This window comes from Fringilla coelebs, assembly GCF_963513975.1.
Source record: "Fringilla coelebs genome assembly, chromosome: 9".
NCBI lineage: Eukaryota > Metazoa > Chordata > Aves > Passeriformes > Fringillidae > Fringilla > Fringilla coelebs.
In genome coordinates, this window is record NC_140067.1 from 31572735 (window position 1) to 31642064 (window position 69330).

Genomic DNA, 69330 nt, shown 5'->3' on the forward strand with positions numbered 1-69330 from the left:
GTCTCCCAGGGAAAAGTCCTGAAGGATGTTTCAGGGGCCTGAGGCCTTAAATGGCCGGGTGACTCCTGGAATTCCGCCTCTCAAAGGATGCCTCCCAGACGCAAGGTGGCTGCAGTGCCAACACTTTCTGGTTTGAGAGTGCCAAGTGGGTCCTGAAAACTGACACCCAGAACAGTTGCTTCTGAGTTTTGGTTCCCAGGGAAAAAGCCTGTACAATGGTTCAGGGTTTTGAGGCCTTAAATATCAGGGTGCCTAGGTGAATTCCGCCTCTCGCAGGATGCCTCCCAGACGCAAAGTGGCGCCAGTTCCAACTTGGTCTGGTTTGAGAGTGCCTAGTGGGTCCTGAAAACTGACACCCAGAACAGTGGCTTCTGAGTTTTGTTTCCCAGGGAAAAAGCCTGTACAGTGGTTCAGGGTCCTGAGGCCTTAAAAGGCCAAGTGCCTTCTGAAATTCGGCCTCTCGAAGGATGCCTCCCAGGTGCAAGGTTTCACCACTGCCAACTTGGTCTTGTTTGGGAGTGCCAAGTGGGTCCTGAAAACTGACACCCAGAACAGTGGCTTCTGAGTTTTGGTTCCCAGGGAAAAAGCCTGTACAATGGTTCAGGGTCCTGAGGCCTTAAATTTCAGGGTGCCTAGGTGAATTCCGCCTCTCGCAGGATGCCTCCCAGACGCAAGCTGGCACCAATGCATACTTGGTCTTGTTTGACAGTGCAGAGTGGGTCCTGCAAACTGACACCCAGAACAATGGCTTCTGAGTTTTGTTTCCCAGGGAAAAAGCCTGTACAGTCTTTCAGGGTCCTGCGGCCTTAAATTGCCGGGTGCCTCCTAGAATTCCACCTCACACAGGATGCCTCCCAGATGCAAGGTGGCACCAGTGCAAACTTGGTCTGGTTTGAGAGTGCTTAGTTGGTCCTCCAAACTCACACCCAGAACAGTGGCTTGTGAGTTTTGTTTACCAGGGAAAAATCCTGTACAATGGTTCAGGGTCCTGAGGCCTTAAATTCCCGGGTGGCTCTTGGAATTCGGCCCCTAGCAGGATGGCTCCCAGACGCAAAGTGGCACCCGTGCCAACTTGGTCTGGTTTGAGAGTGCAAGCGGGTCCTGCAATCTGACAGTCAGAACAGTGGCTTGTGAGTTTTTTTTCTCTGGCCAATAGCCTGTACAGTGGTTCAGGGTCCTGAGGCCTTAAATTTCAGGGTCCCTCCTGGAGAGCCGCCACTCGCAAGATGTTTCCCAGACGCTGAGCGGCACCGGTGCCAATTTAGTCTGGTTTGAGAGTGCCAAGTGGGTCCTGCAAACTGACACCAAGAAGAGTGGCTGCTGAGATTTGTTTCCTAGGGAAAAAGCCTGTACTGTGGTTCAGAGTCCTGAGGCGTTAAATTTCAGGGTGCCACCTGTAATTCCGCCTCTCGCAGGATGCCTCCCAGACTCAAGGTGGCTGCAGTGCCAACTTGGTCTGGTTTGAGAGTGCCAAGTGGGTCCTGCAAACTGACACCCAGAACAGTGGCTTCTGAGTTTTGGCTCCCAGGGAAATACCCTGTAGAGTGGTTCAGGGTCCTGAGGCCTTAAATTGCCGTGTGCCTCCCCGAGATCCGCCTCTTGCAGGATTTTTCCCAGACGCTATGCGGCACCATTGCCCACTTAGTCTGGTTTGAGAGTGTCAAGTGGGTCCTGAAAACTGACACCAAGAACATTGTCTTCTGAGTTTTGTTTCCCAGGGAATAAGCCTGTACAATGGTTAAGGGTCCTGAAACTTTAAATGGCCTAGTTCCTCATGGAATTCGGCCTCTCGCAGGATGCCTCCCAGACACATAGTGGCACCAGTGCCAACTTCGTCTGGTTTGAGAATGCCAAGTGGGTCCTGAAAACTGACACCCAGAACAGTGGCTTCTGAGTTTTGTTTCCCAGGGAAAAAGCCTGTACAATGGTTCAGGGTCCTGCGGCCTTAGATCTCCAGGTGCCTCCTGGAGATCCGCCTCTTGAAGGATTTTTCCCAGACGCTATGCGGCACCATTGCCCACTTAGTCTGTTTTGATAGAGTCAAGTGGGTCCTGAAAACTGAGACTAAGAACAGTGGCTTCTGAGTTTTGTTTCCCAGGGAAAAAGCCTGTAAAGTGGTTCGTGGTCCTGAGGCCTTAAATGGCCAGGTGCCTCCTGGAATTCGGCCTCTCGCAGGATGCCTCCCAGACGCAAAGTGGCACAAGTGCCAACTTAATCTGATTTGAGAGTGCCAAGTTGGTCCTCCAAACTGACACCCAGAACAGTGGCTTCTGAGTTTTGTTTCCCAGGGAAATACCCTTTAGAGTGGTTCAGGGCCCTGCCGCGTTAAATTTCAGGATGCCTCCTGGAATTCAGCCTCTCGCAGGATGCCTCCCAGACGCAAGCTGGCACAAGTGTCAACATCGTCTAGTTTGAGAGTGCCAAGTGGTTCCTGAAAACTGACATCCAGAACAGTGGCTTCTGAGTTTTGTTTCCCAGGGAAAAACACTGTACAATGGTTCAGGGTCCTGAGGTCTTAAATGGCCAGGTGCCTCCTGGAATTCCGCCTCTCTCAGGATGCCACTTAGATGCAATGTGGCAGCAGTGCCAACTTGGTCTCGTTTGAGAGTGCCAAGTGGGTCCTGAAAACTGACACGCAGAACAGTGGCTTCTGAGTTTTGTTTCCCAGGGAAATGGCCTGTACACTGGTTCTGGGGCCTGAAACTTTAAATAGCCGGGTGCCTTCTTGAATTCTGCCTCTCGCAGGATGCCTCCCAGACGCAATGTGACACCAGTGCCAACTTGGTCTAGTTTGAGAGTGCCAAGTGGGTGCTGAAAACTGACACCAAGAACAGTGGCTTGTGAGTTTTGTCTCCCAGGGAAAAGTCCTGAAGGATGTTTCAGGGGCCTGAGGCCTTAAATGGCCGGGTGACTCCTGGAATTCCGCCTCTCAAAGGATGCCTCCCAGACGCAAGGTGGCTGCAGTGCCAACACTTTCTGGTTTGAGAGTGCCAAGTGGGTCCTGAAAACTGACACCCAGAACAGTTGCTTCTGAGTTTTGGTTCCCAGGGAAAAAGCCTGTACAATGGTTCAGGGTTTTGAGGCCTTAAATATCAGGGTGCCTAGGTGAATTCCGCCTCTCGCAGGATGCCTCCCAGACGCAAAGTGGCGCCAGTTCCAACTTGGTCTGGTTTGAGAGTGCCTAGTGGGTCCTGAAAACTGACACCCAGAACAGTGGCTTCTGAGTTTTGTTTCCCAGGGAAAAAGCCTGTACAGTGGTTCAGGGTCCTGAGGCCTTAAAAGGCCAAGTGCCTTCTGAAATTCGGCCTCTCGAAGGATGCCTCCCAGGTGCAAGGTTTCACCACTGCCAACTTGGTCTTGTTTGGGAGTGCCAAGTGGGTCCTGAAAACTGACACCCAGAACAGTGGCTTCTGAGTTTTGGTTCCCAGGGAAAAAGCCTGTACAATGGTTCAGGGTCCTGAGGCCTTAAATTTCAGGGTGCCTAGGTGAATTCCGCCTCTCGCAGGATGCCTCCCAGACGCAAGCTGGCACCAATGCATACTTGGTCTTGTTTGACAGTGCAGAGTGGGTCCTGCAAACTGACACCCAGAACAATGGCTTCTGAGTTTTGTTTCCCAGGGAAAAAGCCTGTACAGTCTTTCAGGGTCCTGCGGCCTTAAATTGCCGGGTGCCTCCTAGAATTCCACCTCACACAGGATGCCTCCCAGATGCAAGGTGGCACCAGTGCAAACTTGGTCTGGTTTGAGAGTGCTTAGTTGGTCCTCCAAACTCACACCCAGAACAGTGGCTTGTGAGTTTTGTTTACCAGGGAAAAATCCTGTACAATGGTTCAGGGTCCTGAGGCCTTAAATTCCCGGGTGGCTCTTGGAATTCGGCCCCTAGCAGGATGGCTCCCAGACGCAAAGTGGCACCCGTGCCAACTTGGTCTGGTTTGAGAGTGCAAGCGGGTCCTGCAATCTGACAGTCAGAACAGTGGCTTGTGAGTTTTTTTTCTCTGGCCAATAGCCTGTACAGTGGTTCAGGGTCCTGAGGCCTTAAATTTCAGGGTCCCTCCTGGAGAGCCGCCACTCGCAAGATGTTTCCCAGACGCTGAGCGGCACCGGTGCCAATTTAGTCTGGTTTGAGAGTGCCAAGTGGGTCCTGCAAACTGACACCAAGAAGAGTGGCTGCTGAGATTTGTTTCCTAGGGAAAAAGCCTGTACTGTGGTTCAGAGTCCTGAGGCGTTAAATTTCAGGGTGCCACCTGTAATTCCGCCTCTCGCAGGATGCCTCCCAGACTCAAGGTGGCTGCAGTGCCAACTTGGTCTGGTTTGAGAGTGCCAAGTGGGTCCTGCAAACTGACACCCAGAACAGTGGCTTCTGAGTTTTGGCTCCCAGGGAAATACCCTGTAGAGTGGTTCAGGGTCCTGAGGCCTTAAATTGCCGTGTGCCTCCCCGAGATCCGCCTCTTGCAGGATTTTTCCCAGACGCTATGCGGCACCATTGCCCACTTAGTCTGGTTTGAGAGTGTCAAGTGGGTCCTGAAAACTGACACCAAGAACATTGTCTTCTGAGTTTTGTTTCCCAGGGAATAAGCCTGTACAATGGTTAAGGGTCCTGAAACTTTAAATGGCCTAGTTCCTCATGGAATTCGGCCTCTCGCAGGATGCCTCCCAGACACATAGTGGCACCAGTGCCAACTTCGTCTGGTTTGAGAATGCCAAGTGGGTCCTGAAAACTGACACCCAGAACAGTGGCTTCTGAGTTTTGTTTCCCAGGGAAAAAGCCTGTACAATGGTTCAGGGTCCTGCGGCCTTAGATCTCCAGGTGCCTCCTGGAGATCCGCCTCTTGAAGGATTTTTCCCAGACGCTATGCGGCACCATTGCCCACTTAGTCTGTTTTGATAGAGTCAAGTGGGTCCTGAAAACTGAGACTAAGAACAGTGGCTTCTGAGTTTTGTTTCCCAGGGAAAAAGCCTGTAAAGTGGTTCGTGGTCCTGAGGCCTTAAATGGCCAGGTGCCTCCTGGAATTCGGCCTCTCGCAGGATGCCTCCCAGACGCAAAGTGGCACAAGTGCCAACTTAATCTGATTTGAGAGTGCCAAGTTGGTCCTCCAAACTGACACCCAGAACAGTGGCTTCTGAGTTTTGTTTCCCAGGGAAATACCCTTTAGAGTGGTTCAGGGCCCTGCCGCGTTAAATTTCAGGATGCCTCCTGGAATTCAGCCTCTCGCAGGATGCCTCCCAGACGCAAGCTGGCACAAGTGTCAACATCGTCTAGTTTGAGAGTGCCAAGTGGTTCCTGAAAACTGACATCCAGAACAGTGGCTTCTGAGTTTTGTTTCCCAGGGAAAAACACTGTACAATGGTTCAGGGTCCTGAGGTCTTAAATGGCCAGGTGCCTCCTGGAATTCCGCCTCTCTCAGGATGCCACTTAGATGCAATGTGGCAGCAGTGCCAACTTGGTCTCGTTTGAGAGTGCCAAGTGGGTCCTGAAAACTGACACGCAGAACAGTGGCTTCTGAGTTTTGTTTCCCAGGGAAATGGCCTGTACACTGGTTCTGGGGCCTGAAACTTTAAATAGCCGGGTGCCTTCTTGAATTCTGCCTCTCGCAGGATGCCTCCCAGACGCAATGTGACACCAGTGCCAACTTGGTCTAGTTTGAGAGTGCCAAGTGGGTGCTGAAAACTGACACCAAGAACAGTGGCTTGTGAGTTTTGTCTCCCAGGGAAAAGTCCTGAAGGATGTTTCAGGGGCCTGAGGCCTTAAATGGCCGGGTGACTCCTGGAATTCCGCCTCTCAAAGGATGCCTCCCAGACGCAAGGTGGCTGCAGTGCCAACACTTTCTGGTTTGAGAGTGCCAAGTGGGTCCTGAAAACTGACACCCAGAACAGTTGCTTCTGAGTTTTGGTTCCCAGGGAAAAAGCCTGTACAATGGTTCAGGGTTTTGAGGCCTTAAATATCAGGGTGCCTAGGTGAATTCCGCCTCTCGCAGGATGCCTCCCAGACGCAAAGTGGCGCCAGTTCCAACTTGGTCTGGTTTGAGAGTGCCTAGTGGGTCCTGAAAACTGACACCCAGAACAGTGGCTTCTGAGTTTTGTTTCCCAGGGAAAAAGCCTGTACAGTGGTTCAGGGTCCTGAGGCCTTAAAAGGCCAAGTGCCTTCTGAAATTCGGCCTCTCGAAGGATGCCTCCCAGACGCAAGGTGGCAGCAGTGCCAACTTGGTCTGGTTTTAGAGTGCCAAGTGGGTCCTGAAAACTGACACCAAGAACAGTGGCTTCTGAGTTTTGTTTCCCAGGGAAAAAGCCTGTACAATGGTTCAGGGTCCTGAGGCCTTAAATTCCCGGGTGGCTCTTGGAATTCGGCTCCTAGCAGGATGGCTCCCAGACGCAAAGTGGCACCCGTGCCAACTTGGTCTGGTTTGAGAGTGCAAGCGGGTCCTGCAATCTGACAGTCAGAACAGTGGCTTGTGAGTTTTTTTCTCTGGGCAATAGCCTGTACAGTGGTTCAGGGTCCTGAGGCCTTAAATTTCAGGGTCCTTCCTGGATATCGGCCTCTCGCAAGATGTTTCCCAGACGCTGAGCGGCACCGGTGCCAATTTAGTCTGGTTTGAGAGTGCCAAGTGGGTCCTGCAAACTGACACCAAGAAGAGTGGCTGCTGAGATTTGTTTCCTAGGGAAAAAGCCTGTACTGTGGTTCAGAGTCCTGAGGCGTTAAATTTCAGGGTGCCACCTGTAATTCCGCCTCTCGCAGGATGCCTCCCAGACTCAAGGCGGCTGCAGTGCCAACTTGGTCTGGTTTGAGAGTGCCAAGTGGGTCCTGCAAACTGACACCCAGAACAGTGGCTTCTGAGTTTTGGCTCCCAGGGAAATACCCTGTAGAGTGGTTCAGGGTCCTGAGGCCTTAAATTGCCGTGTGCCTCCTGGAGATCCGCCTCTTGCAGGATTTTTCCCAGACGCTATGCGGCACCATTGCCCACTTAGTCTGGTTTGAGAGTGTCAAGTGGGTCCTGAAAACTGACACCAAGAACATTGTCTTCTGAGTTTTGTTTCCCAGGGAATAAGCCTGTACAATGGTTAAGGGTCCTGAAACTTTAAATGGCCTAGTTCCTCCTGGAATTCGGCCTCTCGCAGGATGCCTCCCAGACACATAGTGGCACCAGTGCCAACTTCGTCTGGTTTGAGAATGCCAAGTGGGTCCTGAAAACTGACACCCAGAACAGTGGCTTCTGAGTTTTGTTTCCCAGGGAAAAAGCCTGTACAATGGTTCAGGGTCCTGCGGCCTTAGATCTCCAGGTGCCTCCTGGAGATCCGCCTCTTGAAGGATTTTTCCCAGATGCTATGCGGCACCATTGCCCACTTAGTCTGTTTTGATGGAGTCAAGTGGGTCCTGAAAACTGAGACTAAGAACAGTGGCTTCTGAGTTTTGTTTCCCAGGGAAAAAGCCTGTAAAGTGGTTCGTGGTCCTGAGGCCTTAAATGGCCAGGTGCCTCCTGGAATTCGGCCTCTCGCAGGATGCCTCCCAGATGCAAAGTGGCACAAGTGCCAACTTAATCTGATTTGAGAGTGCCAAGTGGGTCCTCCAAACTGACACCCAGAACAGTGGCTTCTGAGTTTTGTTTCCCAGGGAAATACCCTGTAGAGTGGTTCAGGGCCCTGCCGCGTTAAATTTCAGGATGCCTCCTGGAATTCAGCCTCTCGCAGGATGCCTCCCAGACGCAAGCTGGCACAAGTGTCAACATCGTCTAGTTTGAGAGTGCCAAGTGGTTCCTGAAAACTGACATCCAGAACAGTGGCTTCTGAGTTTTGTTTCCCAGGGAAAAACACTGTACAATGGTTCAGGGTCCTGAGGTCTTAAATGGCCAGGTGCCTCGTCGAATTCCGCCTCTCTCAGGATGCCTCTTAGATGCAATGTGGCAGCAGTGCCAACTTGGTCTCGTTTGAGAGTGCCAAGTGGGTCCTGAAAACTGACACGCAGAACAGTGGCTTCTGAGTTTTGTTTCCCAGGGAAATGGCCTGTACACTGGTTCTGGGGCCTGAAACTTTAAATAGCCGGGTGCCTTCTTGAATTCTGCCTCTCGCAGGATGCCTCCCAGACGCAATGTGACACCAGTGCCAACTTGGTCTAGTTTGAGAGTGCCAAGTGGGTGCTGAAAACTGACACCCAGAACAGTGGCTTGTGAGTTTTGTCTCCCAGGGAAAAGTCCTGAAGGATGTTTCAGGGGCCTGAGGCCTTAAATGGCCGGGTGACTCCTGGAATTCCGCCTCTCAAAGGATGCCTCCCAGACGCAAGGTGGCTGCAGTGCCAACACTTTCTGGTTTGAGAGTGCCAAGTGGGTCCTGAAAACTGACACCCAGAACAGTTGCTTCTGAGTTTTGGTTCCCAGGGAAAAAGCCTGTACAATGGTTCAGGGTTTTGAGGCCTTAAATATCAGGGTGCCTAGGTGAATTCCGCCTCTCGCAGGATGCCTCCCAGACGCAAAGTGGCGCCAGTTCCAACTTGGTCTGGTTTGAGAGTGCCAAGTGGGTCCTGAAAACTGACACCCAGAACAGTGGCTTCTGAGTTTTGTTTCCCAGGGAAAAAGCCTGTACAGTGGTTCAGGGTCCTGAGGCCTTAAATGGCCAAGTGCCTTCTGAAATTCGGCCTCTCGAAGGATGCCTCCCAGACGCAAGGTGGCAGCAGTGCCAACTTGGTCTGGTTTGAGAGTGCCAAGTGGGTCCTGAAAACTGACACCAAGAACAGTGGCTTCTGAGTTTTGTTTCCCAGGGAAAAAGCCTGTACAATGGTTCAGGGTCCTGCGGCCTTAAATTTCCAGGTGCCTCCTTGAATTCCGCCTCACACAGGATGCCTCCCAGATGCAAGGTGGCACCAGCGCAAACTTGGTCTGGTTTTAGAGTGCTTAGTGGGTCCTGAAAACGGACACCCAGAACAGTGGCTTGTGAGTTTTGTTTACCAGGGAAAAAGCCTGTACAATGGTTCTGGGTCCTGAGGCCTTAAATTGCCGGGTGGCTCTTGGAATTCGGCCCCTAGCAGGATGGCTCCCAGACGCAAAGTGGCACCCGTGCTAACTTGGTCTGGTTTGAGAGTGCAAGCGGGTCCTGCAATCTGACAGTCAGAACAGTGGCTTGTGAGTTTTTTTTCTCTGGGCAATAGCCTGTAGAGTGATTCAGGGTCCTGAGGCCTTAAATTTCAGGGTCCCTCCTGGAGAGCCGCCACTCGCAAGATGTTTCCCAGACGCTGAGCGGCACCGGTGCCAACTTAGTCTGGTTTTTGAGTGCCAAGTGGGTCCTGCAAACTGACACCAAGAAGAGTGGCTGCTGAGATTTGTTTCCCAGGGAAAAAGCCTGTACAGTGGTTCAGGGTCCTGAGGCCTTAAATGGCCAGGTGCCTCCCGGAACTCGGCCTCTCGCAGGATGCCTTTCAGATGAAATCTGGCAGCAGTGCCAACTTGGGCTGGTTTGAGAGTGCCAAGTGGTTCCTGAAAATTGACACCCAGAACAGTGGTTTGTGAGTTTTGTTTCCCAGATAAAAGGCCTGTACACTGGTTCTGGGTCCTGAGGCCTTAAATTTCAGGGTGCCTCCTGGAATTCGGCCTCTCGCAGGATGCCATCCAGACGCAATGTGGCACAAATGCCAACTTGGTCTTGTTTGAGAGTGCCAAGTGGGTCCTGAAAATTGACACCCAGAACAGTGGCTTTTGAGTTTTTTTTCCCAGGGAAAAGACCTGTACACTGGTTAAGGGGCCTGAGGCCTTAAATGGCCGGGTGATTTCTGGAATTCCGCCTCTCGAAGGATGCCTCCCAGACGCAAGGTGGCACAAGTGCCAACTTGTTCTGGTTTGAGAGTGCCAAGTGGGTGCTGAAAACTGACACCCAGAACAGTGGCTTCTGAGTTTTGGTTCCCAGGGAAAAAGCCTGTACAGTGATTCAGGGTCCTGAGGCCTTAAATTTCACGGTGCCTACTGGAATTCCGCCTCTCGCAGGATGCCTCCCAGACGCAATGTTGCAGAAGTGCCAACTTAGTCTGGTTTGAGAGTGTCAAGTGGGTCCTGAAAACTGACACCCAGAACAGTAGTTTGTGAATTTTGTTTCACAGGGAAATACCCTGTAGAGTGGTTCAGGGTCCGGCCGCGTTAAATTTCAGGGTGCCTCCTGGAATTCGGCCTCTCGCAGGATGCCTCCCAGACGCAAGCCGGCACATGTGCCAATTTAGTCTGGTTTGAGAGTGCCAAGTGGGTCCTGAAAACTGACATCCAGAACAGTGGCTTATGAGTTTTGTTTCTCAGGGAAAAAACCTGTACAATGGTTCAGGGTCCTGAGGCCTTAAATGGCCAGGTGCCTCCTGGAATTCGGCCTCTCGCAGGATGCCTCCCAGTTGCAGTGGGTCACCAGTGCCAACTTAATCTGGTTTGAGAGTGCCAAGTGGGTCCTGAAAACTGACACCAGGAATAGTGGTTTGTGAATTTTGTTTCCCAGGGAAATAGCCTGTAGAGTGGTTCAGGGTCCTGAGGCCTTAAATTGCCGGGTGCCTCCTGGAGATCCGCCTCTTGCAGGATTTTTCCCAGACGCTATGCAGCACCATTGTCCACTTAGCATGATTTGAGAGTGTCAAGTGTATCCTAAAAACTGACACCAAGAACATTGTCTTCTGAGTTTTTTTCCACAGGGAAAAAGCCTGTAAAATGGTTCAGGGTCCTGAGGCCTTAAATGACCAGGTCCTCCCAGAATTCGGCCTCTCGCATGATGACTCCCAGACACAAAGTGCCACCAGAGCCAACTTCGTCTGGTTTGAGAGTGCCTAGTGGGTCCAGAAAACTGACACCCGGAACAGTGGCTTCTGAGTTTTGTTTCCCAGGGAAATAGCCTGTGGAGTGGTTCAGGGTTCTGAGGCATTAAATTTCAGGGTGCCTTCTAAAATTCGGCCTCTCGAAGGATGCCTCCCAGACGCAAGTGTCTGCAGTGCCAACTTGGTCTGGTTTGAGAGTGCAAAGTCGGTCCTGCAAACTGACACGCAGAACTGTGGCTTCTGAGTTTTGTTTCCCAGGGAAAAAGCCTGTACAATGGTTCAGGATCTTGAGGCCTTAAATGGTGAGGTGCCACCTGGAATTCCGCGTCTCGCAGGATGCCTCCCAGACGCAATGTGGCACCAGTGCCAGCTTCGTCTGGTTTGAGAGTGTCAAGTGGGTCCTGAAAACTGACACCCAGAAGAGTGGCTTGTGAATTTTGTTTCCCAGGGAAATACCCTGTAGAGTGGTTCAGGGTCCTGCGGCCTTTAAATTCCGGGTGCCTCCTGGAGTTCCGCCTCTTGCAGGATTTTTCCCAGACGCTAAGTGGCACCATTGCCCACTTAGTCTGGTTTGAGAGTGTCAAGTGGGTGCTTGAAACTGACACCCAGAACAGTGGCTTCTGAGTTTTGTTTTCCAGGGAAAAGGCCTGTACACTGGTTCAGAGTCCTGAGGCCTTAAATAGCCAGGTGCCTCCTGGAATTCCGCCTCTCTCAGGATGCCTCCCAGACGCAAGGTGGCACCAGTGCCAACTTGTTCTGGTTTGAGAGTGCCAAGTGGGTGCTGAAAACTGACACCCAGAACAGTGGCTTCTGAGTTTTGGTTCCCAGGGAAAAAGCCTGTACAGTGATTCAGGGTCCTGAGGCCTTAAATTTCACGGTGCCTACTGGAATTCCGCCTCTCGCAGGATGCCTCCCAGACGCAATGTTGCAGAAGTGCCAACTTAGTCTGGTTTGAGAGTGTCAAGTGGGTCCTGAAAACTGACACCCAGAACAGTAGTTTGTGAATTTTGTTTCACAGGGAAATACCCTGTAGAGTGGTTCAGGGTCCGGCCGCGTTAAATTTCAGGGTGCCTCCTGGAATTCGGCCTCTCGCAGGATGCCTCCCAGACGCAAGCCGGCACATGTGCCAATTTAGTCTGGTTTGAGAGTGCCAAGTGGGTCCTGAAAACTGACATCCAGAACAGTGGCTTATGAGTTTTGTTTCTCAGGGAAAAAACCTGTACAATGGTTCAGGGTCCTGAGGCCTTAAATGGCCAGGTGCCTCCTGGAATTCGGCCTCTCGAAGGATGCCTCCCAGTTGCAGTGGGTCACCAGTGCCAACTTAATCTGGTTTGAGAGTGCCAAGTGGGTCCTGAAAACTGACACCAGGAATAGTGGTTTGTGAATTTTGTTTCCCAGGGAAATAGCCTGTAGAGTGGTTCAGGGTCCTGAGGCCTTAAATTGCCGGGTGCCTCCTGGAGATCAGCCTCTTGCAGGATTTTTCCCAGACGCTATGCAGCACCATTGTCCACTTAGCATGATTTGAGAGTGTCAAGTGTATCCTAAAAACTGACACCAAGAACATTGTCTTCTGAGTTTTTTTCCACAGGGAAAAAGCCTGTAAAATGGTTCAGGGTCCTGAGGCCTTAAATGACCAGGTCCTCCCAGAATTCGGCCTCTCGCATGATGACTCCCAGACACAAAGTGCCACCAGAGCCAACTTCGTCTGGTTTGAGAGTGCCTAGTGGGTCCAGAAAACTGACACCCGGAACAGTGGCTTCTGAGTTTTGTTTCCCAGGGAAATAGCCTGTGGAGTGGTTCAGGGTTCTGAGGCATTAAATTTCAGGGTGCCTTCTAAAATTCGGCCTCTCGAAGGATGCCTCCCAGACGCAAGTGGCTGCAGTGCCAACTTGGTCTGGTTTGAGAGTGCAAAGTCGGTCCTGCAAACTGACACGCAGAACTGTGGCTTCTGAGTTTTGTTTCCCAGGGAAAAAGCCTGTACAATGGTTCAGGATCTTGAGGCCTTAAATGGTGAGGTGCCACCTGGAATTCCGCGTCTCGCAGGATGCCTCCCAGACGCAATGTGGCACCAGTGCCAGCTTCGTCTGGTTTGAGAGTGTCAAGTGGGTCCTGAAAACTGACACCCAGAAGAGTGGCTTGTGAATTTTGTTTCCCAGGGAAATACCCTGTAGAGTGGTTCAGGGTCCTGCGGCCTTTAAATTCCGGGTGCCTCCTGGAGTTCCGCCTCTTGCAGGATTTTTCCCAGACGCTAAGTGGCACCATTGCCCACTTAGTCTGGTTTGAGAGTGTCAAGTGGGTGCTTGAAACTGACACCCAGAACAGTGGCTTCTGAGTTTTGTTTTCCAGGGAAAAGGCCTGTACACTGGTTCAGAGTCCTGAGGCCTTAAATAGCCAGGTGCCTCCTGGAATTCGGCCTCACACAGGATGCCTCCCAGGTGCAAGGTTTCACCACTGCCAACTTGGTCTTGTTTGGGAGTGCCAAGTGGGTCCTGAAAACTGACACCCAGAACAGTGGCTTCTGAGTTTTGGTTCCCAGGGAAAAAGCCTGTACAATGGTTCAGGGTCCTGAGGCCTTAAATTTCAGGGTGCCTAGGTGAATTCCGCCTCTCGCAGGATGCCTCCCAGACGCAAGCTGGCACCAATGCATACTTGGTCTTGTTTGACAGTGCAGAGTGGGTCCTGCAAACTGACACCCAGAACAATGGCTTCTGAGTTTTGTTTCCCAGGGAAAAAGCCTGTACAGTCTTTCAGGGTCCTGCGGCCTTAAATTGCCGGGTGCCTCCTAGAATTCCACCTCACACAGGATGCCTCCCAGATGCAAGGTGGCACCAGTGCAAACTTGGTCTGGTTTGAGAGTGCTTAGTTGGTCCTCCAAACTCACACCCAGAACAGTGGCTTGTGAGTTTTGTTTACCAGGGAAAAATCCTGTACAGTGGTTCAGGGTCCTGAGGCCTTAAATTCCCGGGTGGCTCTTGGAATTCGGCCCCTAGCAGGATGGCTCCCAGACGCAAAGTGGCACCCGTGCCAACTTGGTCTGGTTTGAGAGTGCAAGCGGGTCCTGCAATCTGACAGTCAGAACAGTGGCTTGTGAGTTTTTTTTCTCTGGCCAATAGCCTGTACAGTGGTTCAGGGTCCTGAGGCCTTAAATTTCAGGGTCCCTCCTGGAGAGCCGCCACTCGCAAGATGTTTCCCAGACGCTGAGCGGCACCGGTGCCAATTTAGTCTGGTTTGAGAGTGCCAAGTGGGTCCTGCAAACTGACACCAAGAAGAGTGGCTGCTGAGATTTGTTTCCTAGGGAAAAAGCCTGTACTGTGGTTCAGAGTCCTGAGGCGTTAAATTTCAGGGTGCCACCTGTAATTCCGCCTCTCGCAGGATGCCTCCCAGACTCAAGGTGGCTGCAGTGCCAACTTGGTCTGGTTTGAGAGTGCCAAGTGGGTCCTGCAAACTGACACCCAGAACAGTGGCTTCTGAGTTTTGGCTCCCAGGGAAATACCCTGTAGAGTGGTTCAGGGTCCTGAGGCCTTAAATTGCCGTGTGCCTCCCCGAGATCCGCCTCTTGCAGGATTTTTCCCAGACGCTATGCGGCACCATTGCCCACTTAGTCTGGTTTGAGAGTGTCAAGTGGGTCCTGAAAACTGACACCAAGAACATTGTCTTCTGAGTTTTGTTTCCCAGGGAATAAGCCTGTACAATGGTTAAGGGTCCTGAAACTTTAAATGGCCTAGTTCCTCATGGAATTCGGCCTCTCGCAGGATGCCTCCCAGACACATAGTGGCACCAGTGCCAACTTCGTCTGGTTTGAGAATGCCAAGTGGGTCCTGAAAACTGACACCCAGAACAGTGGCTTCTGAGTTTTGTTTCCCAGGGAAAAAGCCTGTACAATGGTTCAGGGTCCTGCGGCCTTAGATCTCCAGGTGCCTCCTGGAGATCCGCCTCTTGAAGGATTTTTCCCAGACGCTATGCGGCACCATTGCCCACTTAGTCTGTTTTGATAGAGTCAAGTGGGTCCTGAAAACTGAGACTAAGAACAGTGGCTTCTGAGTTTTGTTTCCCAGGGAAAAAGCCTGTAAAGTGGTTCGTGGTCCTGAGGCCTTAAATGGCCAGGTGCCTCCTGGAATTCGGCCTCTCGCAGGATGCCTCCCAGACGCAAAGTGGCACAAGTGCCAACTTAATCTGATTTGAGAGTGCCAAGTTGGTCCTCCAAACTGACACCCAGAACAGTGGCTTCTGAGTTTTGTTTCCCAGGGAAATACCCTGTAGAGTGGTTCAGGGCCCTGCCGCGTTAAATTTCAGGATGCCTCCTGGAATTCAGCCTCTCGCAGGATGCCTCCCAGACGCAAGCTGGCACAAGTGTCAACATCGTCTAGTTTGAGAGTGCCAAGTGGTTCCTGAAAACTGACATCCAGAACAGTGGCTTCTGAGTTTTGTTTCCCAGGGAAAAACACTGTACAATGGTTCAGGGTCCTGAGGTCTTAAATGGCCAGGTGCCTCCTGGAATTCCGCCTCTCTCAGGATGCCACTTAGATGCAATGTGGCAGCAGTGCCAACTTGGTCTCGTTTGAGAGTGCCAAGTGGGTCCTGAAAACTGACACGCAGAACAGTGGCTTCTGAGTTTTGTTTCCCAGGGAAATGGCCTGTACACTGGTTCTGGGGCCTGAAACTTTAAATAGCCGGGTGCCTTCTTGAATTCTGCCTCTCGCAGGATGCCTCCCAGACGCAATGTGACACCAGTGCCAACTTGGTCTAGTTTGAGAGTGCCAAGTGGGTGCTGAAAACTGACACCAAGAACAGTGGCTTGTGAGTTTTGTCTCCCAGGGAAAAGTCCTGAAGGATGTTTCAGGGGCCTGAGGCCTTAAATGGCCGGGTGACTCCTGGAATTCCGCCTCTCAAAGGATGCCTCCCAGACGCAAGGTGGCTGCAGTGCCAACACTTTCTGGTTTGAGAGTGCCAAGTGGGTCCTGAAAACTGACACCCAGAACAGTTGCTTCTGAGTTTTGGTTCCCAGGGAAAAAGCCTGTACAATGGTTCAGGGTTTTGAGGCCTTAAATATCAGGGTGCCTAGGTGAATTCCGCCTCTTGCAGGATGCCTCCCAGACGCAAAGTGGCGCCAGTTCCAACTTGGTCTGGTTTGAGAGTGCCTAGTGGGTCCTGAAAACTGACACCCAGAACAGTGGCTTCTGAGTTTTGTTTCCCAGGGAAAAAGCCTGTACAGTGGTTCAGGGTCCTGAGGCCTTAAAAGGCCAAGTGCCTTCTGAAATTCGGCCTCTCGAAGGATGCCTCCCAGACGCAAGGTGGCAGCAGTGCCAACTTGGTCTGGTTTTAGAGTGCCAAGTGGGTCCTGAAAACTGACACCAAGAACAGTGGCTTCTGAGTTTTGTTTCCCAGGGAAAAAGCCTGTACAATGGTTCAGGGTCCTGAGGCCTTAAATTCCCGGGTGGCTCTTGGAATTCGGCTCCTAGCAGGATGGCTCCCAGACGCAAAGTGGCACCCGTGCCAACTTGGTCTGGTTTGAGAGTGCAAGCGGGTCCTGCAATCTGACAGTCAGAACAGTGGCTTGTGAGTTTTTTTCTCTGGGCAATAGCCTGTACAGTGGTTCAGGGTCCTGAGGCCTTAAATTTCAGGGTCCTTCCTGGATATCGGCCTCTCGCAAGATGTTTCCCAGACGCTGAGCGGCACCGGTGCCAATTTAGTCTGGTTTGAGAGTGCCAAGTGGGTCCTGCAAACTGACACCAAGAAGAGTGGCTGCTGAGATTTGTTTCCTAGGGAAAAAGCCTGTACTGTGGTTCAGAGTCCTGAGGCGTTAAATTTCAGGGTGCCACCTGTAATTCCGCCTCTCGCAGGATGCCTCCCAGACTCAAGGCGGCTGCAGTGCCAACTTGGTCTGGTTTGAGAGTGCCAAGTGGGTCCTGCAAACTGACACCCAGAACAGTGGCTTCTGAGTTTTGGCTCCCAGGGAAATACCCTGTAGAGTGGTTCAGGGTCCTGAGGCCTTAAATTGCCGTGTGCCTCCTGGAGATCCGCCTCTTGCAGGATTTTTCCCAGACGCTATGCGGCACCATTGCCCACTTAGTCTGGTTTGAGAGTGTCAAGTGGGTCCTGAAAACTGACACCAAGAACATTGTCTTCTGAGTTTTGTTTCCCAGGGAATAAGCCTGTACAATGGTTAAGGGTCCTGAAACTTTAAATGGCCTAGTTCCTCCTGGAATTCGGCCTCTCGCAGGATGCCTCCCAGACACATAGTGGCACCAGTGCCAACTTCGTCTGGTTTGAGAATGCCAAGCGGGTCCTGAAAACTGACACCCAGAACAGTGGCTTCTGAGTTTTGTTTCCCAGGGAAAAAGCCTGTACAATGGTTCAGGGTCCTGCGGCCTTAGATCTCCAGGTGCCTCCTGGAGATCCGCCTCTTGAAGGATTTTTCCCAGATGCTATGCGGCACCATTGCCCACTTAGTCTGTTTTGATGGAGTCAAGTGGGTCCTGAAAACTGAGACTAAGAACAGTGGCTTCTGAGTTTTGTTTCCCAGGGAAAAAGCCTGTAAAGTGGTTCGTGGTCCTGAGGCCTTAAATGGCCAGGTGCCTCCTGGAATTCGGCCTCTCGCAGGATGCCTCCCAGATGCAAAGTGGCACAAGTGCCAACTTAATCTGATTTGAGAGTGCCAAGTGGGTCCTCCAAACTGACACCCAGAACAGTGGCTTCTGAGTTTTGTTTCCCAGGGAAATACCCTGTAGAGTGGTTCAGGGCCCTGCCGCGTTAAATTTCAGGATGCCTCCTGGAATTCAGCCTCTCGCAGGATGCCTCCCAGACGCAAGCTGGCACAAGTGTCAACATCGTCTAGTTTGAGAGTGCCAAGTGGTTCCTGAAAACTGACATCCAGAACAGTGGCTTCTGAGTTTTGTTTCCCAGGGAAAAACACTGTACAATGGTTCAGGGTCCTGAGGTCTTAAATGGCCAGGTGCCTCGTCGAATTCCGCCTCTCTCAGGATGCCTCTTAGATGCAATGTGGCAGCAGTGCCAACTTGGTCTCGTTTGAGAGTGCCAAGTGGGTCCTGAAAACTGACACGCAGAACAGTGGCTTCTGAGTTTTGTTTCCCAGGGAAATGGCCTGTACACTGGTTCTGGGGCCTGAAACTTTAAATAGCCGGGTGCCTTCTTGAATTCTGCCTCTCGTAGGATGCCTCCCAGACGCAATGTGACACCAGTGCCAACTTGGTCTAGTTTGAGAGTGCCAAGTGGGTGCTGAAAACTGACACCCAGAACAGTGGCTTGTGAGTTTTGTCTCCCAGGGAAAAGTCCTGAAGGATGTTTCAGGGGCCTGAGGCCTTAAATGGCCGGGTGACTCCTGGAATTCCGCCTCTCAAAGGATGCCTCCCAGACGCAAGGTGGCTGCAGTGCCAACACTTTCTGGTTTGAGAGTGCCAAGTGGGTCCTGAAAACTGACACCCAGAACAGTTGCTTCTGAGTTTTGGTTCCCAGGGAAAAAGCCTGTACAATGGTTCAGGGTTTTGAGGCCTTAAATATCAGGGTGCCTAGGTGAATTCCGCCTCTCGCAGGATGCCTCCCAGACGCAAAGTGGCGCCAGTTCCAACTTGGTCTGGTTTGAGAGTGCCAAGTGGGTCCTGAAAACTGACACCCAGAACAGTGGCTTCTGAGTTTTGTTTCCCAGGGAAAAAGCCTGTACAGTCGTTCAGGGTCCTGAGGCCTTAAATGGCCAAGTGCCTTCTGAAATTCGGCCTCTCGAAGGATGCCTCCCAGACGCAAGGTGGCAGCAGTGCCAACTTGGTCTGGTTTTAGAGTGCCAAGTGGGTCCTGAAAACTGACACCAAGAACAGTGGCTTCTGAGTTTTGTTTCCCAGGGAAAAAGCCTGTACAATGGTTCAGGGTCCTGCGGCCTTAAATTTCCAGGTGCCTCCTTGAATTCCGCCTCACACAGGATGCCTCCCAGATGCAAGGTGGCACCAGCGCAAACTTGGTCTGGTTTGAGAGTGCTTAGTGGGTCCTGAAAACGGACACCCAGAACAGTGGCTTGTGAGTTTTGTTTACCAGGGAAAAAGCCTGTACAATGGTTCTGGGTCCTGAGGCCTTAAATTGCCGGGTGGCTCTTGGAATTCGGCCCCTAGCAGGATGGCTCCCAGACGCAAAGTGGCACCCGTGCCAACTTGGTCTGGTTTGAGAGTGCAAGCGGGTCCTGCAATCTGACAGTCAGAACAGTGGCTTGTGAGTTTTTTTTCTCTGGGCAATAGCCTGTAGAGTGATTCAGGGTCCTGAGGCCTTAAATTTCAGGGTCCCTCCTGGAGAGCCGCCACTCGCAAGATGTTTCCCAGACGCTGAGCGGCACCGGTGCCAACTTAGTCTGGTTTTTGAGTGCCAAGTGGGTCCTGCAAACTGACACCAAGAAGAGTGGCTGCTGAGATTTGTTTCCCAGGGAAAAAGCCTGTACAGTGGTTCAGGGTCCTGAGGCCTTAAATGGCCAGGTGCCTCCCGGAACTCGGCCTCTCGCAGGATGCCTTTCAGATGAAATCTGGCAGCAGTGCCAACTTGGGCTGGTTTGAGAGTGCCAAGTGGTTCCTGAAAATTGACACCCAGAACAGTGGTTTGTGAGTTTTGTTTCCCAGATAAAAGGCCTGTACACTGGTTCTGGGTCCTGAGGTCTTAAATTTCAGGGTGCCTCCTGGAATTCGGCCTCTCGCAGGATGCCATCCAGACGCAATGTGGCACAAATGCCAACTTGGTCTTGTTTGAGAGTGCCAAGTGGGTCCTGAAAATTGACACCCAGAACAGTGGCTTTTGAGTTTTTTTTCCCAGGGAAAAGACCTGTACACTGGTTAAGGGGCCTGAGGCCTTAAATGGCCGGGTGATTTCTGGAATTCCGCCTCTCGAAGGATGCCTCCCAGACGCAAGGTGGCACAAGTGCCAACTTGTTCTGGTTTGAGAGTGCCAAGTGGGTGCTGAAAACTGACACCCAGAACAGTGGCTTCTGAGTTTTGGTTCCCAGGGAAAAAGCCTGTACAGTGGTTCAGGGTCCTGAGGCCTTAAATTTCACGGTGCCTACTGGAATTCCGCCTCTCGCAGGATGCCTCCCAGACGCAATGTGGCAGAAGTGCCAACTTAGTCTGGTTTGAGAGTGTAAAGTGGGTCCTGAAAACTGACACCCAGAACAGTAGTTTGTGAATTTTGTTTCACAGGGAAAAATCCTGTAGAGTGGTTCAGGGTCCGGCCGCGTTAAATTTCAGGGTGCCTCCTGGAATTCGGCCTCTCGCAGGATGCCTCCCAGACGCAAGCTGGCACATGTGCCAACATGGTCTAGTTTGAGAGTGCCAAGTGCGTCCTGAAAACTGACATCCAGAACAGTGGCTTCTGAGTTTTGTTTCCCAGGGAAAAAGCCTGAACCATGGCTCAGGGTCCTGAGGCCTTATATGGCCAGGTGCCTCCTGGAATTCGGCCTCTCGCAGCATGCCTCCCAGACGCAATGGGGCACCAGTGCCAACTTAATCTGGTTTGAGAGTGCCAAGTGGGTCCTGAAAACTGACACCAGGAATAGTGGTTTGTGAATTTTGTTTCCCAGGGAAATACCCTGTAGAGTGGTTCAGGGTCCTGAGGCCTTAAATTGCCGGGTGCCTCCTGGAGATCCGCCTCTTGCAGGATTTTTCCCAGACGCTATGCAGCACCATTGTCCACTTAGTATTATTTGAGAGTGTCAAGTGTATCCTAAAAACTGACACCAAGAACATTGTCTTCTGAGTTTTTTTCCCCAGGGAAAAAGCCTGTAAAATGGTTCAGGGTCCTGAGGCCTTAAATGACCAGGTCCTCCCAGAATTCGGCCTCTCGCAGGATGACTCCCAGACACAAAGTGCCACCAGAGCCAACTTCGTCTGGTTTGAGAGTGCCTAGTGGGTCCAGAAAACTGACACCCGGAACAGTGGCTTCTGAGTTTTGTTTCCCAGGGAAATAGCCTGTGGAGTGGTTCAGGGTCCTGAGGCATTAAATTTCAGGGTGCCTTCTAAAATTCGGCCTCTCGAAGGATGCCTCCCAGACGCAAGTGGCACCAGTGCCAACTTGGTCTGGTTTGAGAGCGCCAAGTCGGTCCTGCAAACTGACACGCAGAACTGTGGCTTCTGAGTTTTGTTTCCCAGGGAAAAAGCCTGTACAATGGTTCAGGATCTTGAGGCCTTAAATGGTGAGGTGCCACCTGGAATTCCGCGTCTCGCAGGATGCCTCCCAGACGCAATGTGGCACCAGTGCAAGCTTCGTCTGTTTTGAGAGTGCCTAGTGGGTCCTGAAAACTGACACCCAGAACAGTGGCTTCTGGGTTTTGTTTCCCAGGGAAATACCCTGTAGAGTGGTTCAGGGTCCTGCGGCCTTAAAATGCCGGGTGCCTCCTGGAGTTCCGCCTCTTGCAGGATTTTTCCCAGACGCTAAGTGGCACCATTGCCCACTTAGTCTGGTTTGAGAGTGTCAAGTGGGTGCTGGAAACTGACACCCAGAACAGTGGCTTCTGAGTTTTGTTTTCCAGGGAAAAGGCCTGTAGACTGGTTCAGAGTCCTGAGGCCTTAAATAGCCAGGTGCCTCCTGGAATTCGGCCTCACACAGGATGCCTCCCAGGTGCAAGGTTTCACCACTGCCAACTTAGTCTTGTTTGAGAGTGCCAAGTGGGTCCTGAAAACTGACACCCAGAACAGTGGCTTCTGAGTTTTGTTTCCCAAGGAAATACCCTGTGGAGTGGTTCAGGGTCTTGAGGCCTTAAATTTCAGGACGCCTATTGGAATTCGGCCTCTTGCAGGATGCCACCCAGATGCAAAGTGGCACCAGGGCACACTTGGTCTGGTTTGAGAGTGCCTAGTGGCTCCTGGGAACTGACACCCAGAACAGTGGCTTCTGAGTTTTGTTTCCCAGGGAAATACCCTGGGGAATGGTTCAGGGTCCTGAGGCATTAAATTTCAGGGTCCCTCCTGGATATCCGCCTCTCGCAGGATGTTTCCCAGACGCTGAGCGGCAACGGTGCCAACTTAGTCTGGTTTGAGAGTGCCAAGTGGGTCCTGCAAACTGACACCAAGAAGAGTGGCTGCTGAGATTTGTTTCCCAGGGAAAAAGCCTGTACAATGGTTCAGAGTCCTGAGGCCTTAAATGGCCAGGTGCCACCTGTAATTCCGCCTCTCGCAGGATGCCTCCCAGATGCAAGGTGGCACCAGTGCCAACTTGGTCTGGTTTGAGAGTGCCAAGTGGTCCTGCAAACTGACACCCAGAACAGTGGCTTCTGAGTTTTGGCTCCCAGGGAAATACCCTGTAGAGTGGTTCAGGGTCCTGAGGCCTTAAATTGCCGTGTGCCTCCCCGAGATCCGCCTCTTGCAGGATTTTTCCAAGACGCTATGCGGCACCATTGCCCACTTAGTCTGGTTTGAGAGTGTCAAGTGGGTCCTGAAAACTGACACCAAGAACATTGTCTTCTGAGTTTTGTTTCCCAGGGAATAAGCCTGTACAATGGTTAAGGGTCCTGAAACTTTAAATGGCCTAGTTCCTCCTGGAATTCGGCCTCTCGCAGGATGCCTCCCAGACACATAGTGGCACCAGTGCCAACTTCGTCTGGTTTGAGAATGCCAAGTGGGTCCTGAAAACTGACACCCAGAACAGTGGCTTCTGAGTTTTGTTTCCCAGGGAAAAAGCCTGTACAATGGTTCAGGGTCCTGCGGCCTTAGATCTCCAGGTGCCTCCTGGAGATCCGCCTCTTGAAGGATTTTTCCCAGACGCTACGCGGCACCATTGCCCACTTAGTCTGGTTTGATAGAGTCAAGTGGGTCCTGAAAACTGAGACTAAGAACAGTGGCTTCTGAGTTTTGTTTCCCAGGGAAAAAGCCTGTAAAGTGGTTCGTGGTCCTGAGGCCTTAAATGGCCAGGTGCCTCCTGGAATTCGGCCTCTCGCAGGATGCCTCCCAGACGCAAAGTGGCACAAGTGCCAACTTAAGCTGATTTGAGAGTGCCAAGTGGGTCCTCCAAACTGACACCCAGAACAGTGGCTTCTGAGTTTTGTTTCCCAGGGAAATACCCTGTAGAGTGGTTCAGGGTCCTGCCGCGTTAAATTTCAGGATGCCTCCTGGAATTCAGCCTCTCGCAGGATGCCTCTTAGATGCAATGTGGCAGCAGTGCCAACTTGGTCTCGTTTGAGAGTGCCAAGTGGGTCCTGAAAACTGACACACAGAACAGTGGCTTCTGAGTTTTGTTTCCCAGGGAAATGGCCTGTGCACTGGTTCTGGGGCCTGAAACTTTAAATAGCCGGGTGCCTTCTTGAATTCAGCCTCTCGCAGGATGCCTCCCAGACGCAATGTGACACCAGTGCTAACTTGGTCTAGTTTGAGAGTGTCAAGTGGGTCCTGAAAACTGACACCAAGAACAGTGGCTTGTGAGTTTTGTCTCCCAGGGAAAAGTCCTGAAGGATGTTTCAGGGCCCTGAGGCCTTAAATGGCCGGGTGACTCCTGGAATTCCGCCTCTCAAAGGATGCCTCCCAGACGCAAGGTGGCTGCAGTGCCAACACTTTCTGGTTTGAGAGTGCCAAGTGGGTCCTGAAAACTGACACCCAGAACAGTTGCTTCTGAGTTTTGTTTCCCAGGGAAAAAGCCTGTACAGTGGTTCAGGGTCCTGAGGCCTTAAATGGCCAAGTGCCTTCTGAAATTCGACCTCTAGAAGGATGCCTCCCAGACGCAAGGTGGCAGCAGTGCCAACTTGGTCTGGTTTGAGAGTGCCAAGTGGGTCCTGAAAACTGACACCAAGAACAGTGGCTTCTGAGTTTTGTTTCCCAGGGAAAAAGCCTGTACAATGGTTCAGGGTCCTGCGGCGTTAAATTGCTGGTTGCCTCATTGAATTTGGCCCCTAGCAGGATGCCTCCCAGACGCAAAGTGGCACCCGCGCCAACTTGGTCTGGTTTGAGAGTGCCAAGTGGGTCCTGCAAACTGACACCCAGGACAGTGGCTTGTGAGTTTTTTTTCTCTGGGCAATAGCCTGTAGAGTGATTCAGGGTCCTGAGGCCTTAAATTTCAGGGTCCTTCCTGGAGAGTTGCCACTCGCAAGATATTTCCCAGACGATGAGCGGCACCGGTGCCAACTTAGTCTGGTTTGAGAGTGCCAAGTGGGTCCTGCAAACTGACACCAAGAAGAGTGGCTGCTGAGATTTGTTTCCCAGGGAAAAAGCCTGTACAATGGTTCAGGGTCCTGAGGCCTTAAATGGCCAGGTGCCTCCCGGAATTCGGCCTCTCGCAGGATGCCTTTCAGATGAAATCTGGCAGCAGTGCCAACTTGGGCTGGTTTGAGAGTGCCAAGTGGGTCCTGAAAATTGACACCCAGAACAGTGGCTTGTGAGTTTTGTTTCCCAGATAAAAGGCCTGTACACTGGTTCAGGGGCCTGAAACTTTAAATGGCCGGGTGCCTTCTTGAATTAGGCCTCTCGCAGGATGCCTCCCAGACGCAATGTGACACCAGTGCCAACTTGGTCTTGTTTGAGAGTGCCTAGTGGGTCCTCCAAACTGACACCCAGAACAGTGGCTGGTGAGTTTTGTCTCCCAGGGGAAAAGCCTGTACAGTGGTTCAGGGTCCTGCTGCGTTAAATTTCAGGGTGCCTCCAGGAATTCCGCCTCTCGCAGGATGCCTCCCAGACGCAAGCTGTCACAAGTGCCAACATGGTCTCGTTTGAGAGTGCCAAGAGGGTCCTGAAAACTGACACCAAGAACAGTGGCTTCTGAGTTTTGTTTCCCAGGAAAAAACACTGTACAGTGGTTCAGGGTCCTGAGGCCTTAAATGGCCAGGTACCTCGTCGAATTCCGCCTCTCTCAGGATGCCTCCCAGACGCTATGCGGCACCAGTGCCAACTTGGTCTGGTTTGAGAGTGCCTAGTGGGTCCTGAAAACTGACACCCAGAACAGTGGCTTCTGAGTTTTGTCTCCCAGGAAAAAGGCCTGTAGAATTGTTCAGGGGCCTGAGGCCTTAAATGGCCAGGTGATTCCTGGAATTCCGCCTCTCGAAGGATGCCTCTCAAACGCAAGGTGGTTGCAGTGCCAACTTGGTCTGGTTTGAGAGTGTCAAGTGGGTCCTGAAAACTGACACCCAGAACAGTGGTTTGTGAGTTTTGTTTCCCAGGGAAAAAGCCTGTACAGTGGTTCAGGGTCCTGCGGCCTTAAATTGCCGGGTACCTCCAGGAGATCTGCCTCTTCCAGGATTTTTCCCACACGCTATGCGGCACCATTGCCCACTTAGTCTGGTTTGAGAATGCCTAGTGGGTCCTGCAAACTGACACCCAGAACAGTGGCTTCTGAGTTTTGTTTCCCAGGGAAAAAGCCTGTACAATGGTTCAGGGTCCTGCGGCGTTAAATTGCTGGTTGCCTCATTGAATTTGGCCCCTAGCAGGATGCCTCCCAGACGCAAAGTGGCACCCGCGCCAACTTGGTCTGGTTTGAGAGTGCCAAGTGGGTCCTGCAAACTAACACCCAGGACAGTGGCTTGTGAGTTTTTTCTCCCTGGAAAATAGCCTGTCCAGTGGTTCAGGGTCCTGAGGCCTTAAATTTCAGGGTCCCTCCTGGAGATCCGCCTCTCGCAGGATATTTCCCAGACGCTTAGCGGCACTGGTGCCCACTTAGTCTTGTTTGAGAGTGTCAAGTGGGTGCTGAAAACTGACACCCAGAACTGTGGCTTCTGAGTTTTGTTTCCCAGGGAAAAAGCCTGTACAATGGTTCAGGGTCCTGCGGCCTTAAATTTCAGGGTGCATCCTAGAATTCCACCTCACACTGGATGCCTCCCAGATGCAATGTTGCACCAGTGCCAACTTGGTCTGGTTTGAGAGTGCCTAGTGGGTCCTGAAAACTGACACCCAGAACAGTGGCTTCTGAGTTTTGTTTCCCAGGGAAAAATCCTGTACAATGGTTCAGGGTCCTGAGGCCTTAAATTGCCGGGTGGCTCTTGGAATTCGGCCCCTAGCAGGATGGCTCCCAGACGCAAAGTGGCACCCGTGCCAACTTGGTCTGGTTTTAGAGTGCAAGCGGGTCCTGCAGTCTGACAGTCAGAACAGTGGCTTGTGAGTTTTTTTTCTCTGGGCAATAGCCTGTAGAGTGATTCAGGGTCCTGAGGCCTTAAATTTCAGGGTCCCTCCTGGAGATCCGCCACTCGCAGGATGTTTCCCAGACGCTGAGCAGCACCGGTGCCAACTTAGTCTGGTTTTTGAGTGCCAAGTGGGTCCTGCAAACAGACACCAAGAAGAGTGGCTGCTGAGATTTGTTTCCCAGGGAAAAAACCTGTAGAGGTGTTCAGGGTCCTGAGGCCTTAAATGGCCAGGTGCCTCCTGGAATTCCGCGTCTCGCAGGATGCGTTTCAGATGAAATCTGGCAGCAGTGCCAACTTGGTCTGGTTTGAGAGTGCCAAGTGGGTCCTGAAAATTGACACCCAGAACAGTGGCTTGTGAGTTTTGTTTCCCAGATAAAAGGCCTGTACACTGGTTCAGGAGCCTGAAACTTTAAATGGCCGGGTGCCTTCTTGAATTCGGCCTCTCGCAGGATGCCTCCCAGACGCAATGTGACACCAGTGCCAACTTGGTCTTGTTTGAGAGTGCCTAGTGGGTCCTCGAAACGGACACCCAGAACAGTGGCTGGTGAGTTTTGTCTCCCAGGGGAAAAGCCTGTACAGTGGTTCAGGGTCCTGAGGCCTTAAATTTCAGGGTTCCTCCTGGAATTCGGCCTCTCGCAGGATGCCTCCCATACGCAATGTGGCACAAGTGCCAACTTGGTCTGGTTTGAGAGTGTCAAGTGGGTTCTGCAAACTGACACCCAGAACAGTGGCTGGTGAGTTTTGTCTCCCAGGGGAAAAGCCTGTACAGTGGTTCAGGGTCCTGAGGCCTTAAATTTCAGGGTGCCTCCTGGAATTCGGCCTCTCGCAGGATGCCTCCCAGACTCAAGGTGGCACAAGTGCCAACTTGGTCTGGTTTGAGAGTGTCAAGTGGGTCCTGAAAACTGACACCCAGAACAGTGGTTTGTGAATTTTGTTTCCCAGGGAAAAAGCCTGTACAGTGGTTCAGGGTCCTGAGGCCTTAAATTGCCGGGTGCCTCCTGGAGATCCGCCTCTTGCAGGATTTTTCCCAGACGCTATGCGGCCCCATTGCCCACTTAGTCTGGTTTGAGAGTGTCAAGTGGGTCCTGAAAACTGACACCAAGAACATTGTCTTCTGAGTTTTGTTTCCCAGGGAATAAACCTGTAAAGTGGTTCAGGGTCCTGAGGCTTTAAATGGCCTAGTTCCTCCTGGAATTCGGCCTCTCGCAGGATGCCTCCCAGACTCAAGGTGGCTGCAGTGCCAACTTGGTCTGGTTTGAGAGTGCCAAGTGGGTCCTGAAAACTGACACCCAGAACAGTGGCTTCTGGGTTTTGTTTCCCAGGGAAATACCCTGTAGAGTGGTTCAGGGTCCTGCTGCGTTAAATTTCAGGGTGCCTCCAGGAATTCCGCCTCTCGCAGGATGCCTCCCAGACGCAAGCTGTCACAAGTGCCAACATGGTCTCGTTTGAGAGTGCCAAGAGGGTCCTGAAAACTGACACCAAGAACAGTGGCTTCTGAGTTTGTTTCCCAGGAAAAAACACTGTACAGTGGTTCAGGGTCCTGAGGCCTTAAATGGCCAGGTGCCTCGTCGAATTCCGCCTCTCTCAGGATGCCTCCCAGACGCTATGCGGCACCAGTGCCAACTTGGTCTGGTTTGAGAGTGCCTAGTGGGTCCTGAAAACTGACACCCAGAACAGTGGCTTCTGAGTTTTGTCTCCCAGGGAAAAGGCCTGTAGAATTGTTCAGGGGCCTGAGGCCTTAAATGGCCGGGTGATTCCTGGAATTCCGCCTCTCGAAGGATGCCTCTCAAACGCAAGGTGGCTGCAGTGCCAACTTGGTCTGGTTTGAGAGTGCAAGCGGGTCCTGCAATCTGACAGTCAGAACAGTGGCTTGTGAGTTTTTTTTCTCTGGGCAATAGCCTGTAGAGTGATTCAGGGTCCTGAGGCCTTAAATTTCAGGGTCCTTCCTGGAGAGTTGCCACTCGCAAGATATTTCCCAGACGATGAGCGGCACCGGTGCCAACTTAGTCTGGTTTGAGAGTGCCAAGTGGGTCCTGCAAACTGACACCAAGAAGAGTGGCTGCTGAGATTTGTTTCCCAGGGAAAAAGCCTGTACAATTGTTCAGGGTCCTGAGGCCTTAAATGGCCAGGTGCCTCCCGGAATTCGGCCTCTCGCAGGATGCCTTTCAGATGAAATCTGGCAGCAGTGCCAACTTGGGCTGGTTTGAGAGTGCCAAGTGGGTCCTGAAAATTGACACCCAGAACAGTGGCTTGTGAGTTTTGTTTCCCAGATAAAAGGCCTGTACACTGGTTCAGGGGCCTGAAACTTTAAATGGCCGGGTGCCTTCTTGAATTAGGCCTCTCGCAGGATGCCTCCCAGACGCAATGTGACACCAGTGCCAACTTGGTCTTGTTTGAGAGTGCCTAGTGGGTCCTCCAAACTGACACCCAGAACAGTGGCTGGTGAGTTTTGTCTCCCAGGGGAAAAGCCTGTACAGTGGTTCAGGGTCCTGCTGCGTTAAATTTCAGGGTGCCTCCAGGAATTCTGCCTCTCGCAGGATGCCTCCCAGACGCAAGCTGTCACAAGTGCCAACATGGTCTCGTTTGAGAGTGCCAAGAGGGTCCTGAAAACTGACACCAAGAACAGTGGCTTCTGAGTTTGTTTCCCAGGAAAAAACACTGTACAGTGGTTCAGGGTCCTGAGGCCTTAAATGGCCAGGTGCCTTGTCGAATTCCGCCTCTCTCAGGATGCCTCCCAGACGCTATGCGGCACCAGTGCCAACTTGGTCTGGTTTGAGAGTGCCTAGTGGGTCCTGAAAACTGACACCCAGAACAGTGGCTTCTGAGTTTTGTCTCCCAGGGAAAAGGCCTGTAGAATTGTTCAGGGGCCTGAGGCCTTAAATGGCCGGGTGATTCCTGGAATTCCGCCTCTCGAAGGATGCCTCTCAAACGCAAGGTGGCTGCAGTGCCAACTTGGTCTGGTTTGAGAGTGTCAAGTGGGTCCTGAAAACTGACACCCAGAACAGTGGTTTGTGAGTTTTGTTTCCCAGGGAAAAAGCCTGTACAGTGGTTCAGGGTCCTGAGGCATTAAATTGCCGGGTACCTCCAGGAGATCTGCCTCTTCCAGGATTTTTCCCACACGCTATGCGGCACCATTGCCCACTTCGTCTGGTTTGAGAGTGTCAAGTGGGTCCTGAAAACTGACACCGAGAACATTGTCTTCTGAGTTTTGTTTCCCAGGGAATAAGCCTGTAAAGTGGTTCAGGGTCCTGAGGCCTTAAATGGCCAAGTTCCTCCTGGAATTCGGCCTCTCGCAGGATGCCTCCAAGACACATAGTGGCACCAGTGCCAACTTGGTCTGGTTTGAGAATGCCTAGTGGGTCCTGCAAACTGACACCCAGAACAGTGGCTTCTGAGTTTTGTTTCCCAGGGAAAAAGCCTGTACAATGGTTCAGGGTCCTGCGGCGTTAAACTGCTGGTTGCCTCTTTGAATTTGGCCCCTAGCAGGATGCCTCCCAGACGCAAAGTGGCACCCGTGCCAACTTGGTCTGGTTTGAGAGTGCCAAGTGGGTCCTGCAAACTGACACCCAGGACAGTGGCTTGTGAGTTTTTTCTCCCTGGAAAATAGCCTGTCCAGTGGTTCAGGGTCCTGAGGCCTTAAATTTCAGGGTCCCTCCTGGAGATCCGCCTCTCGCAGGATATTTCCCAGACGCTTAGCGGCACTGGTGCCCACTTAGTCTTGTTTGAGAGTGTCAAGTGGGTGCTGAAAACTGACACCCAGAACAGTGGCTTCTGAGTTTTGTTTTTCAGGGAAAAAGCCTGTACAATGGTTCAGGGTCCTGCGGCCTTAAATTTCAGGGTGCATCCTAGAATTCCACCTCACACTGGATGCCTCCCAGATGCAATGTTGCACCAGTGCCAACTTGGTCTGGTTTGAGAGTGCCTAGTGGGTCCTGAAAACTGACACCCAGAACAGTGGCTTCTGAGTTTTGTTTCCCAGGGAAAAGGCCTGTAGAGTGGTTCAGGGTCCTGAGGCCTTAAATTCCCGGGTGGCTCTTGGAATTCGGCCCCTAGCAGGATGGCTCCCAGACGCAAAGTGGCACCCGTGCCAACTTGGTCTGGTTTGAGAGTGCAAGCGGGTCCTGCAATCTGACAGTCAGAACAGTGGCTTGTGAGTTTTTTTTCTCTGGGCAATAGCCTGTAGAGTGATTCAGGGTCCTGAGGCCTTAAATTTCAGGGTCCCTCCTGGAGAGCCGCCACTCGCAGGATGTTTCCCAGACGCTGAGCAGCACCGGTGCCAACTTAGTCTGGTTTGAGAGTGCCAAGTGGGTCCTGCAAACAGACACCAAGAAGAGTGGCTGCTGAGATTTGTTTCCCAGGGAAAAAACCTGTAGAGGTGTTCAGGGTCCTGAGGCCTTAAATGGCCAGGTGCCTCCTGGAATTCCGCGTCTCGCAGGATGCGTTTCAGATGAAATCTGGCAGCAGTGCCAACTTGGTCTGGTTTGAGAGTGCCAAGTGGGTCCTGAAAATTGACACCCAGAACAGTGGCTTGTGAGTTTTGTTTCCCAGATAAAAGGCCTGTACACTGGTTCAGGAGCCTGAAACTTTAAATGGCCGGGTGCCTTCTTGAATTCGGCCTCTCGCAGGATGCCTCCCAGACGCAATGTGACACCAGTGCCAACTTGGTCTTGTTTGAGAGTGCCTAGTGGGTCCTCCAAACGGACACCCAGAACAGTGGCTGGTGAGTTTTGTCTCCCAGGGGAAAAGCCTGTACAGTGGTTCAGGGTCCTGAGGCCTTAAATTTCAGGGTTCCTCCTGGAATTCGGCCTCTCGCAGGATGCCGCCCATACGCAATGTGGCACAAGTGCCAACTTGGTCTGGTTTGAGAGTGTCAAGTGGGTCCTGCAAAATGACACCCAGAACAGTGGCTTCTGAGTTTTGGCTCCCAGGGAAAAAGCCTGTACAGTGGTTCAGGGTCCTGAGGCCTTAAATTTCAGGGTGCCTCCTGGAATTCGGCCTCTCGCAGGATGCCTCCCAGACTCAAGGTGGCACAAGTGCCAACTTGGTCTGGTTTGAGAGTGTCAAGTGGGTCCTGAAAACTGACACCCAGAACAGTGGTTTGTGAATTTTGTTTCCCAGGGAAATACCCTGTAGAGTGGTTCAGGGTCCTGAGGCCTTAAATTGCCGGGTGCCTCCTGGAGATCCGCCTCTTGCAGGATTTTTCCCAGACGCTATGCGGCCCCATTGCCCACTTAGTCTGGTTTGAGAGTGCCAAGTGGGTCCTGAAAACTGACACCAAGAACATTGTCTTCTGAGTTTTGTTTCCCAGGGAATAAACCTGTAAAGTGGTTCAGGGTCCTGAGACTTTAAATGGCCTAGTTCCTCCTCGAATTCGGCCTCTCGCAGGATGCCTCACAGACACATAGTGGCACCAGTGCCAACTTCGTCTGGTTTGAGAATGCCAAGTGGGTCCTGAAAACTGACACTAAGAACAGTGGCTTCTGAGTTTTGTTTCCCAGGGAAAAAGCCTGTACAATGGTTCAGGGTCCTGCGGCCTTACATCTCCGGGTGCCTCCTGGAGATCCGCCTCTTGCAGGATTTTTCCCACACGCTATGCGGCACCATTGCCCACTTGGTCTGGTTTGATAGAGTCAAGTAGGTCCTGAAAACTGACACACAGAACAGTGGCTTCTGAGTTTTGGTTCCCAGGGAAAAAGCCATTACAGTGGTTCAGGGTCTTGAGGCCTTAAATATCAGGGTGCCTAGGTGAATTCCGCCTCTCGCAGGATGCCTCCCAGACTCAAGGTGGCTGCAGTGCCAACTTGGTCTGGTTTGAGAGTGCCAAGTGGGTCCTGAAAACTGACACCCAGAACAGTGGCTTCTGGGTTTTGTTTCCCAGGGAAATACCCTGTAGAGTGGTTCAGGGTCCTGCTGCGTTAAATTTCAGGGTGCCTCCAGGAATTCCGCCTCTCGCAGGATGCCTCCCAGACGCAAGCTGTCACAAGTGCCAACATGGTCTCGTTTGAGAGTGCCAAGAGGGTCCTGAAAACTGACACCAAGAACAGTGGCTTCTGAGTTTGTTTCCCAGGAAAAAACACTGTACAGTGGTTCAGGGTCCTGAGGCCTTAAATGGCCAGGTGCCTCGTCGAATTCCGCCTCTCTCAGGATGCCTCCCAGACGCTATGCGGCACCAGTGCCAACTTGGTCTGGTTTGAGAGTGCCTAGTGGGTCCTGAAAACTGACACCCAGAACAGTGGCTTCTGAGTTTTGTCTCCCAGGGAAAAGGCCTGTAGAATTGTTCAGGGGCCTGAGGCCTTAAATGGCCGGGTGATTCCTGGAATTCCGCCTCTCGAAGGATGCCTCTCAAACGCAAGGTGGCTGCAGTGCCAACTTGGTCTGGTTTGAGAGTGCAAGCGGGTCCTGCAATCTGACAGTCAGAACAGTGGCTTGTGAGTTTTTTTTCTCTGGGCAATAGCCTGTAGAGTGATTCAGGGTCCTGAGGCCTTAAATTTCAGGGTCCTTCCTGGAGAGTTGCCACTCGCAAGATATTTCCCAGACGATGAGCGGCACCGGTGCCAACTTAGTCTGGTTTGAGAGTGCCAAGTGGGTCCTGCAAACTGACACCAAGAAGAGTGGCTGCTGAGATTTGTTTCCCAGGGAAAAAGCCTGTACAATTGTTCAGGGTCCTGAGGCCTTAAATGGCCAGGTGCCTCCCGGAATTCGGCCTCTCGCAGGATGCCTTTCAGATGAAATCTGGCAGCAGTGCCAACTTGGGCTGGTTTGAGAGTGCCAAGTGGGTCCTGAAAATTGACACCCAGAACAGTGGCTTGTGAGTTTTGTTTCCCAGATAAAAGGCCTGTACACTGGTTCAGGGGCCTGAAACTTTAAATGGCCGGGTGCCTTCTTGAATTAGGCCTCTCGCAGGATGCCTCCCAGACGCAATGTGACACCAGTGCCAACTTGGTCTTGTTTGAGAGTGCCTAGTGGGTCCTCCAAACTGACACCCAGAACAGTGGCTGGTGAGTTTTGTCTCCCAGGGGAAAAGCCTGTACAGTGGTTCAGGGTCCTGCTGCGTTAAATTTCAGGGTGCCTCCAGGAATTCTGCCTCTCGCAGGATGCCTCCCAGACGCAAGCTGTCACAAGTGCCAACATGGTCTCGTTTGAGAGTGCCAAGAGGGTCCTGAAAACTGACACCAAGAACAGTGGCTTCTGAGTTTGTTTCCCAGGAAAAAACACTGTACAGTGGTTCAGGGTCCTGAGGCCTTAAATGGCCAGGTGCCTTGTCGAATTCCGCCTCTCTCAGGATGCCTCCCAGACGCTATGCGGCACCAGTGCCAACTTGGTCTGGTTTGAGAGTGCCTAGTGGGTCCTGAAAACTGACACCCAGAACAGTGGCTTCTGAGTTTTGTCTCCCAGGGAAAAGGCCTGTAGAATTGTTCAGGGGCCTGAGGCCTTAAATGGCCGGGTGATTCCTGGAATTCCGCCTCTCGAAGGATGCCTCTCAAACGCAAGGTGGCTGCAGTGCCAACTTGGTCTGGTTTGAGAGTGTCAAGTGGGTCCTGAAAACTGACACCCAGAACAGTGGTTTGTGAGTTTTGTTTCCCAGGGAAAAAGCCTGTACAGTGGTTCAGGGTCCTGAGGCATTAAATTGCCGGGTACCTCCAGGAGATCTGCCTCTTCCAGGATTTTTCCCACACGCTATGCGGCACCATTGCCCACTTCGTCTGGTTTGAGAGTGTCAAGTGGGTCCTGAAAACTGACACCGAGAACATTGTCTTCTGAGTTTTGTTTCCCAGGGAATAAGCCTGTAAAGTGGTTCAGGGTCCTGAGGCCTTAAATGGCCAAGTTCCTCCTGGAATTCGGCCTCTCGCAGGATGCCTCCAAGACACATAGTGGCACCAGTGCCAACTTGGTCTGGTTTGAGAATGCCTAGTGGGTCCTGCAAACTGACACCCAGAACAGTGGCTTCTGAGTTTTGTTTCCCAGGGAAAAAGCCTGTACAATGGTTCAGGGTCCTGCGGCGTTAAACTGCTGGTTGCCTCTTTGAATTTGGCCCCTAGCAGGATGCCTCCCAGACGCAAAGTGGCACCCGTGCCAACTTGGTCTGGTTTGAGAGTGCCAAGTGGGTCCTGCAAACTGACACCCAGGACAGTGGCTTGTGAGTTTTTTCTCCCTGGAAAATAGCCTGTCCAGTGGTTCAGGGTCCTGAGGCCTTAAATTTCAGGGTCCCTCCTGGAGATCCGCCTCTCGCAGGATATTTCCCAGACGCTTAGCGGCACTGGTGCCCACTTAGTCTTGTTTGAGAGTGTCAAGTGGGTGCTGAAAACTGACACCCAGAACAGTGGCTTCTGAGTTTTGTTTTTCAGGGAAAAAGCCTGTACAATGGTTCAGGGTCCTGCGGCCTTAAATTTCAGGGTGCATCCTAGAATTCCACCTCACACTGGATGCCTCCCAGATGCAATGTTGCACCAGTGCCAACTTGGTCTGGTTTGAGAGTGCCTAGTGGGTCCTGAAAACTGACACCCAGAACAGTGGCTTCTGAGTTTTGTTTCCCAGGGAAAAGGCCTGTAGAGTGGTTCAGGGTCCTGAGGCCTTAAATTCCCGGGTGGCTCTTGGAATTCGGCCCCTAGCAGGATGGCTCCCAGACGCAAAGTGGCACCCGTGCCAACTTGGTCTGGTTTGAGAGTGCAAGCGGGTCCTGCAATCTGACAGTCAGAACAGTGGCTTGTGAGTTTTTTTTCTCTGGGCAATAGCCTGTAGAGTGATTCAGGGTCCTGAGGCCTTAAATTTCAGGGTCCCTCCTGGAGAGCCGCCACTCGCAGGATGTTTCCCAGACGCTGAGCAGCACCGGTGCCAACTTAGTCTGGTTTGAGAGTGCCAAGTGGGTCCTGCAAACAGACACCAAGAAGAGTGGCTGCTGAGATTTGTTTCCCAGGGAAAAAACCTGTAGAGGTGTTCAGGGTCCTGAGGCCTTAAATGGCCAGGTGCCTCCTGGAATTCCGCGTCTCGCAGGATGCGTTTCAGATGAAATCTGGCAGCAGTGCCAACTTGGTCTGGTTTGAGAGTGCCAAGTGGGTCCTGAAAATTGACACCCAGAACAGTGGCTTGTGAGTTTTGTTTCCCAGATAAAAGGCCTGTACACTGGTTCAGGAGCCTGAAACTTTAAATGGCCGGGTGCCTTCTTGAATTCGGCCTCTCGCAGGATGCCTCCCAGACGCAATGTGACACCAGTGCCAACTTGGTCTTGTTTGAGAGTGCCTAGTGGGTCCTCCAAACGGACACCCAGAACAGTGGCTGGTGAGTTTTGTCTCCCAGGGGAAAAGCCTGTACAGTGGTTCAGGGTCCTGAGGCCTTAAATTTCAGGGTTCCTCCTGGAATTCGGCCTCTCGCAGGATGCCGCCCATACGCAATGTGGCACAAGTGCCAACTTGGTCTGGTTTGAGAGTGTCAAGTGGGTCCTGCAAAATGACACCCAGAACAGTGGCTTCTGAGTTTTGGCTCCCAGGGAAAAAGCCTGTACAGTGGTTCAGGGTCCTGAGGCCTTAAATTTCAGGGTGCCTCCTGGAATTCGGCCTCTCGCAGGATGCCTCCCAGACTCAAGGTGGCACAAGTGCCAACTTGGTCTGGTTTGAGAGTGTCAAGTGGGTCCTGAAAACTGACACCCAGAACAGTGGTTTGTGAATTTTGTTTCCCAGGGAAATACCCTGTAGAGTGGTTCAGGGTCCTGAGGCCTTAAATTGCCGGGTGCCTCCTGGAGATCCGCCTCTTGCAGGATTTTTCCCAGACGCTATGCGGCCCCATTGCCCACTTAGTCTGGTTTGAGAGTGCCAAGTGGGTCCTGAAAACTGACACCAAGAACATTGTCTTCTGAGTTTTGTTTCCCAGGGAATAAACCTGTAAAGTGGTTCAGGGTCCTGAGACTTTAAATGGCCTAGTTCCTCCTCGAATTCGGCCTCTCGCAGGATGCCTCACAGACACATAGTGGCACCAGTGCCAACTTCGTCTGGTTTGAGAATGCCAAGTGGGTCCTGAAAACTGACACTAAGAACAGTGGCTTCTGAGTTTTGTTTCCCAGGGAAAAAGCCTGTACAATGGTTCAGGGTCCTGCGGCCTTACATCTCCGGGTGCCTCCTGGAGATCCGCCTCTTGCAGGATTTTTCCCACACGCTATGCGGCACCATTGCCCACTTGGTCTGGTTTGATAGAGTCAAGTAGGTCCTGAAAACTGACACACAGAACAGTGGCTTCTGAGTTTTGGTTCCCAGGGAAAAAGCCATTACAGTGGTTCAGGGTCTTGAGGCCTTAAATATCAGGGTGCCTAGGTGAATTCCGCCTCTCGCAGGATGCCTCCCAGACTCAAGGTGGTTGCAGTGCCAACTTGGTCTGGTTTGAGAGTGCCAAGTGGGTCCTGAAAACTGACACCCAGAACAGTGGCTTCTGGGTTTTGTTTCCCAGGGAAATACCCTGTAGAGTGGTTCAGGGTCCTGCTGCGTTAAATTTCAGGGTGCCTCCAGGAATTCCGCCTCTCGCAGGATGCCTCCCAGACGCAAGCTGTCACAAGTGCCAACATGGTCTCGTTTGAGAGTGCCAAGAGGGTCCTGAAAACTGACACCAAGAACAGTGGCTTCTGAGTTTGTTTCCCAGGAAAAAACACTGTACAGTGGTTCAGGGTCCTGAGGCCTTAAATGGCCAGGTGCCTCGTCGAATTCCGCCTCTCTCAGGATGCCTCCCAGACGCTATGCGGCACCAGTGCCAACTTGGTCTGGTTTGAGAGTGCCTAGTGGGTCCTGAAAACTGACACCCAGAACAGTGGCTTCTGAGTTTTGTCTCCCAGGGAAAAGGCCTGTAGAATTGTTCAGGGGCCTGAGGCCTTAAATGGCCGGGTGATTCCTGGAATTCCGCCTCTCGAAGGATGCCTCCAAGACACATAGTGGCACCAGTGCCAACTTGGTCTGGTTTGAGAGTGTCAAGTGGGTCCTGCAAACTGACACCCAGAACAGTGGCTTCTGAGTTTTGTTTCCCAGGGAAAAAGCCTGTACAATGGTTCAGGGTCCTGCGGCGTTAAATTGCTGGTTGCCTCTTTGAATTTGGCCCCTAGCAGGATGCCTCCCAGACGCAAAGTGGCACCCGTGCCAACTTGGTCTGGTTTGAGAGTGCCAAGTGGGTCCTGCAAACTGACACCCAGGACAGTGGCTTGTGAGTTTTTTCTCCCTGGAAAATAGCCTGGCCAGTGGTTCAGGGTCCTGAGGCCTTAAATTTCAGGGTCCCTCCTGGAGATCCGCCTCTCGCAGGATATTTCCCAGACGCTTAGCGGCACTGGTGCCCACTTAGTCTTGTTTGAGAGTGTCAAGTGGGTGCTGAAAACTGACACCCAGAACAGTGGCTTCTGAGTTTTGTTTTTCAGGGAAAAAGCCTGTACAATGGTTCAGGGTCCTGCGGCCTTAAATTTCAGGGTGCATCCTAGAATTCCACCTCACACTGGATGCCTCCCAGATGCAATGTTGCACCAGTGCCAATTTGGTCTGGTTTGAGAGTGCCTAGTGGGTCCTGAAAACTGACACCCAGAACAGTGGCTTCTGAGTTTTGTTTCCCAGGGAAAAATCCTGTACAATGGTTCAGGGTCCTGAGGCCTTAAATTGCCGGGTGGCTCTTGGAATTCGGCCCCTAGCAGGATGGCTCCCAGACGCAAAGTGGCACCCGTGCCAACTTGGTCTGGTTTTAGAGTGCAAGCGGGTCCTGCAGTCTGACAGTCAGAACAGTGGCTTGTGAGTTTTTTTTCTCTGGGCAATAGCCTGTAGAGTGATTCAGGGTCCTGAGGCCTTAAATTTCAGGGTCCCTCCTGGAGATCCGCCACTCGCAGGATGTTTCCCAGACGCTGAGCAGCACCGGTGCCAACTTAGTCTGGTTTGAGAGTGCCAAGTGGGTCCTGCAAACAGACACCAAGAAGAGTGGCTGCTGAGATTTGTTTCCCAGGGAAAAAACCTGTAGAGGTGTTCAGGGTCCTGAGGCCTTAAATGGCCAGGTGCCTCCTGGAATTCCGCGTCTCGCAGGATGCGTTTCAGATGAAATCTGGCAGCAGTGCCAACTTGGTCTGGTTTGAGAGTGCCAAGTGGGTCCTGAAAATTGACACCCAGAACAGTGGCTTGTGAGTTTTGTTTCCCAGATAAAAGGCCTGTACACTGGTTCAGGAGCCTGAAACTTTAAATGGCCGGGTGCCTTCTTGAATTCGGCCTCTCGCAGGATGCCTCCCAGACGCAATGTGACACCAGTGCCAACTTGGTCTTGTTTGAGAGTGCCTAGTGGGTCCTCCAAACGGACACCCAGAACAGTGGCTGGTGAGTTTTGTCTCCCAGGGGAAAAGCCTGTACAGTGGTTCAGGGTCCTGAGGCCTTAAATTTCAGGGTGCCTCCTGGAATTCTGCCTCTCGCAGGATGCCTCCCAGACGCAAGGTGGCACAAGTGCCAACTTGGTCTGGTTTGAGAGTGTCAAGTGGGTCCTGCAAACTGACACCCAGAACAGTGGCTTCTGAGTTTTGGCTCCCAGGGAAAAAGCCTGTACAGTGGTTCAGGGTCCTGAGGCCTTAAATTTCAGGGTGCCTCCTGGAATTCGGCCTCTCGCAGGATGCCTCCCAGACGCAAGGTGGCACAAGTGCCAACTTAGTCTGGTTTGAGAGTGTCAAGAGGGTCCTGAAAACTGACACCCAGAACAGTGGTTTGTGAATTTTGTTTCCCAGGGAAATACCCTGTAGAGTGGTTCAGGGTCCTGAGGCCTTAAATTGCCGGGTGCCTCCTGGAGATCCGCCTCTTGCAGGATTTTTCCCAGACGCTATGCGGCACCATTGCCCACTTAGTCTGGTTTGAGAGTGTCAAGTGGGTCCTGAAAACTGACACCAAGAACATTGTCGTCTGAGTTTTGTTTCCCAGGGAATAAGCCTGTAAAGTGGTTCAGGGTCCTGAGGCTTTAAATGGCCTAGTTCCTCCTGGAATTCGGCCTCTCGCAGGATGCCTCCCAGACACATAGTGGCACCAGTGCCAACTTCGTCTGGTTTGAGAATGCCAAGCGGGTCCTGAAAACTGACACTAAGAACAGTGGCTTCTGAGTTTTGTTTCCCAGGGAAAAAGCCTGTACAATCTTTCAGGGTCCTGAGGCCTTACATCTCCGGGTGCCTCCTGGAGATCCGCCTCTTGCAGGATTTTTCCCAGACGCTATGCGGCACCATTGCCCACTTGGTCTGGTTTGATAGAGTCAAGTAGGTCCTGAAAACTGACACACAGAACAGTGGCTTCTGAGTTTTGTTTCCCAGGGAAATGGCCTGTGCACTGGTTCCGGGGCCTGAAACTTTAAATGGCCGGGTGCCTTCTTGAATTCTGCCTCTCGCAGGATGCCTCCCAGACGCAAAGTGGCAAGAGTGCCAACTTGGTCTGGTTTTAGAGTGCCAAGTGGGTCCTCCAAACTGACACCCAGAACAGTGGCTTCTAAGTTTTGTTTCCCAGGGAAATACCCTGTAGAGTGGTTCAGAGTCCTGAGGCCTTAAATGGCCAGGTGCCTCCTGGAATTCCGCCTCTCGAAGGATGCCTCCCAGACGCAAGGTGGCTGCAGTGCCAACACTTTCTGGTTTGAGAGTTCCAAGTGGGTCCTGAAAACTGACACCCAGAACATTGGCTTCTGAGTTTTGGTTCCCAGGGAAAAAGCCTGTACAATGGTTCAGGGTCTTGAGGCCTTAAATATCAGGGTGCCTAGGTTAATTCCGCCTCTCGCAGGATGCCTCCCAGACCCAAGCAGGCACCAATGCATACTCGGTCTGGTTTGAGAGTGCCTAGTGGGTCCTGCAAACTGACACCCTGAACAATGGCTTCTGAGTTTTGTTTCCCAGGGAAAAAGCCTGTACAATGGTTGAGGGTCTTGAGGCCTTAAATATCAGGGTGCCTAGGTGAATTTCGCCTCTCGCAGGATGCCTCCCAGACGCAAAGTGGCAGCAGTGCCAACTTGGTCTGGTTTGAGAGTGCCTAGTGGGTCCTGAAAATTGACACCCAGAACAGTGGCTTGTGAGTTTGTTTCCCAGGGAAAAAGCCTGTACAGTGGTTCAGGGTCCTGCGGCCTTAAGTGGCCAAGTGCCTTCTGAAATTCGGCCTCTCGAAGGATGCCTCCCAGACGCAAGGTGGCAGCAGTGCCAACTTGGTCTGGTTTGAGAGTGCCAAGTGGGTCCTGCAAACTGACACCAAGAACAGTGGCTTCTGAGTTTTGTTTCCCAGGGAAAAAGCCTGTACAATGGTTCAGGGTCCTGAGGCCTTAAATTCCAGGGTGCCTCCTGGAATTCAGCCTCTCGCAGGATGCCTCCCAGACTCAAGGTGGCTGCAGTGCCAACTTGGTCTGGTTTGAGAGTGCCAAGTGGATCCTGAAAACTGACACCCAGAACAGTGGCTTCTGAGTTTTGGCTCCCAGGGAAAACGCCTGTACAGTGGTTCAGGGTCCTGAGGCCTTAAATTGCCGTGTGCCTCTTGGAGATCCGCCTCTTGCAGGATTTTTCCCAGACGCAATGCAGCACCATTGCCCACTTAGTCTGGTTTGAGAGTGTCAAGTGGGTCCTGAAAACTGACACCAAGAACATTGTCTTCTGAGTTTTATTTCCCAGGGAAAAAGCCTGTACAATGGTTCAGGGTCCTGAGGCCTTAAATGGCCGGGTGAGTCCTGGAATTCCGCCTCTTGCAGGATTTTTCCCAGACGCTATGCGGCACCATTGCCCACATTGTCTGGTTTGATAGAGTCAAGTGGGTCCTGAAAACTGACACTAAGAACAGTGGCTTCTGAGTTTTGTTTCCCAGGGAAAAAGCCTGTAAAGTGGTTCAGGGTCCTGAGGCCTTAAATGGCCAGGTGCCTCCTGGAATTCGGCCTCTCGCAGGATGCCTCCCAGACGCAAAGTGGCACCAGTGCCAACTTAATCTGATTTGAGAGTGCCAAGTTGGTCCTCCAAACTGACACCCAGAACAGTGGCTTCTGAGTTTTGTTTCCCAGGGAAATACCCTGTAGAGTGGTTCAGGGCCCTGCCGCGTTAAATTTCAGGATGCCTCCAGGAATTCCGCCTCTCGCAGGATGCCTCCCAGACGCAAGCTGTCACAAGTGCCAACATGGTCTCGTTTGAGAGTGCCAAGAGGGTCCTGAAAACTGACACCAAGAACAGTGGCTTCTGAGTTTGTTTCCCAGGAAAAAACACTGTACAGTGGTTCAGGGTCCTGAGGCCTTAAATGGCCAGGTGCCTCGTCGAATTCCGCCTCTCTCAGGATGCCTCCCAGACGCTATGCGGCACCAGTGCCAACTTGGTCTGGTTTGAGAGTGCCTAGTGGGTCCTGAAAACTGACACCCAGAACAGTGGCTTCTGAGTTTTGTCTCCCAGGGAAAAGGCCTGTAGAATTGTTCAGGGGCCTGAGGCCTTAAATGGCCGGGTGATTCCTGGAATTCCGCCTCTCGAAGGATGCCTCCAAGACACATAGTGGCACCAGTGCCAACTTGGTCTGGTTTGAGAGTGTCAAGTGGGTCCTGCAAACTGACACCCAGAACAGTGGCTTCTGAGTTTTGTTTCCCAGGGAAAAAGCCTGTACAATGGTTCAGGGTCCTGCGGCGTTAAATTGCTGGTTGCCTCTTTGAATTTGGCCCCTAGCAGGATGCCTCCCAGACGCAAAGTGGCACCCGTGCCAACTTGGTCTGGTTTGAGAGTGCCAAGTGGGTCCTGCAAACTGACACCCAGGACAGTGGCTTGTGAGTTTTTTCTCCCTGGAAAATAGCCTGGCCAGTGGTTCAGGGTCCTGAGGCCTTAAATTTCAGGGTCCCTCCTGGAGATCCGCCTCTCGCAGGATATTTCCCAGACGCTTAGCGGCACTGGTGCCCACTTAGTCTTGTTTGAGAGTGTCAAGTGGGTGCTGAAAACTGACACCCAGAACAGTGGCTTCTGAGTTTTGTTTTTCAGGGAAAAAGCCTGTACAATGGTTCAGGGTCCTGCGGCCTTAAATTTCAGGGTGCATCCTAGAATTCCACCTCACACTGGATGCCTCCCAGATGCAATGTTGCACCAGTGCCAATTTGGTCTGGTTTGAGAGTGCCTAGTGGGTCCTGAAAACTGACACCCAGAACAGTGGCTTCTGAGTTTTGTTTCCCAGGGAAAAATCCTGTACAATGGTTCAGGGTCCTGAGGCCTTAAATTGCCGGGTGGCTCTTGGAATTCGGCCCCTAGCAGGATGGCTCCCAGACGCAAAGTGGCACCCGTGCCAACTTGGTCTGGTTTTAGAGTGCAAGCGGGTCCTGCAGTCTGACAGTCAGAACAGTGGCTTGTGAGTTTTTTTTCTCTGGGCAATAGCCTGTAGAGTGATTCAGGGTCCTGAGGCCTTAAATTTCAGGGTCCCTCCTGGAGATCCGCCACTCGCAGGATGTTTCCCAGACGCTGAGCAGCACCGGTGCCAACTTAGTCTGGTTTGAGAGTGCCAAGTGGGTCCTGCAAACAGACACCAAGAAGAGTGGCTGCTGAGATTTGTTTCCCAGGGAAAAAACCTGTAGAGGTGTTCAGGGTCCTGAGGCCTTAAATGGCCAGGTGCCTCCTGGAATTCCGCGTCTCGCAGGATGCGTTTCAGATGAAATCTGGCAGCAGTGCCAACTTGGTCTGGTTTGAGAGTGCCAAGTGGGTCCTGAAAATTGACACCCAGAACAGTGGCTTGTGAGTTTTGTTTCCCAGATAAAAGGCCTGTACACTGGTTCAGGAGCCTGAAACTTTAAATGGCCGGGTGCCTTCTTGAATTCGGCCTCTCGCAGGATGCCTCCCAGACGCAATGTGACACCAGTGCCAACTTGGTCTTGTTTGAGAGTGCCTAGTGGGTCCTCCAAACGGACACCCAGAACAGTGGCTGGTGAGTTTTGTCTCCCAGGGGAAAAGCCTGTACAGTGGTTCAGGGTCCTGAGGCCTTAAATTTCAGGGTGCCTCCTGGAATTCTGCCTCTCGCAGGATGCCTCCCAGACGCAAGGTGGCACAAGTGCCAACTTGGTCTGGTTTGAGAGTGTCAAGTGGGTCCTGCAAACTGACACCCAGAACAGTGGCTTCTGAGTTTTGGCTCCCAGGGAAAAAGCCTGTACAGTGGTTCAGGGTCCTGAGGCCTTAAATTTCAGGGTGCCTCCTGGAATTCGGCCTCTCGCAGGATGCCTCCCAGACGCAAGGTGGCACAAGTGCCAACTTAGTCTGGTTTGAGAGTGTCAAGAGGGTCCTGAAAACTGACACCCAGAACAGTGGTTTGTGAATTTTGTTTCCCAGGGAAATACCCTGTAGAGTGGTTCAGGGTCCTGAGGCCTTAAATTGCCGGGTGCCTCCTGGAGATCCGCCTCTTGCAGGATTTTTCCCAGACGCTATGCGGCACCATTGCCCACTTAGTCTGGTTTGAGAGTGTCAAGTGGGTCCTGAAAACTGACACCAAGAACATTGTCGTCTGAGTTTTGTTTCCCAGGGAATAAGCCTGTAAAGTGGTTCAGGGTCCTGAGGCTTTAAATGGCCTAGTTCCTCCTGGAATTCGGCCTCTCGCAGGATGCCTCCCAGACACATAGTGGCACCAGTGCCAACTTCGTCTGGTTTGAGAATGCCAAGCGGGTCCTGAAAACTGACACTAAGAACAGTGGCTTCTGAGTTTTGTTTCCCAGGGAAAAAGCCTGTACAATCTTTCAGGGTCCTGAGGCCTTACATCTCCGGGTGCCTCCTGGAGATCCGCCTCTTGCAGGATTTTTCCCAGACGCTATGCGGCACCATTGCCCACTTGGTCTGGTTTGATAGAGTCAAGTAGGTCCTGAAAACTGACACACAGAACAGTGGCTTCTGAGTTTTGTTTCCCAGGGAAATGGCCTGTGCACTGGTTCCGGGGCCTGAAACTTTAAATGGCCGGGTGCCTTCTTGAATTCTGCCTCTCGCAGGATGCCTCCCAGACGCAAAGTGGCAAGAGTGCCAACTTGGTCTGGTTTTAGAGTGCCAAGTGGGTCCTCCAAACTGACACCCAGAACAGTGGCTTCTAAGTTTTGTTTCCCAGGGAAATACCCTGTAGAGTGGTTCAGAGTCCTGAGGCCTTAAATGGCCAGGTGCCTCCTGGAATTCCGCCTCTCGAAGGATGCCTCCCAGACGCAAGGTGGCTGCAGTGCCAACACTTTCTGGTTTGAGAGTTCCAAGTGGGTCCTGAAAACTGACACCCAGAACATTGGCTTCTGAGTTTTGGTTCCCAGGGAAAAAGCCTGTACAATGGTTCAGGGTCTTGAGGCCTTAAATATCAGGGTGCCTAGGTTAATTCCGCCTCTCGCAGGATGCCTCCCAGACCCAAGCAGGCACCAATGCATACTCGGTCTGGTTTGAGAGTGCCTAGTGGGTCCTGCAAACTGACACCCTGAACAATGGCTTCTGAGTTTTGTTTCCCAGGGAAAAAGCCTGTACAATGGTTGAGGGTCTTGAGGCCTTAAATATCAGGGTGCCTAGGTGAATTTCGCCTCTCGCAGGATGCCTCCCAGACGCAAAGTGGCAGCAGTGCCAACTTGGTCTGGTTTGAGAGTGCCTAGTGGGTCCTGAAAATTGACACCCAGAACAGTGGCTTGTGAGTTTGTTTCCCAGGGAAAAAGCCTGTACAGTGGTTCAGGGTCCTGCGGCCTTAAGTGGCCAAGTGCCTTCTGAAATTCGGCCTCTCGAAGGATGCCTCCCAGACGCAAGGTGGCAGCAGTGCCAACTTGGTCTGGTTTGAGAGTGCCAAGTGGGTCCTGCAAACTGACACCAAGAACAGTGGCTTCTGAGTTTTGTTTCCCAGGGAAAAAGCCTGTACAATGGTTCAGGGTCCTGAGGCCTTAAATTCCAGGGTGCCTCCTGGAATTCAGCCTCTCGCAGGATGCCTCCCAGACTCAAGGTGGCTGCAGTGCCAACTTGGTCTGGTTTGAGAGTGCCAAGTGGATCCTGAAAACTGACACCCAGAACAGTGGCTTCTGAGTTTTGGCTCCCAGGGAAAACGCCTGTACAGTGGTTCAGGGTCCTGAGGCCTTAAATTGCCGTGTGCCTCTTGGAGATCCGCCTCTTGCAGGATTTTTCCCAGACGCAATGCAGCACCATTGCCCACTTAGTCTGGTTTGAGAGTGTCAAGTGGGTCCTGAAAACTGACACCAAGAACATTGTCTTCTGAGTTTTATTTCCCAGGGAAAAAGCCTGTACAATGGTTCAGGGTCCTGAGGCCTTAAATGGCCGGGTGAGTCCTGGAATTCCGCCTCTTGCAGGATTTTTCCCAGACGCTATGCGGCACCATTGCCCACATTGTCTGGTTTGATAGAGTCAAGTGGGTCCTGAAAACTGACACTAAGAACAGTGGCTTCTGAGTTTTGTTTCCCAGGGAAAAAGCCTGTAAAGTGGTTCAGGGTCCTGAGGCCTTAAATGGCCAGGTGCCTCCTGGAATTCGGCCTCTCGCAGGATGCCTCCCAGACGCAAAGTGGCACCAGTGCCAACTTAATCTGATTTGAGAGTGCCAAGTTGGTCCTCCAAACTGACACCCAGAACAGTGGCTTCTGAGTTTTGTTTCCCAGGGAAATACCCTGTAGAGTGGTTCAGGGTCCTGCCACGTTAAAGTTCAGGGTGCCTCCTGGAATTCAGTCTCTAGCAGGATGCCTCTCAGACGCAAGCTGGCACAAGTGTCAACATGGTCTAGTTTGAGAGTGTCAAGTGGGTCCTCGAAACTGACACCCAGTACAGTGGCTTCTAAGTTTTGTTTCCCAGGGAAAAAGCCTGTACTGTGGTTCAGAGTCCTGAGGCCTTAAATGGCCAAGTGCCTCTTGGAATTCCGCCTCTCGCAGGATGCCTCCCAGACGCAATGTGGCAGCAGTGCCAAATTGGTCTGGTTAGAGAGTGCCAAGTGGGTCCTGAAAACTGACACCCAGAACAGTGGCTTCTTAGTTTTGTTTCCCAGGGAAATGGCCTGTACACTGGTTCAGGGGCCTGAAATTTTAAATGGCCGAGTGCCTTCTTGAATTCGGCCTCTCGCAGGATGCCTCCCAGACGCAATGTGACACCAGTGCCAACTTGGTCTTGTTTGAGAGTGCCAAGTGGGTCCTGAAAACTGACACCCAGAACAGTGGCTTGTGAGTTTTGTCTCACAGGGAAAAAGCCTCTAGAATATTTCAGGGGCCTGAGGCCTTAAATGGACGGGTGATTCCTGGAATTCCGCCTCTCGAAGGATGCCTCCCAGACGCAAGGTGGCTGCAGTGCCAACTTGGTCTGGTTTGAGAGTGCCAAGTGGGTCCTGAAAATTGACACCCAGAACAGTGGCTTCTGAGTTTTGGCTCCCAGGTAAAAGCCTGTGCAATGGTTCAGGGTCCTGCGGCCTTAAATTGCCGGGTGCCTCCTGGAGATGCGCCTCTTGCAGGATTTTTCCCAGATGCTATGCGGCACCATTGCCCACTTAGTCTGGTTTGAGAGTGTCAAGTGGGTCCTCCAAACTGACACCCAGAACAGTGGCTTCTGAGTTTTGTTTCCCAGGGAAATACCCTGTAGAGTGGTTCAGGGTCCTGCAGCGTTAAATTTCAGGGTGCCTCCTGGAATTCGGCCCCTAGCAGGATGCCTCCCAGACGAAAAGTGGCACCCGTGCCAACTTGGTCTGGTTTGAGAGTGCCAAGCGGGTCCTGAAAACTGACACCCAGAACAGTGGCTTCTGAGTTCTTTCTCCCTGGACAATAGCCTGTACAATGGTTCTGGGTACTGCGGCCTTAAATTGCCGGGTGCCTCCTGGAGATCCGCCTCTTGCAGGATTTTTCCCAGATGCTATGCGGCACCATTGCCCACTTAGTATAGTTTGAGAGTGTCAAGTGGGTCCTCCAAACTGACACCCAGAACAGTGGCTTGTGAGTTTTGTTTCCCAGGGAAAAAGCCTGTACGGTGGTTCAGGATCCTGAGGCCTTAAATTTCAGGGTGCCTAGGTGAATTCCGCCTCTCGCAGGATGCCTCCCAAACACAAGATGGCACCAATGCATTCTTGGTCTGGTTTGACAGTGCAGAGTGGTTCCTGCAAACTGACACCCAATACAGTGGCTTCTGAGTTCTGTTTCCGAGGGAAAAAGCCTGTACAATGGTTCAGGGTCTTGAGGCCTTAAATGGCCAGGTGCCTCCTGGAATTCCGCGTCTAACAGGATGCCTCCCAGACGCAAAGTGGCACAAGTGCCAACTTGGTCGGGTTTGAGAGTGCCAAGTGGGTCCTGAAAACTGACACCCAGAACAGTGGCTTTTGAGTTTTGTTTCCCAGGGTAAAAGCCTGTAGAATGGTTCAGATTCCTGCGGCCTTAGATCTCCGGGTGCCTCCTGGAGCTCCGCCTCTTGCAGGATTTTTCCCAGGCGCTATGCGGCACCATTTCCCATTTAATCTGGTTTGAGAGTGCCTAGTGGGTCCTGAAAACTGACACCAAGAACAGTGGCTTCTGAGTTTTTTTTCCCAGGGAAAAAGCCTGTAGAGTGGTTCAGGGTCCTGAGGCCTTAAATGGGCAGGTGCCTCCTGGAATTCGGCCTCTCGCAGGATGTCTCCCTGACGAAAAGTGGCACCAGTGCCAACTTAATCTGATTTGAGAGTGCCAAGTGGGTCCTCCAAACTGACACCCAGAACAGTGGCTTCTGAATTTTGTTTCCCAGGGAAATACCCTGTAGAGTGGTTCAGGGTCCTGCCGCGTTAAATTTCAAGGTGCCTCCTGAAATTCGGACTCTCGCAGGATGCCTCCCAGACGCAATCTGTCACAAGTGCCAACATGGTCTCGTTTGAGAGTGCCAAGTGGGTCCTGCAAACTGCCACCCAGAACAGTGGCTTCTGAGTTTTGTTTCCCAGGGAAAAAGCCTGTACAATGGTTCAGGGTCCTGCGGCCTTAATTTGCCGGGTGCCTCATAGAATTCCGCCTCACACAGGATGCCTCCCAAAAGGAAGCTGCCACAAATGCATTCTTGGTGTGGTTTGAGAGTGCCTAGTGGGTCCTGAAAACTGACACCCAGAACAGTGGCTTTTGAGTTTTGTTTCCTAGGGAAAAAGCCTGTAGAGTGGTTCAGGGTCCTGAGGCCTTAAATTGCCGGGTGGCTCTTGGAATTCGGCCGCTTGCAGGATGCCTCCCAGACGCAAAGTGGCACCAGTGCCAACTTGGTCTGATTTGAGAGTGCCAAGTGGGTCCTCCAAACTGACACCCAGAACAGTGGCTTCTGAGTTTTGTTTCCCAGGGAAATACCCTGTAGAGTGGTTCAGGGTCCTGCCGCGTTAAATTTCAGGGTGCCTCCTGGAATTCGGCCTCTCGCAGGATGCCTCCGAGACGCAAGGTGGCTGCAGTGCCAACTTGGTCTGGTTTGAGAGTGCCAAGTGGGTTCTGCAAACTGACACCCAGAACAGTGGCTTCTGAGTTTTGGTTCCCAGGGAAAAAGCCTGTACGGTGGTTCAGATTCCTGCGGCCTTAGATCTCCAGGTGCCTCCTGGAGCTCCGCCTCTTGCAGGATTTTTCCCAGGCGCTATGCGGCACCATTGCCCATTTAATCTGGTTTGAGAGTGCCTAGTGGGTCCTGAAAACTGACACCCAGAACAGTGGCTTCTGAGTTTTGTTTCCCAGGGAAATACCCTGTAGAGTGGTTCAGGGTCCTGAGGCCTTAAATTTCAGGGTGCCTCCTGGAATTCGGCCTCTCGCAGGATGCCTCCCAGACGCAAGCTGTCACAAGTGCCAACATGGTCTCGTTTGAGAGTGCCAAGTGCGTCCTGAAAACTGACATCCAGAACAGTGGCTTCTGAGTTTTGTTTCCCAGGATAAAACACTGTACAGTGGTTCAGGGTCCTGAGGCCTTAAATGGCCAGGTGCCTCGTCGAATTCCGCCTCTCTCAGGATGCCTCCCAGACGCAAGGTGGCACCCGTGCCAACTTGGTCTGGTTTGAGAATGCCAAGTGGGTCCTGCAAACTGACACCAAGAACAGTGGCTTCTGAGTTTTGTTTCCCAGGGAAAAAGCCTGTACAATGGTTCAGGGTCCTGCGGCCCTTGATTTCCGGGTGCCTCCTAGAATTCCGCCTCACACAGGATGCCTCCCAGATGCAAGGTGGCGCCAGTGCCAACTTGGTCTGGTTTGAGAGTGCCTAGTGGGTCCTGAAAACTGACACCCAGAACAGTGGCTTTTGAGTTTTGTTTCCCAGGGAAAAGGCCTGTAGAGTGGTTCAGGGTCCTGAGGCCTTAACTTGCCGGGTCCCTCTTGGAATTCGGCCCTTTGGAGGATGCCTTCCAGACGAAAAGTGGCACCGGTGCCAACTTGGTCTGGTTTGAGAGTGCCGAGTGGGTCCTGAAAACTGACACCCAGAACAGTGGCTTCTGAGTTTTTTCTCCCTGGAAAATAGCCTGTGCAGTGGTTCAGGGTCCTGAGGCCTTAAATTTCAGGGTCCCTCCTTGAGATCCGCCTCTCGCAGGATGTTTCCCAGACGCTTAGCGGCACCATTGCCCACTTAGTCTGGTTTGAGAGTGCCAAGTGGGTGCTTAAAACTGACACCCAGAACAGTGGCTTCTGAGTTTTGTTTCCCAGGGAAAAAGCCTGTAGGGTGGTTCAGGATCCTGGGGCCTTAAATTTTAGTGTGCCTAGGTGAATTCCGCCTCACGCAGGATGCCTCCCAAACGCAAGCTGCCACAAATGCATTCTTGGTGTGGTTTGAGAGTGCCTAGTGGGTCCTGAAAACTGACACCCAGAACAGTGGCTTGTGAGTTTTGTTTCCCAGGGAAAAAGCCTGTAGAGTGGTTCAGGGTCTTGAGGCCCTAAATGGCCAGGTGCCTCCTGGAATTCCGCGTCTCACAGGATGCCTCCCAGACGCAAAGTGGCACCCGTGCCAACTTGGTCTGGTTTGAGAGTGCCAAGTGGGTCCTGAAAACTGACACCCAGAACAGTGGCTTGTGAGTTTTGTTTCCCAGGAAAAAAGCCTGTAAAACGGTTCAGGGTCCTGCGGCCTTAAATTGCCGGGTGCCTCCTAGAATTCCGCCTCACACAGGATGCCTCCCAGATGCAAGGTGGCACCAGTGCCAACTTGGTCTGGTTTGAGAGTGCCTAGTGGGTCCTGCAAACTGACACCCAGAACAGTGGCTTGTCAGTTTTTTTTCTCTGGGCAATAGCCTGTACAGTGGTTCAGGGTCCTGAGGCCTTAAATTTCAGGGTCCCTTCTTGAGATTCGCCTCTCGCAGGATGTTCCCCAGACGCTTAGCGGCACCAGTGCCAACTTGGTCTGGTTTGAGAGTGCCTAGTGGGTCCTGCAAACTGACACCAAGAACAGTGGCTGCTTAGATTTGTATCCCAGGGAAAATGCCTGTACAATGGTTCAGGGTCCTGAGGCCTTAAATGGCCAGGTGCCTTCTTGAATTCGGCCTCTCGCAGGATGCCTCCCAGACGCAATGTGACACCAGTGCCAACTTGGTCTGGTTTGAGAGTGCCTAGTGGGTCCTGAAAACTGACACCCAGAACAGTGGCTTGTGAGTTTTGTTTCCCAGGGAAAAAGCCTGTACAATGGTTCGGGGTCCTGCGGCCTTAAATTGCCGGGTGCCTGCTGGAGATCCGCCTCCTGCAGGATTTTTCCCAGATGCTATGCGGCACCATTGCCCATTTAGTCTGGTTTGAGAGTGTCAAGTGGGTCCTGAAAACTGACACCAAGAACAGTGGCTTGTGAGTTTTGTTTCCCAGGGAAATACCCTGTAGAGTGGTTCAGGGTGCTGCCGCGTTAAATTTCAGGGTGCCTCCTGGAATTCGGTCCCTAGCAGGATGCCTCCCAGACGAAAACTGGCACCCGTGCCAACTTCGTCTCGTTTGAGAATGCCAAGTGGGTCCTGCATAGTGACACCCAGAACAGTGGCTTGTGAGTTTTGTTTCCCAGGGAAAAAGCCTGTACAATGGTTCAGGGTCCTGTGGCCTTATATTTCCGGGTGTCTCCTACAGTTCTGCCTCACTCAGGATGCCTCCCAGATGCAAGGTGGCACCCGTGCCAACTTGGTCTGGTTTGAGAGTGCCAAGTGGGTTCTGCAAACTGCACCCAGAACAGTGGCTTCTGAGTTTTGGCTCCCAGGTAAAAGCCTGTACAATGCTTCAGGGTCCTGCGGCCTTAAATTGCCGGGTGCCTCCTGGAGATCCGCCTCTTGCAGGATTTTTCCCAGATGCTATGCGGCACCATTGCCCACTTAGTCTGGTTTGAGAGTGTCAAGTGGGTCCTGAAAACTGACACCAAGAACATTGTCTTCTGAGTTTTGTTTCCCAGGGAAAAAGCCTGTAAAGTGGTTCAGGGTCCTGAGGCCTTAAATGGCCAGGTTCCTCCTGGAATTCGGCCTCTCGCAGGATGCCTCCCAGACACAAAGTGGCACCAGTGCCAACGTCGTCTCGTTTCAGAATGCGAAGTGGGTCCAGAAAAGTGACACCAAGAACAGTGGCTTGTGAGTTTTGTTTCCCAGGGAAAAAGCCTGTTCAATGGTTCAGGGTCCAGCGGCCTTAAATGGCCGGGTGCCTCCTAGAATTCTGCCTCACACAGGATGCATCCCAGATGCAAGGTGGCACCAGTGCCAACTTGGTCTGGTTTGATAGTGCCTAGTGGGTCCTGAAAACTGACACCCAGAACAGTGGCTTCTGAGTTTTGATTCCCAGGGAAAAAACCTGTAGAGTGGTTCAGGTTCCTGAGGCCTTAAATGGCCAGGTGCCTTCTGGAATTCGGCCTCTCGCAGGATGCCTCCCAGACGCAAGCTGTCACAAGTGCCAACATGGTCTCGTTTGAGAGTGCCAAGTGGGTGCTGCAAACTGACACCAAGAACAGTGGCTTCTGAGTTTTGTTTCCCAGGGAAAAAGCCTGTACAATGGTTCAGGGTCCTGCGGCCCTTAATTTCCGGGTGCCTCCTAGAATTCCGCCTCACACAGGATGCCTCCCAGATGCAAGGTGGCGCCAGTGCCAACTTGGTCTGGTTTGAGAGTGCCTAGTGGGTCCTGAAAACTGACACCCAGAACAGTGGCTTCTGAGTTTTGTTTCGCAGGGAAATACCCTGTAGAGTGGTTCAGGGTCCTGCGGCCTTAAATTGCCGGGTGCCTCCTAGAATTTCGCCTCACACAAGATGCCTCCCAGTTGCAAGGTGGCACCAGTGCCAGCTTGGTCTGGTTTGAGAGTTCCTAGTGGGTCCTGAAATCTGACACCCTGAACAGTGGCTTGTGAGTTTTGTTTCCCAGGGAAATACCCTTTAGAGTGGTTCAGGGTCCTGCGGCCTTAAATTGGCGGGTCCCTCTTGGAATTCGGCCCCTAGCAGGATGCCTCCCAGACGCAAAGTGTCACCCGTGCCAACTTGGTCTGGTTTAAGGATGCAAGCGGGTCCTGCAAATGACACCCAGAACAGTGGCTTGTGAGTTTTTTTTCTCTGGGCAATAGCCTGTACAGTGGTTCAGGGTCCTGAGGCCTTAAATTTCAGAGTCCCTCCTGGAGATCCGCCTCTCGCAGGATGTTCCCCAGACGCTCAGCGGCACCAGTGCACACTTGGTCTGGTTTGAGAGTGCCTAGTGGGTCCTCCAAACTGACACCAAGAACAGTGGCTGCTGAGATTTGTTTCCCAGGGAAAAAGCCTGTACAGTGGTTCAGGGTCCTGAGGCCTTAAATGGCCAGGTGCCTCGACGAATTCCGCCTCTCGCAGGATGCCTTTCAGACGAAGGGTGGCAGCAGTGCCAACTTGGTCTGGTTTGAGAGTGCCAAGTGGGTCCTGAAAATTGACACCCAGAACAGTGGCTTCTGAGTTTTGGCTCCCAGGTAAAAGCCTGTACAATGGTTCAGGGTCCTGTGGCATAAAATTGCCGGCTGCCTCCTGGAGATCCGCCTCTTGCAGGATTTTTCCCAGATGCTATGAGGCACCATTGCCCACTTAGTCTGGTTTGAGAGTGTCAAGTGGGTCCTCCAAACTGACACCCAGAACAGTGGCTTGTGAGTTTTGTTTCCCAGGGAAATACCCTGTAGAGTGGTTCAGGGTCCTGCCGCGTTAAATTTCAGGGTGCCTCCTGGAATTCGGCCCCTAGCAGGATGCCTCCCAGACGAAAAGTGGCACCGGTGCCAACTTGGTCTGGTTTGAGAGTGCCAAGCGGGTCCTGAAAACTGACACCCAGAACAGTGGCTTCTGAGTTTTTTCTCCGTGGAAAATAGCCTGTGCAGTGGTTCAGGGTCCTGAGGCCTTAAATTTCAGGGTCCCTCCTTGAGATCCGCCTCTCGCTGGATGTTTCCAACACGCTTAGCGGCACCGGTGCCCACTTAGTCTGGTTTGAGAGTGCCAAGTGGGTGCTGAAAACTGACACCCAGAACAGTGGCTTCTGAGTTTTGGTTCCCAGGGAAAAAGCCTGTACGGTGGTTCAGGATCCTGAGGCCTTAAATTTCAGTGTGCCTAGGTGAATTCCGCCTCTCGCAGGATGCCTCCCAAACGCAAGCTGCCACAAATGCATTCTTGGTGTGGTTTGACAGTGCAGAGTGGGTCCTGCAAACTGACACCCAGAACAGTGGCTTCTGAGTTTTGTTTCCCAGGGAAAAAGCCTGTAGAGTGGTTCAGGGTCTTGAGGCCTTAAATGGCCAGGTGCCTCCTGGAATTCCGCGTCTCACAGGATGCCTCCCAGACGCAAAGTGGCACAAGTGCCAACTTGGTCTGGTTTGAGAGTGCCAAGTGGGTCCTGAACACTGACACCCAGGACAGTGTCTTGTGAGTTTTGGTTCCCAGGGAAAAACACTGTACAGTGGTTCAGAGTCCTGAGGCCTTAAATGGCCAGGTGCCTCGTCGAATTCCGCCTCTCTCAGGATGCCTCCCAGACGCAAGGTGGCACCCGTGCCAACTTGGTCTGGTTTGAGAGTGCCAAGTGGGTCCTGAAAACTGACACCCAGAACAGTGGCTTGTGAGTTTTGTTTCCCAGGAAAAAAGCCTGTAAAACGGTTCAGGGTCCTGCGGCCTTAAATTGCCGGGTGCCTCCTAGAATTCCGCCTCACACAGGATGCCTCCCAGATGCAAGGTGGCACCAGTGCCAACTTGGTCTGGTTTGAGAGTGCCTAGTGGGTCCTGCAAACTGACACCCAGAACAGTGGCTTGTCAGTTTTTTTTCTCTGGGCAATAGCCTGTAAAGTGGTTCAGGGTCCTGAGGCCTTAAATTTCAGGGTCCCTTCTTGAGATCCGCCTCTCGCAGGATGTTCCCCAGACGCTTAGCGGCACCAGTGCCAACTTGGTCTGGTTTGAGAGTGCCTAGTGGGTCCTGCAAACTGACACCAAGAACAGTGGCTGCTTAGATTTGTATCCCAGGGAAAATGCCTGTACAATGGTTCAGGGTCCTGAGGCCTTAAATGGCCAGGTGCCTTCTTGAATTCGGCCTCTCGCAGGATGCCTCCCAGACGCAATGTGACACCAGTGCCAACTTGGTCTGGTTTGAGAGTGCCTAGTGGGTCCTGAAAACTGACACCCAGAACAGTGGCTTGTGAGTTTTGTTTCCCAGGGAAAAAGCCTGTACAATGGTTCGGGGTCCTGCGGCCTTAAATTGCCGGGTGCCTGCTGGAGATCCGCCTCCTGCAGGATTTTTCCCAGATGCTATGCGGCACCATTGCCCATTTAGTCTGGTTTGAGAGTGTCAAGTGGGTCCTGAAAACTGACACCAAGAACAGTGGCTTGTGAGTTTTGTTTCCCAGGGAAATACCCTGTAGAGTGGTTCAGGGTGCTGCCGCGTTAAATTTCAGGGTGCCTCCTGGAATTCGGCCCCTAGCAGGATGCCTCCCAGACGAAAAGTGGCACCCGTGCCAACTTCGTCTCGTTTGAGAATGCCAAGTGGGTCCTGCATAGTGACTTCCAGAACAGTTGCTTGTGAGTTTTGTTTCCAAGGGAAAAAGCCTGTACAATGGTTCAGGGTCCTGCGGCCTTATATTGCCGGGTGTCTCCTACAGTTCTGCCTCACTCAGGATGCCTCCCAGATGCAAGGTGGCACCCGTGCCAACTTGGTCTGGTTTGAGAGTGCCAAGTGGGTTCTGCAAACTGCACCCAGAACAGTGGCTTCTGAGTTTTGGCTCCCAGGTAAAAGCCTGTACAATGCTTCAGGGTCCTGCGGCCTTAAATTGCCGGGTGCCTCCTGGAGATCCGCCTCTTGCAGGATTTTTCCCAGATGCTATGCGGCACCATTGCCCACTTAGTCTGGTTTGAGAGTGTCAAGTGGGTCCTGAAAACTGACACCAAGAACATTGTCTTCTGAGTTTTGTTTCCCAGGGAAAAAGCCTGTAAAGTGGTTCAGGGTCCTGAGGCCTTAAATGGCCAGGTTCCTCCTGGAATTCGGCCTCTCGCAGGATGCCTCCCAGACACAAAGTGGCACCAGTGCCAACGTCGTCTCGTTTCAGAATGCGAAGTGGGTCCAGAAAAGTGACACCAAGAACAGTGGCTTGTGAGTTTTGTTTCCCAGGGAAAAAGCCTGTTCAATGGTTCAGGGTCCAGCGGCCTTAAATGGCCGGGTGCCTCCTAGAATTCTGCCTCACACAGGATGCATCCCAGATGCAAGGTGGCACCAGTGCCAACTTGGTCTGGTTTGATAGTGCCTAGTGGGTCCTGAAAACTGACACCCAGAACAGTGGCTTCTGAGTTTTGATTCCCAGGGAAAAAACCTGTAGAGTGGTTCAGGTTCCTGAGGCCTTAAATGGCCAGGTGCCTTCTGGAATTCGGCCTCTCGCAGGATGCCTCCCAGACGCAAGCTGTCACAAGTGCCAACATGGTCTCGTTTGAGAGTGCCAAGTGGGTGCTGAAAACTGACATCCAGAACAGTGGCTTCTGAGTTTTCTTTCCCAGGGAAAAACACTGTACAATGGTTCAGGGTCCTGAGGCCTTAAATCGCCAGGTGCCTCGTCGAATTCCGCCTCTCTCAGGATGCCTCCCAGACGCAAGGTGGCGCCCGTGCCATCTTGGTCTGGTTTGAGAGTGCCAAGTGGGTCCTGAAAACTGACACCCAGAACAGTGGCTTCTGAGTTTTGTTTCCCAGGGTAAAAGCCTGTAGAATGGTTCAGATTCCTGCGGCCTTAGATCTCCGGGTGCCTCCTGGAGCTCCACCTCTTGCAGGATTTTTCCCAGGCGCTATGCGGCACCATTTCCCATTTAATCTGGTTTGAGAGTGCCTAGTGGGTCCTGAAAACTGACACCAAGAACAGTGGCTTCTGAGTTTTTTTTCCCAGGGAAAAAGCCTGTAGAGTGGTTCAGGGTCCTGAGGCCTTAAATGGGCAGGTGCCTCCTGGAATTCGGCCTCTCGCAGGATGTCTCCCAGACGAAAAGTGGCACCAGTGCCAACTTAATCTGATTTGAGAGTGCCAAGTGGGTCCTCCAAACTGACACCCAGAACAGTAGCTTCTGAGTTTTGTTTCCCAGGGAAATACCCTGTAGAGTGGTTCAGGGTCCTGCCGCGTTAAATTTCAAGGTGCCTCCTGAAATTCGGACTCTCGCAGGATGCCTCCCAGACGCAATCTGTCACAAGTGCCAACATGGTCTCGTTTGAGAGTGCCAAGTGGGTCCTGCAAACTGCCACCAAGAACAGTGGCTTCTGAGTTTTGTTTCCCAGGGAAAAAGCCTGTACAATGGTTCAGGGTCCTGCGGCCTTAATTTGCCGGGTGCCTCATAGAATTCCGCCTCACACAGGATGCCTCCCAAAAGGAAGCTGCCACAAATGCATTCTTGGTGTGGTTTGAGAGTGCCTAGTGGGTCCTGAAAACTGACACCCAGAACAGTGGCTTTTGAGTTTTGTTTCCTAGGGAAAAGGCCTGTAGAGTGGTTCAGGGTCCTGAGGCCTTAAATTGCCGGGTGGCTCTTGGAATTCGGCCGCTTGCAGGATGCCTCCCAGACGCAAAGTGGCACCAGTGCCAACTTGGTCTGATTTGAGAGTGCCAAGTGGGTCCTCCAAACTGACACCCAGAACAGTGGCTTCTGAGTTTTGTTTCCCAGGGAAATACCCTGTAGAGTGGTTCAGGGTCCTGCCGCGTTAAATTTCAGGGTGCCTCCTGGAATTCGGCCTCTCGCAGGATGCCTCCGAGACGCAAGGTGGCTGCAGTGCCAACTTGGTCTGGTTTGAGAGTGCCAAGTGGGTTCTGCAAACTGACACCCAGAACAGTGGCTTCTGAGTTTTGGTTCCCAGGGAAAAAGCCTGTACGGTGGTTCAGATTCCTGCGGCCTTAGATCTCCAGGTGCCTCCTGGAGCTCCGCCTCTTGCAGGATTTTTCCCAGGCGCTATGCGGCACCATTGCCCATTTAATCTGGTTTGAGAGTGCCTAGTGGGTCCTGAAAACTGACACCCAGAACAGTGGCTTCTGAGTTTTGTTTCCCAGGGAAATACCCTGTAGAGTGGTTCAGGGTCCTGAGGCCTTAAATTTCAGGGTGCCTCCTGGAATTCGGCCTCTCGCAGGATGCCTCCCAGACGCAAGCTGTCACAAGTGCCAACATGGTCTCGTTTGAGAGTGCCAAGTGCGTCCTGAAAACTGACATCCAGAACAGTGGCTTCTGAGTTTTGTTTCCCAGTATAAAACATTGTACAGTGGTTCAGGGTCCTGAGGCCTTAAATGGCCAGGTGCCTCGTCGAATTCCGCCTCTCTCAGGATGCCTCCCAGACGCAAGGTGGCACCCGTGCCAACTTGGTCTGGTTTGAGAATGCCAAGTGGGTCCTGCAAACTGACACCAAGAACAGTGGCTTCTGAGTTTTGTTTCCCAGGGAAAAAGCCTGTACAATGGTTCAGGGTCCTGCGGCCCTTAATTTCCGGGTGCCTCCTAGAATTCCGCCTCACACAGGATGCCTCACAGATGCAAGGTGGCGCCAGTGCCAACTTGGTCTGGTTTGAGAGTGCCTAGTGGGTCCTGAAAACTGACACCCAGAACAGTGGCTTTTGAGTTTTGTTTCCCAGGGAAAAGGCCTGTAGAGTGGTTCAGGGTCCTGAGGCCTTAACTTGCCGGGTCCCTCTTGGAATTCGGCCCCTTGCAGGATGCCTTCCAGACGCAAAGTGGCACCGGTGCCAACTTGGTCTGGTTTGAGAGTGCCGAGTGGGTCCTGAAAACTGACACCCAGAACAGTGGCTTCTGAGTTTTTTCTCCCTGGAAAATAGCCTGTGCAGTGGTTCAGGGTCCTGAGGCCTTAAATTTCAGGGTCCCTCCTTGAGATCCGCCTCTCGCAGGATGTTTCCCAGACGCTTAGCGGCACCATTGCCCACTTAGTCTGGTTTGAGAGTGCCAAGTGGGTGCTTAAAACTGACACCCAGAACAGTGGCTTCTGAGTTTTGTTTCCCAGGGAAAAAGCCTGTAGGGTGGTTCAGGATCCTGGGGCCTTAAATTTTAGTGTGCCTAGGTGAATTCCGCCTCTCGCAGGATGCCTCCCAAACGCAAGCTGCCACAAATGCATTCTTGGTGTGGTTTGAGAGTGCCTAGTGGGTCCTGAAAACTGACACCCAGAACAGTGGCTTGTGAGTTTTGTTTCCCAGGGAAAAAGCCTGTAGAGTGGTTCAGGGTCTTGAGGCCTTAAATGGCCAGGTGCCTCCTGGAATTCCGCGTCTCACAGGATGCCTCCCAGACGCAAAGTGGCACCCGTGCCAACTTGGTCTGGTTTGAGAGTGCCAAGTGGGTCCTGAAAACTGACACCCAGAACAGTGGCTTGTGAGTTTTGTTTCCCAGGAAAAAAGCCTGTAAAACGGTTCAGGGTCCTGCGGCCTTAAATTGCCGGGTGCCTCCTAGAATTCCGCCTCACACAGGATGCCTCCCAGATGCAAGGTGGCACCAGTGCCAACTTGGTCTGGTTTGAGAGTGCCTAGTGGGTCCTGCAAACTGACACCCAGAACAGTGGCTTGTCAGTTTTTTTTCTCTGGGCAATAGCCTGTACAGTGGTTCAGGGTCCTGAGGCCTTAAATTTCAGGGTCCCTTCTTGAGATTCGCCTCTCGCAGGATGTTCCCCAGACGCTTAGCGGCACCAGTGCCAACTTGGTCTGGTTTGAGAGTGCCTAGTGGGTCCTGCAAACTGACACCAAGAACAGTGGCTGCTTAGATTTGTATCCCAGGGAAAATGCCTGTACAATGGTTCAGGGTCCTGAGGCCTTAAATGGCCAGGTGCCTTCTTGAATTCGGCCTCTCGCAGGATGCCTCCCAGACGCAATGTGACACCAGTGCCAACTTGGTCTGGTTTGAGAGTGCCTAGTGGGTCCTGAAAACTGACACCCAGAACAGTGGCTTGTGAGTTTTGTTTCCCAGGGAAAAAGCCTGTACAATGGTTCGGGGTCCTGCGGCCTTAAATTGCCGGGTGCCTGCTGGAGATCCGCCTCCTGCAGGATTTTTCCCAGATGCTATGCGGCACCATTGCCCATTTAGTCTGGTTTGAGAGTGTCAAGTGGGTCCTGAAAACTGACACCAAGAACAGTGGCTTGTGAGTTTTGTTTCCCAGGGAAATACCCTGTAGAGTGGTTCAGGGTGCTGCCGCGTTAAATTTCAGGGTGCCTCCTGGAATTCGGTCCCTAGCAGGATGCCTCCCAGACGAAAAGTGGCACCCGTGCCAACTTCGTCTCGTTTGAGAATGCCAAGTGGGTCCTGCATAGTGACACCCAGAACAGTGGCTTGTGAGTTTTGTTTCCCAGGGAAAAAGCCTGTACAATGGTTCGGGGTCCTGCGGCCTTAAATTGCCGGGTGCCTGCTGGAGATCCGCCTCCTGCAGGATTTTTCCCAGATGGTATGCGGCACCATTGCCCATTTAGTCTGGTTTGAGAGTGTCAAGTGGGTCCTGAAAACTGACACCAAGAACAGTGGCTTGTGAGTTTTGTTTCCCAGGGAAATACCCTGTAGAGTGGTTCAGGGTGCTGCCGCGTTAAATTTCAGGGTGCCTCCTGGAATTCGGTCCCTAGCAGGATGCCTCCCAGACGAAAAGTGGCACCCGTGCCAACTTCGTCTCGTTTGAGAATGCCAAGTGGGTCCTGCATAGTGACACCCAGAACAGTGGCTTGTGAGTTTTGTTTCCCAGGGAAAAAGCCTGTACAATGGTTCAGGGTCCTGTGGCCTTATATTTCCGGGTGTCTCCTACAGTTCTGCCTCACTCAGGATGCCTCCCAGATGCAAGGTGGCACCCGTGCCAACTTGGTCTGGTTTGAGAGTGCCAAGTGGGTTCTGCAAACTGCACCCAGAACAGTGGCTTCTGAGTTTTGGCTCCCAGGTAAAAGCCTGTACAATGCTTCAGGGTCCTGCGGCCTTAAATTGCCGGGTGCCTCCTGGAGATCCGCCTCTTGCAGGATTTTTCCCAGATGCTATGCGGCACCATTGCCCACTTAGTCTGGTTTGAGAGTGTCAAGTGGGTCCTGAAAACTGACACCAAGAACATTGTCTTCTGAGTTTTGTTTCCCAGGGAAAAAGCCTGTAAAGTGGTTCAGGGGCCTGAGGCCTTAAATGGCCAGGTTCCTCCTGGAATTCGGCCTCTCGCAGGATGCCTCCCAGACACAAAGTGGCACCAGTGCCAACGTCGTCTCGTTTCAGAATGCGAAGTGGGTCCAGAAAAGTGACACCAAGAACAGTGGCTTGTGAGTTTTGTTTCCCAGGGAAAAAGCCTGTTCAATGGTTCAGGGTCCAGCGGCCTTAAATGGCCGGGTGCCTCCTAGAATTCTGCCTCACACAGGATGCATCCCAGATGCAAGGTGGCACCAGTGCCAACTTGGTCTGGTTTGATAGTGCCTAGTGGGTCCTGAAAACTGACACCCAGAACAGTGGCTTCTGAGTTTTGATTCCCAGGGAAAAAACCTGTAGAGTGGTTCAGGTTCCTGAGGCCTTAAATGGCCAGGTGCCTTCTGGAATTCGGCCTCTCGCAGGATGCCTCCCAGACGCAAGCTGTCACAAGTGCCAACATGGTCTCGTTTGAGAGTGCCAAGTGGGTGCTGCAAACTGACACCAAGAACAGTGGCTTCTGAGTTTTGTTTCCCAGGGAAAAAGCCTGTACAATGGTTCAGGGTCCTGCGGCCCTTAATTTCCGGGTGCCTCCTAGAATTCCGCCTCACACAGGATGCCTCCCAGATGCAAGGTGGCGCCAGTGCCAACTTGGTCTGGTTTGAGAGTGCCTAGTGGGTCCTGAAAACTGACACCCAGAACAGTGGCTTCTGAGTTTTGTTTCGCAGGGAAATACCCTGTAGAGTGGTTCAGGGTCCTGCGGCCTTAAATTGCCGGGTGCCTCCTAGAATTTCGCCTCACACAAGATGCCTCCCAGTTGCAAGGTGGCACCAGTGCCAGCTTGGTCTGGTTTGAGAGTTCCTAGTGGGTCCTGAAATCTGACACCCTGAACAGTGGCTTGTGAGTTTTGTTTCCCAGGGAAATACCCTTTAGAGTGGTTCAGGGTCCTGCGGCCTTAAATTGGCGGGTCCCTCTTGGAATTCGGCCCCTAGCAGGATGCCTCCCAGACGCAAAGTGTCACCCGTGCCAACTTGGTCTGGTTTAAGGATGCAAGCGGGTCCTGCAAATGACACCCAGAACAGTGGCTTGTGAGTTTTTTTTCTCTGGGCAATAGCCTGTACAGTGGTTCAGGGTCCTGAGGCCTTAAATTTCAGAGTCCCTCCTGGAGATCCGCCTCTCGCAGGATGTTCCCCAGACGCTCAGCGGCACCAGTGCACACTTGGTCTGGTTTGAGAGTGCCTAGTGGGTCCTCCAAACTGACACCAAGAACAGTGGCTGCTGAGATTTGTTTCCCAGGGAAAAAGCCTGTACAGTGGTTCAGGGTCCTGAGGCCTTAAATGGCCAGGTGCCTCGACGAATTCCGCCTCTCGCAGGATGCCTTTCAGACGAAGGGTGGCAGCAGTGCCAACTTGGTCTGGTTTGAGAGTGCCAAGTGGGTCCTGAAAATTGACACCCAGAACAGTGGCTTCTGAGTTTTGGCTCCCAGGTAAAAGCCTGTACAATGGTTCAGGGTCCTGTGGCATAAAATTGCCGGCTGCCTCCTGGAGATCCGCCTCTTGCAGGATTTTTCCCAGATGCTATGAGGCACCATTGCCCACTTAGTCTGGTTTGAGAGTGTCAAGTGGGTCCTCCAAACTGACACCCAGAACAGTGGCTTGTGAGTTTTGTTTCCCAGGGAAATACCCTGTAGAGTGGTTCAGGGTCCTGCCGCGTTAAATTTCAGGGTGCCTCCTGGAATTCGGCCCCTAGCAGGATGCCTCCCAGACGAAAAGTGGCACCGGTGCCAACTTGGTCTGGTTTGAGAGTGCCAAGCGGGTCCTGAAAACTGACACCCAGAACAGTGGCTTCTGAGTTTTTTCTCCGTGGAAAATAGCCTGTGCAGTGGTTCAGGGTCCTGAGGCCTTAAATTTCAGGGTCCCTCCTTGAGATCCGCCTCTCGCTGGATGTTTCCAACACGCTTAGCGGCACCGGTGCCCACTTAGTCTGGTTTGAGAGTGCCAAGTGGGTGCAGAAAACTGACACCCAGAACAGTGGCTTCTGAGTTTTGGTTCCCAGGGAAAAAGCCTGTACGGTGGTTCAGGATCCTGAGGCCTTAAATTTCAGTGTGCCTAGGTGAATTCCGCCTCTCGCAGGATGCCTCCCAAACGCAAGCTGCCACAAATGCATTCTTGGTGTGGTTTGACAGTGCAGAGTGGGTCCTGCAAACTGACACCCAGAACAGTGGCTTCTGAGTTTTGTTTCCCAGGGAAAAAGCCTGTAGAGTGGTTCAGGGTCTTGAGGCCTTAAATGGCCAGGTGCCTCGTCGAATTCCGCCTCTCTCAGGATGCCTCCCAGACGCAAGGTGGCACCCGTGCCAACTTGGTCTGGTTTGAGAGTGCCAAGTGGGTCCTGAAAACTGACACCCAGAACAGTGGCTTGCGAGTTTTGTTTCCCAGGAAAAAAGCCTGTAAAACGGTTCAGGGTCCTGCGGCCTTAAATTGCCGGGTGCCTCCTAGAATTCCGCCTCACACAGGATGCCTCCCAGATGCAAGGTGGCACCAGTGCCAACTTGGTCTGGTTTGAGAGTGCCTAGTGGGTCCTGCAAACTGACACCCAGAACAGTGGCTTGTCAGTTTTTTTTCTCTGGGCAATAGCCTGTACAGTGGTTCAGGGTCCTGAGGCCTTAAATTTCAGGGTCCCTTCTTGAGATCCGCCTCTCGCAGGATGTTCCCCAGACGCTTAGCGGCACCAGTGCCAACTTGGTCTGGTTTGAGAGTGCCTAGTGGGTCCTGCAAACTGACACCAAGAACAGTGGCTGCTGAGATTTGTTTCCCAGGGAAAATGCCTGTACAATGGTTCAGGGTCCTGAGGCCTTAAATGGCTAGGTGCCTTCTTGAATTCGGCCTCTCGCAGGATGCCTCCCAGACGCAATGTGACACCAGTGCCAACTTGGTCTGGTTTGAGAGTGCCTAGTGGGTCCTGAAAACTGACACCCAGAACAGTGGCTTCTGAGTTTTGTTTCCCAGGGAAAAAGCCTGTACAATGGTTCGGGGTCCTGCGGCCTTAAATTGCCGGGTGCCTGCTGGAGATCCGCCTCCTGCAGGATTTTTCCCAGATGCTATGCGGCACCATTGCCCATTTAGTCTGGTTTGAGAGTGTCAAGTGGGTCCTGAAAACTGACACCAAGAACAGTGGCTTGTGAGTTTTGTTTCCCAGGGAAATACCCTGTAGAGTGGTTCAGGGTGCTGCCGCGTTAAATTTCAGGGTGCCTCCTGGAATTCGGCCCCTAGCAGGATGTCTCCCAGACGAAAAGTGGCACCCGTGCCAACTTCGTCTCGTTTGAGAATGCCAAGTGGGTCCTGCATAGTGACTTCCAGAACAGTTGCTTGTGAGTTTTGTTTCCAAGGGAAAAAGCCTGTACAATGGTTCAGGGTCCTGCGGCCTTATATTGCCGGGTGTCTCCTACAGTTCTGCCTCACTCAGGATGCCTCCCAGATGCAAGGTGGCACCCGTGCCAACTTGGTCTGGTTTGAGAGTGCCAAGTGGGTTCTGCAAACTGCACCCAGAACAGTGGCTTCTGAGTTTTGGCTCCCAGGTAAAAGCCTGTACAATGCTTCAGGGTCCTGCGGCCTTAAATTGCCGGGTGCCTCCTGGAGATCCGCCTCTTGCAGGATTTTTCCCAGATGCTATGCGGCACCATTGCCCACTTAGTCTGGTTTGAGAGTGTCAAGTGGGTCCTGAAAACTGACACCAAGAACATTGTCTTCTGAGTTTTGTTTCCCAGGGAAAAAGCCTGTAAAGTGGTTCAGGGTCCTGAGGCCTTAAATGGCCAGGTTCCTCCTGGAATTCGGCCTCTCGCAGGATGCCTCCCAGACACAAAGTGGCACCAGTGCCAACGTCGTCTCGTTTCAGAATGCGAAGTGGGTCCAGAAAAGTGACACCAAGAACAGTGGCTTGTGAGTTTTGTTTCCCAGGGAAAAAGCCTGTTCAATGGTTCAGGGTCCAGCGGCCTTAAATGGCCGGGTGCCTCCTAGAATTCTGCCTCACACAGGATGCATCCCAGATGCAAGGTGGCACCAGTGCCAACTTGGTCTGGTTTGATAGTGCCTAGTGGGTCCTGAAAACTGACACCCAGAACAGTGGCTTCTGAGTTTTGATTCCCAGGGAAAAAACCTGTAGAGTGGTTCAGGTTCCTGAGGCCTTAAATGGCCAGGTGCCTTCTGGAATTCGGCCTCTCGCAGGATGCCTCCCAGACGCAAGCTGTCACAAGTGCCAACATGGTCTCGTTTGAGAGTGCCAAGTGGGTGCTGAAAACTGACATCCAGAACAGTGGCTTCTGAGTTTTCTTTCCCAGGGAAAAACACTGTACAATGGTTCAGGGTCCTGAGGCCTTAAATCGCCAGGTGCCTCGTCGAATTCCGCCTCTCTCAGGATGCCTCCCAGACGCAAGGTGGCGCCCGTGCCATCTTGGTCTGGTTTGAGAGTGCCAAGTGGGTCCTGAAAACTGACACCCAGAACAGTGGCTTCTGAGTCTTGTTTCGCAGGGAAATACCCTGTAGAGTGGTTCAGGGTCCTGCGGCCTTAAATTGCCGGGTGCCTCCTAGAATTTCGCCTTACACAGGATGCCTCCCAGTTGCAAGGTGGCACCAGTGCCAACTTGGTCTGGTTTGAGAGTTCCTAGTGGGTCCTGAAATCTGACACCCTGAACAGTGGCTTGTGAGTTTTGTTTCCCAGGGAAATACCCTTTAGAGTGGTTCAGGGTCCTGCGGCCTTAAATTGCCGAGTGGCTCTCGGAATTCGGCCCCTAGCAGGATGCCTCCCAGACGCAAAGTGTCACCCGTGCCAACTTGGTCTGGTTTAAGAGTGCAAGTGGGTCCTGCAAACTGACACCCAGAACAGTGGCTTGTGAGTTTTGTTTCCCAGGGAAAAGGCCTGTAGAGTGGTTCAGGGTCCTGCGGCCTTAAATTGGCGGGTCCCTCTTGGAATTCGGCCCCTAGCAGGATGCCTCCCAGACGCAAAATGTCACCCGTGCCAACTTGGTCTGGTTTAAGGATGCAAGCGGGTCCTGCAAATGACACCCAGAACAGTGGCTTGTGAGTTTTTTTTCTCTGGGCAATAGCCTGTACAGTGATTCAGGGTCCTGAGGCCTTAAATTTCAGGTTCCCTCCTGGAGATCCGCCTCTCGCAGGATGTTCCCCAGACGCTCAGCGGCACCAGTGCACACTTGGTCCGGTTTGAGAGTGCCTAGTGGGTCCTGAAAATTGACACCCAGAACAGTGGCTTGTGAGTTTTGTTTCCCAGGGAAAAGGCCTGTACACTGGTTCAGGGGCCTGAAACTTTAAATGGCCAGGTGCCTTCTTGAATTCGGCCTCTCGCAGGATGCCTCCCAGACGCAATGTGGCACAAGTGCCAACTTGGTCTTGTTTGAGAGTGCCTAGTGGGTCCTGAAAACTGACACCCAGAACAGTGGTTTCTGAGTTTTGTTTCCCAGGGAAAAAGCCTGTAAAATGGTTCGGGGTCCGGCGGCCTTAAATTGCCGGGTGCCTCCTGGAGATCCGCCTCTTGCAGGATTTTTCCCAGATGCTATGCGGCACCATTGCCCACTTAGTCTGGTTTGAGAGTGTCAAGTGGGTCCTGAAAACTGACACCAAGAACATTGTCTTCTGAGTTCTTTTTCCCAGGGAAAAAGCCTGTGCAGTGGTTCAGGGTCCTGAGGCCTTAAATGTCAGGGTGCCTCCTGGAATTCCGCCTTTCGCTGGATGCCTCCCGGACGCAATGTGGCACAAGTGCCAACTTGGTCTGGTTTGGGAGTGTCAAGTGGGTCCTGAAAACTGACATCCAGAACAGTGGCTTCTGAGTTTTGATTCCCAGGGAAAAAACCTGTACAATGGTTCAGAGTCCTGAGGCCTTAAATGGCCAGGTGCCTTCTGGAATTCGGCCTCTCGCAGGATGCCTCCCAAACGCAAAGTGGCACCAGTGTCAACTTGGTGTGATTTGAGAGTGCCAAGTGGGTCTCCAAACTGACACCCAGAACAATGGCTTCTGAGTTTTGTTTCCCAGGGAAAAACACTGTATAGTCGTTCAGGGTCCTGCCGCGTTAAATTTCAGGGTTCCTCCTGGAATTCGGCCTCTCGCAGGATGCCTCCCAGACACAAAGTGGCACCCGTGCCAACTTAGTCTAGTTTGAGAGTGCCAAGTGGGTCCTCCAAACTGACACCCAGAACAGTGGCAGCTGAGTTTTGTTTCCCAGGGAAAAGGCCTGTATAGTGGTTCAGGGTCCTGCGGCCTGAAATTGCCGGGTGCCTCCTGGAGATCCGCCTCTTGCAGGATTTTTCCCAGATGCTATGCGGCACCATTGCCCACTTAGTCTGGTTTGAGAGTGTCAAGTGGGTCCTGAAAACTGACACCAAGAACATTGTCTTCTGAGTTTTGTTTCCCAGGGAAAAAGCCTGTAAAGTGGTTCAGGGGCCTGAGGCCTTAAATGGCCAGGTTCCTCCTGGAATTCGGCCTCTCGCAGGATGCCTCCCAGACACAAAGTGGCACCAGTGCCAACGTCGTCTCGTTTCAGAATGCGAAGTGGGTCCAGAAAAGTGACACCAAGAACAGTGGCTTGTGAGTTTTGTTTCCCAGGGAAAAAGCCTGTTCAATGGTTCAGGGTCCAGCGGCCTTAAATGGCCGGGTGCCTCCTAGAATTCTGCCTCACACAGGATGCATCCCAGATGCAAGGTGGCACCAGTGCCAACTTGGTCTGGTTTGATAGTGCCTAGTGGGTCCTGAAAACTGACACCCAGAACAGTGGCTTCTGAGTTTTGATTCCCAGGGAAAAAACCTGTAGAGTGGTTCAGGTTCCTGAGGCCTTAAATGGCCAGGTGCCTTCTGGAATTCGGCCTCTCGCAGGATGCCTCCCAGACGCAAGCTGTCACAAGTGCCAACATGGTCTCGTTTGAGAGTGCCAAGTGGGTGCTGCAAACTGACACCAAGAACAGTGGCTTCTGAGTTTTGTTTCCCAGGGAAAAAGCCTGTACAATGGTTCAGGGTCCTGCGGCCCTTAATTTCCGGGTGCCTCCTAGAATTCCGCCTCACACAGGATGCCTCCCAGATGCAAGGTGGCGCCAGTGCCAACTTGGTCTGGTTTGAGAGTGCCTAGTGGGTCCTGAAAACTGACACCCAGAACAGTGGCTTTTGAGTTTTGTTTCGCAGGGAAATACCCTGTAGAGTGGTTCAGGGTCCTGCGGCCTTAAATTGCCGGGTGCCTCCTAGAATTTCGCCTCACACAAGATGCCTCCCAGTTGCAAGGTGGCACCAGTGCCAGCTTGGTCTGGTTTGAGAGTTCCTAGTGGGTCCTGAAATCTGACACCCTGAACAGTGGCTTGTGAGTTTTGTTTCCCAGGGAAATACCCTTTAGAGTGGTTCAGGGTCCTGCGGCCTTAAATTGGCGGGTCCCTCTTGGAATTCGGCCCCTAGCAGGATGCCTCCCAGACGCAAAGTGTCACCCGTGCCAACTTGGTCTGGTTTAAGGATGCAAGCGGGTCCTGCAAATGACACCCAGAACAGTGGCTTGTGAGTTTTTTTTCTCTGGGCAATAGCCTGTACAGTGGTTCAGGGTCCTGAGGCCTTAAATTTCAGAGTCCCTCCTGGAGATCCGCCTCTCGCAGGATGTTCCCCAGACGCTCAGCGGCACCAGTGCACACTTGGTCTTGTTTGAGAGTGCCTAGTGGGTCCTCCAAACTGACACCAAGAACAGTGGCTGCTGAGATTTGTTTCCCAGGGAAAAAGCCTGTACAGTGGTTCAGGGTCCTGAGGCCTTAAATGGCCAGGTGCCTCGACGAATTCCACCTCTCGCAGGATGCCTTTCAGACGAAGGGTGGCAGCAGTGCCAACTTGGTCTGGTTTGAGAGTGCCAAGTGGGTCCTGAAAATTGACACCCAGAACAGTGGCTTCTGAGTTTTGGCTCCCAGGTAAAAGCCTGTACAATGGTTCAGGGTCCTGTGGCATAAAATTGCCGGCTGCCTCCTGGAGATCCGCCTCTTGCAGGATTTTTCCCAGATGCTATGAGGCACCATTGCCCACTTAGTCTGGTTTGAGAGTGTCAAGTGGGTCCTCCAAACTGACACCCAGAACAGTGGCTTGTGAGTTTTGTTTCCCAGGGAAATACCCTGTAGAGTGGTTCAGGGTCCTGCCGCGTTAAATTTCAGGGTGCCTCCTGGAATTCGGCCCCTAGCAGGATGCCTCCCAGACGAAAAGTGGCACCGGTGCCAACTTGGTCTGGTTTGAGAGTGCCAAGCGGGTCCTGAAAACTGACACCCAGAACAGTGGCTTCTGAGTTTTTTCTCCGTGGAAAATAGCCTGTGCAGTGGTTCAGGGTCCTGAGGCCTTAAATTTCAGGGTCCCTCCTTGAGATCCGCCTCTCGCTGGATGTTTCCAACACGCTTAGCGGCACCGGTGCCCACTTAGTCTGGTTTGAGAGTGCCAAGTGGGTGCAGAAAACTGACACCCAGAACAGTGGCTTCTGAGTTTTGGTTCCCAGGGAAAAAGCCTGTACGGTGGTTCAGGATCCTGAGGCCTTAAATTTCAGTGTGCCTAGGTGAATTCCGCCTCTCGCAGGATGCCTCCCAAACGCAAGCTGCCACAAATGCATTCTTGGTGTGGTTTGACAGTGCAGAGTGGGTCCTGCAAACTGACACCCAGAACAGTGGCTTCTGAGTTTTGTTTCCCAGGGAAAAAGCCTGTAGAGTGGTTCAGGGTCTTGAGGCCTTAAATGGCCAGGTGCCTCGTCGAATTCCGCCTCTCTCAGGATGCCTCCCAGACGCAAGGTGGCACCCGTGCCAACTTGGTCTGGTTTGAGAGTGCCAAGTGGGTCCTGAAAACTGACACCCAGAACAGTGGCTTGTGAGTTTTGTTTCCCAGGAAAAAAGCCTGTAAAACGGTTCAGGGTCCTGCGGCCTTAAATTGCCGGGTGCCTCCTAGAATTCCGCCTCACACAGGATGCCTCCCAGATGCAAGGTGGCACCAGTGCCAACTTGGTCTGGTTTGAGAGTGCCTAGTGGGTCCTGCAAACTGACACCCAGAACAGTGGCTTGTCAGTTTTTTTTCTCTGGGCAATAGCCTGTACAGTGGTTCA